This window comes from Schistocerca cancellata, chromosome 3 (assembly GCF_023864275.1).
Source record: "Schistocerca cancellata isolate TAMUIC-IGC-003103 chromosome 3, iqSchCanc2.1, whole genome shotgun sequence".
NCBI classification, from domain to species: domain Eukaryota; kingdom Metazoa; phylum Arthropoda; class Insecta; order Orthoptera; family Acrididae; genus Schistocerca; species Schistocerca cancellata.
The window spans coordinates 754659710-754731798 of NC_064628.1; positions in this window are offsets into that span (position 1 = coordinate 754659710).

Sequence of the window (72089 nt, forward strand, 5' to 3'; positions counted from 1 at the left end):
TCTCTGCTGTCAATATTGGTTTGTTGTTTTCTTCTTTAAGGCAATAGATTGGTCCAGAAAATGTTGTGGGGCATGTTGATTAATGAAATCTGTAAATTAGTGAATGGGAGGAGGGCTGTGTTTGTAAATTGAGTGTACTTACTTTTTGTTAATTCCTCTTTTTCATGCCTCTGGGTTCTGTATTCATTATCATTTCTTATCATTATGGCTTTTTATACGTAGCAGTTTTCTTTAGGGCTGTTCCAGCATACAGGGATGTTTGGGTCAGCGTTTATGTCTGTTGGTCTGTTTTTCGCGTCCATGAGTTGCTCAGGAAATGTAGAATGATTGCTGTTACTCTTAAGTACCCTTTAGTATTCAGTTCTATCTAACACTAAAGTTTCTGCCTATCTCTTCGATGTAAACTGAGTTACAGTCTTGAAGTGTGAGTTGATAGATTCCATATATGTTGGCTGTCCTCAGTTACTTTTGTATAGAGATATCTGGTCTGTAAACTAGTTTGAGTCCTCGTTTTCTGAATATGTAGCTAGTCCAGAGAACTGCTTTGTTGTTGTTCATGAGTGTATGCCATTTGTTTGTTGTTGTGGATGTTTCCTTTTCAGATGTTTTGTGTGTGTATTTGTTCCATGCGTCTAGCTTCTTTGTATCTGTTTTCGCATGTTGGTGCTCAACTGTTTGTTGCTGTCCGTTGGATGTCTCTTTCATTTCTGTTTTAATTTTGTGTTTTACTTTGTCTGATTATCTGTAACTCATTTTTGTGGTCCCGTCCCTCAGTCGATAAAAATGGAATCCGTACAGGATCACTTTGTCGTCCCTCTGTTGAAACTTGTTTTTATCAGTGATGGGAAGACATACCATGTTAAAATTTGTCACATACTAAGGTCTACAGCTCCTTGGAATTGTAATAAATAAAAGTTTCTAATTCAATGCAACCAAAAGATGTGTCTATTTATGTCACATTCTGTGATACTCGAAAACCCGTTCCCCAAAATCTATAGGGTACTTCCCATTGTCGTAGAATCAAGAAATTTGACAAGAAGCAAGATTTCACAGTACAAGTGCAGGAAAAAATCAGAAAAAGTGTTAATTTATAGTTATGTCACACAAAAAAATATTTTTTGTCATTTTTATACGACGTCATTCTCGAAAGTCCTGGAATCTCTAGGACCGATATCATGCCAGTATCAATGCCAAAAATGGTCGGGATTCTCGATTCCCACAATGGATGAACTGTCTTTAGACATAATTAAGTTCGTAAGGAACCCTCAGTGCGCATATCCTATTCGTACCTGGCCAATTTTTATAGATGATATCATTGACTGGAAGACCCAATGTCTTTGACTGTCTGTGGTGATGGTTGCGGCCATTGCTTATACCAGTGGAAGAAAGAAGCTGTACGCCAACTTATCCCTTATGCCAACTATCCCCAGCTCTCCCTTGTACAGCTTTTCAATGTAAACGAAGCAAAGTAACACGACATCATTTAAAACTCATATACGTAAATCTTGATGCTTGGATTTTGATATTGCGCAGTGTGTAGCGACAAGGTCATCGTTCCATGCTGACCGCTTTCCACCTTGCCCTCGTAAACAGCACCCTCAGAAGGTTGCAGAACCAGTAAGGCAGCAGGGTGCGTGTACGCAGCAACAAGCGGGGGCTGTGAAGCAACAGATGGAGAGGTTGCTCCGCACGTAGGGGGGCGGGCAAACACTCCTCGGGGAGGGAGCCCTCGCTACATGCGTATTACGCACCGCAGTTGCTGCGGTGGGGAGGGGAGGAGACAGGGTCATGAGTAACGACTCGACCCTGCGTGCAGGCGGGCTGCTGCAGTTCTCACGGCGAAAGCCAAGAGCGTGCGCCTCGCTGTCACGCCGCCAGCCCTTGCCGCGTCCTGCGGAGGTTCCGCTGACGTCTGCGGCGGCTATCGACCATCTTCCATCTAAGTTTATACTCTGGAAAGATAAAGTGAGGGAAATGGTAACTCACTGACTCATCCGCAGAATTTAAAAATGCTTACCATGGCATCGATCTAAAGCACTGTGGTGGACGCGATTTCTCCCACAGGAGTAGTGGTAGGAGTTTAATTGCTAATACCTGTCCTATACTCTCGCCGCCAAAGTAGTTCTGAGAACTCCGGCCCTGTCGTTTCCATTACACCCGATTTTATCACTGGTATCGCGATTCTGCAACGAATATTAGCGCAACGAACTTTCAGCAAGAAGAGTTTTGTCCGTAGGTTATGTTTTCCACGTAATGAATTCGACAACCATCCACAACCATAATTATAGGATCATCTGAAAGGTAGATCACTATCAACAGTATCTGAAGTATCTTATACACACACACACACACACACACACACACACACACAGGATTAGCTGCTATGGAGAGGTTGCCCACAATTTCAAGCTTGTTATCAGTTCAGTCTCGCTTCATTTCCATGACGAAAAGCTTTGATTTTTGTAGAATTTTGGAACACGTATTATCTTAAAGCATAATGACTTTTCTGGAGACTAGAAATCTACTCTATAGGAATCAGCATGGGTTTCGAAAAAGGCGTTTGATACAGTTCCCCACAGTCGTTTAATGAACAAAGTAAGAGCATATGGACTATCAGACCAATTGTGTGATTGGATTGAAGAGTTCCTAGATAACAGAACGCAGCATGTCATTCTCAATGGAGAGAAGTCTTCCGAAGTAAAAGTGATTTCAGGTGTGCCGCAGGGGAGTGTCGTAGGACGATTGTATATAAATGACCTTGTCGATAGCATCGGAAGTTCACTGACGCGTTTTGCGGATGATGCTGTAGTTTATCGAGAGGCTGTAACAATGGAAAATTGTACTGAAATGCAGAAGGATCTGCAACGAATTGACGCATGGTGCAGGGAATGGCAATTGAATCTCAATGTAAACAAGTGTAACGTTCTGCGAATACATAGAAAGAAAGATCCTTTATCATTTAGCTACAATATAGCAGGTCAGCATCAGCAAGCAGTCAATTCTATAAATTATCTGGGAGTAGGCATTAGGAGTGATTTAAAATGGAATGACCATATAAAATTAATCGTCGGTAAAGCAGATTCCAGACTGAGATTCATTAGAAGAATCCTAAGGAAATGCAATCCAAAAACAAAGGAAGTGGGTTACAGTACACTTGTTTGCCCACTGCTCGAATACTGGTCACCGGTGGGGGATCTGTATCAGGTAGGGTTGACAGAAGAGATAGAGAAGATCCAACGGAGAGCAGCGCGCTTCGTAACAGGATTATTTAGTAGTCGCGAAAGCGTTACGGAGATGATAGATAAACTCCAGTGGAAGACTCTGCAAGAGAGACGCTCAGTAGCTCGGTACGGGCTTTTGTTGGAGTTTCGAGAACATACCTTCACCGAGGAGTCAAGCAGTATATTGTTCCCTCCTACGTATATCTCGTGTAGAGACCATGAGGATAAAATCAGAGAGATTAGAGCCCACACAGAGCCATACTGAAAATTTTTCTTTCCACGAACAATACGAGACAGGAATAGAAGGGAGAACCGATAGAAGTACTAAAGTACCCTCCGCCACACACCGTCAAATGGCTTGCGAAGTATGGATGTAGTTGTAGATGTAGATGATATCATCATAACTCGAAGCATCTACATCTCGAGCGTCATCCGACACAACGGAGCAATAGTACAGGGAAAGAGCGAACAATAGGAACAGGTACTGATACTTTGTAATATTTTAAAATACGATGGGAGTTCAATAAGTAATGTAACACTTTTTTTTTTCTCGACCAAGTTGAGGGTCATCGTGGAATATTCCCACTTCAGTTCCTGTAGTTTCATAAAGTTCTGATAGGTGGGGGTGCTATACGTAGCCTTGAAAATACCGTCTGTAACGGGAGTGCGTTCCAAGTAGACACATCTCATTGAGTTTCTTTTGGTGGAAAACCAGAGCATCGCATATATTCATAGGCGCTTTCAGAATCTTTACGGCGACTGGGCTGTTAACAAAAGCACAGTTGTTGAGAGAAGCGTCTGTCATCGTAATAACAAGGTCGTGCAAATCTATCCTACCTCCCACCTGCCGGCCGGTCGCACACAATTCCTCCAATGTGGGAACGTGCGGACACTCTCATTAGAGAATGAGATTTTCCCTCTGCAGCGGAGTGTGCGCTGATATGAAACTTCCTGGAAGATTAAAACTATGTGCCCAACTGAGACTTGAACTCGGGACATTTTCCTTTCTCGTACAAATGCTCTAACATCTTAGCTACCCAAGCACGACTAACGACCCGTCCTCACAGTTTTACTTCTGCCAGTACCTCGTCTCCTACCTTCCAAACTTCACAGGCTGTGGCTAAGCCATGTCTCCGCAGCATCCTTTCTTCCAGGAGTGCTAGTTCTGCTAGGTTCGCAGGAGAGCTTCTGTGAAGTTTGGAAGGTAAGAGACGAGGTACTGGCAGAAGTAAAGCTGTTAGGACGGGGCGTGAGTCGTGCTTGGGTAGCTCAGATGGTAGAGCACTTGCCTGCGAAAGGCAACGGTCCCGAGTTCGAGTCTCGGTCCGGCACACAGTTTTAATCTGCCAGGAAGCTGCACTCTCATTAGAGGTGATCGAAGGACCATGTGTTTGGCCCCTTGAAGGATGCACTCCGAGGGAAGCTGTACGTGGATGATGGTGAGGTTGTTGATGCAGCAAGGCGTTGAATGCGACGTCGACCACAGTAGAGTGGTACTGTGCGGGCATAGAGGCCCTCCCAGTAACGTCGCGTAAGGCCGTTGCCTTAACGGAGATTATGTTGAAAAATACGGGTCTGTAGCTAAAAGAGTGGGAAATAATATGGTGTATTTGAATTCTGAATAAAACCGACCTGCTTTCAGAAAAAAAGTGTTGAATTACTTATCAAATACCCTTCGTAAACGCAAGCTGGTCTTCATTTTTAGACAGTTTTTCTGTTTCGGATATTTTTGTTTTGATAGAAACTAGTTAATAACAGCCTTCAGATGAACGAAGTTCCAGCATCATAAAAAATAATGACATGTGGATTAAAAAAATTGACTCATTTGTGCGTTGCACTACTTTCGCACCGTAGTTACCTGTGGTCCCACAAGAAAATGAAGCGTTGGAGAGTAATGTTTATCGATAACGGTTCAACAGGTGGCCATCCATATACTCTCAGTCAGAGCTAGGTGTAATACGCGCACACCCTTCTCGGAGTGCTCCCAGACAAGCTGTAGAAAAAGAAGATGCGACATCAGGGGCCATGAATACTTTGGTCACCGAAGTGTTCATTAAAGCTACACAGACAGTATTAAAAATGAAGTATTATCATTCTGAACGAACACGTCACAACAGGAATTTTTAGAGGAAGTGTCAAGTAGAAATTTCTTCCTGACAGGCCTCTACTTTGTACACCTATAGGTGACGAAGAAAGATTTGCTAGAGATGTCATTTTCTTCCACATATACGTTTCACACACAAGAATATTTCCATCATTTCCTTGATCTGTGCGCTACTGGTAACAGGAATCCATTGTTTCCCTGGCTTTGTGAAGTACTGATGGGAACCGTGAATCAGAAGCTCTGGCGACCTTTCGCAGGCCTACACGGAAGCTACTTTCTGTCGTTGCTGGCTTTTGGTTACTGAAGAGGGACGGTGATTCCGCTTGGTATGCCTTTTCAGAGGGTGAACTGACAAGTTGTCTGTTGCGGCTACACCGCTTTTGAAGTGAGAGCTAACCATTGACACTCCGTTCATTTCCACGTCGGTGAACCCTGGCACTCGATGTTGATGGCTGTAGTTCTTTCTGCATCGAAATACTCTTGGTGATTTCTTGACGTTGTATCATATGAAAAATCAAGCACATGCACCACTGCGACTGCACCACAATGCAATCGCCTCTACGATGCTGAGTTAATCATACGTTATGGCTACGTACTTCTCCTACATTTCAGGGCTATTAACAATATCTGTGACGACGTCTTGGTACAAGGTAGATCACACTCTCCCATTGCGTGATATCGTTCTGTGCGTCACTAGATGTACAAGATGGAAGCCTGAGCTGACAACACCTGTTCCGTCGTCTTTACAAGGCATGTAGGCCAGCAAATATCCCGTCAGAGAACACAGAGAGAGCCAAAATGGCCAACAAGACACATTCCGATCAAGCTCTGTAGGCATTCTGTTGTGAGGAATTTTTACGGGAAATGAGACAGCGTATCCTCCCAGCCATAACGATACAGGAACCCACCGACACGTCATGAGCAACCGTCTGTTGGCTCACATCACAATTTAGTTGACTCGGTCTTGAGTAAAACAACTGCTCTGTAGTCCTTCAAGATTTGTCACAATGGTACGACGAATACTTCAAACTGAAAATGGGTGACTTCCTAGCACAGAACTCTGACTCATTTGTGTCGTTACTGGTTGGCGTTTGTGAAAATTTGGAGCGCTACTCAGTGCCTTCAGTGGCCGTACCACGAAGCGTCATGTCGTCATCAGGGCGACAGGTAGGGTTACACACCACGATGAAGTGTCTCTAATTCAATTTCTCTTAAGAGTTTACTAAATGTAACTTATCAGACAAACTTTCAGTTTTGTCACTGTCTAAGGATAAGGAGTGGCCATACCACGAAGCGTCATAGTCATCATCAGAACAATAGGTAGTGTGTAAGTAGGCTATTTATGTTTTCTCTATGTAAGTAGGCTATTTATGTTTTCTTTATGTAAGTAGGCTGTTTATGTTTTCTTTATGTAAGTAGGGTGTATAATTGTTTCTAAGGGGACGTTTCAAGTGTTACACGCCACTATTAAGTGTCTCTAATTCAGTTGCTCGTGAGTGTTTACCAGATGTGACTCATCTGACAAGTATTCAGTTTTGTCACTGTGTAAGGACAAAGATTTCGAAAAACTATCGTACACTGGTACATTAAAGCAAGTAATTTCTTTAGACGCTGTAAATTAATCTCCAATACAACGATGATAAAAAAGTGCAGAATCTGTTTCTTTTTTTCTCCTCTATGATCACAAAGATTGTCATCAGACTATCGACTGCAGTCTTTGGTGACCATCTTGATATCTGTTTAAAACGTCTCTCCACAAACTGTAGGGAAAGATGATACGACATCAGGGGCCATCAGTGCTTAGGTCACCGAAATGTTGACTAAAACTACACGAACAAGATTTGGAGCAGATGACATGATGTATTATCATTCTGAATGAACAAGTCACAACAGCGATCTTTTAGAGGAAGTGACTGGTAAACATTAGTTAGTGATAGATTCCTACTTCGGAGATGTATAGATGACAAAGGAAGATGTGCCAGGGAGTTCCTTTTTTTCTCCACATAATATACGTTTCATACACAAGGATATTTCCATCATTTCCTTGATCGGTGCACTACTGGCAACATGAATCCAGTGTTTCCCTACCTTTGGGAAGCACTGATATGAACCATGAATCATAGGCTCGGGCCAGAATAATGGAGCCGTATCACGAAGCCAGAGTGGCATCGTCAGGAGATGAAGAACGATGCTACTTTGTCTCGTTTATACAGGGTGTTTATAATTAAACTTTCGCTGCTGGAGACGGCCAACGAAAAACGAGTGATCATAGGACAATGGAACTTTGAGCAAACATTTGTAAGGACATGTGGAAGAGAAATGACGGGTAGACCATTGACAGAAACACATTACACTTGTTTACTGCGTTGCGTGGTTCCGTTCCAGGTTACAAACGTCGCTCAATATGACAACCATCTGCATCCACGACAGTCTGGAACCGCACTAGAGGTACCATTTCACACGTGTTCGTCGGCCGCTGTGGCCGAGCGGCTCTAGGCGGTTCAGTCCGGAACCGCGATGCTGGTACGGTCTCAGGTTCGAATCCTGCCTCTGACATGGATGTGTGTGATGTCCTTAGGTTTGTTAGGTTTAAGTAGTTCTAAGTCTAGGGGATTGATGACTTCAGATGTTAAATCACATAGTGTTTAGAGCCATTTAAATCATTTTTGAACAGTTGTTCACAGCACTTTTCGAGCGGTACACCCTGGATTGTTTATCTACCGTGGCACAGCTCGTGCACTGTTTGGAAATCGCCCATTTCATCCAACATTGGCAACCGTGGCAACAGTAACTTTTTCAACAATTTTGTGACTCAATTGGCCATCTGGCCTCTCCCAGGAGCAGTTCCCAAATTGCCAGTTAATTCGAAATTCCAAATCACGTTCTTCAACTCCAGTGAGGAAGGAGAACCTCTCCGTATTCCTTTAATGCGTCAGTACTCGGGAAGAGCAGCAACACTATTGCTGGTGTTTTGATCTTTTACGACATCTTTACGATTAAAGTCCTCTTACCTCGCCAAGACTCATGATGACCGTCTGCAACTGTAATGCACACTGGTGCTCGGACTTCACGCCACGTCGCCGTACCAGTACTGGTGCCTAACGCCAAGTCGTGACACTAACACTACTCACAAAGTAAATCCTGCAGCGCGGAACAGCATTCCTGTAAAGTTGTGTTCCCATGCGGTAAATAGTTTCCCGGCTACACTGGTTCAAGCCGTGAAAATTTGATTATAATCACCGACTATTAGGGAATGTTTCAAACAGATCTGGAGATCGTCACTACAGACCGAAGTCGATGGCATGACAACGGTTTTTGTATTCATAGACTGGAAATAAAGAAACGCGAGCAGTCTCGTTCCTATTTTGTCAGTACAGTATATACATTCTAAGAGAAATAAAAAATAAAAGAAGCACGACCCACCACGAAGGAATTATCCAAATGTAACGGAAATCAGTTGATGCGATGTATATGTAAAGACAAACAGTTGATAACAGTTTCTGAAAAAATTGATGATTTATTCAAGATAAATACTTTCACAAATTGAACAAGTCAATAACGCATTGCTCCACCTCTAGCCATTATTATTATTATCTTCTTTCCTTTCTCAGACCTTAGGTCTGGTTAAAAATGGAAAGTGACGCGGACCTTGATCAAGCGTGACTTCCTTTTAACTGTACGGTATATGTTATATTGCATTTAGGAACTTTCGGGTGATTGAACATGTATCAATAATTACGGATTTCTGTAGTTGTATATATAAGTTTGGATGTAGCTGTATTGCATTGATGTACTGGTGGATATTGTGTGGTATGACTCCTGTTGTTGATGTATAATTGGTATAATGTCAACTTTATCCTGATGCTACATGTCCTTGACTTCCTCAGCCAGTTGGATGTATTTTTCAATTTTTTCTCCTGTTTTCTTTTGTATATTTGTTGTATTGGGTATGGATATTTCGATTAGTTGTGTTAATTTCTTCTTTTTATTGGTGAGTATGATGTCAGGTTTGTTATGTGGTGTTGTTTTATCTGTTATAATGGTTCTGTTCCAGTATAATTTGTATTCATCATTCTCCAGTACATTTTGTGGTGCATACTTGTATGTGGGAACGTGTTGTTTTAAAAGTTTATGTTGTAAGGCAAGCTGTTGGTGTATTATTTTTGCTACATTGTCATGTCTTCTGGGGTATTCTGTATTTGCTAGTATTGTACATCTGCTTGTGATGTGATCTACTGTTTCTATTTGTTGTTTGCAAAGTCTGCATTTATTTGTTGTGGTATTGGGATCTTTAATAATATGCTTGCTTTAATATCTGGTGTTTATTGTTTGATCCTGTATTGCAATCATGAATCCTTCCGTCTCACTGTATATATTGCCTTTTCTTAGCCATGTGTTGGATGCGTCTTGATCGATGTGTGGCTGTGTTAGATGATACGGGTGCTTGCCATGTAGTGTTTTCTTTTTCCAATTTACTTTCTTCGTATCTGTTGATGTTATGTGATCTAGAGGGTTGTAGAAGTGGTTATGAAATTGCAGTGGTGTAGCCGATGTATTTATATGCGTGATTGCTTTGTGTATTCTGCTCGTTCTAGAAAGAATTTTCTTAAATTGTCTACCTGTCCATAATGTAGGTTTTTTATGTCGATAAATCCCCTTCCTTCTTTTATTATTATTATTATTATTATTATTATTATTTACATTTTTATGGCCTTCATTAGACCACTCTCGCCAACTTTATACAAAGAATTTTTCAGTTTCCTGTCAGCCCAGTACTTCTTCATTCTCTTGGATCTCATCCTTCTTTCTTCATCGGAAATCACCCATCCCATTGTCTGTTTGTTGATTCTTGTTTGCAGTCTGGTTTGTTTGTCTGTGAGTTTCATGATTTTGTCAGTTTTGTTTCTTAGGTCTTCCAATGTAATCTGTAGCTCATCCATGTCTTCCTTGATTTCTGTAATCCACTTAATGTTGCACTTACTATTTCACAATATTTCTATTATTCTTCTAATGATCCTGTTCTGTTGTGCTCTGATTAGATGTCCGAAAAATGAAATGGGTTTCTTCCTGATTGTACTAATTACCGTTTCTATTTCCTTGTAGACTGTTTCATTTGTAGCTACTCTCCAATGTCCATCTTTCTGATACGATTTGTTGATGCACGTTCTGATGATTCTTTCCTCTATTTTGAGTATTTTCTCTATTTGTGCAATGTTAGTTGTTTTGAAGATGGTTTCACTTGCGTATGTTATTTCTGGTTGAGTGGCTGTTTTGTAGTGTTCTAATTTTGTTGCTATTGACAGGTTTTGTTTTGTTTTAGGTGGTCTTCGTGACATATTGTGCTCTAGTCAATTTGTTTATTCTGTTATGCCTTTTGGCTTTTCATTGAGGTTATATGCTATGATTTCTCCCAGATATTTGAATTTATCTGCAATTTTGATTTCTTCGTTTCCTATGGCAATTTTGTTTATGAGTGGTTGGTCAGTTAGCATGATGACTGTTTTTTCAAAGGATATTCCAAGAGGCCGGCCAGTGTGGACGAGCTGTTCCAGGCGCTTCAGTCTGGAACCGCGCGACCGATACGGTCGCAGGTTCGAATCGTGCCTCGTGCATGGATGTGTGTGATGTCTTTAGGTTAGTTAGGTTTAAGTTGGGGTTGGGTTGCTTGGGGCAGGAGACCAGACAGCGAGGTCATCGGTCTCATCGGATTAGGTAAGGACGGGGAAGGAAGTCGGCCGTGCCCTTTGAAAAGAACCATCCCGGCATTTGCCTGGAGCGATTTAGGGAAATCACGGAAAACCTAAATCAGGATGGTCGGACGCGGAATTGAACCGTCGTCCTCCCGAATGCGAGTCCAGTGTCTAACCACTGCGCCACCTCGCTCGGTCAGTTAGGTTTAAGTAGTTCTAAGTTCTAGGGGACTGATGACCTCAGATGTTAAGTCCCATAGTGTTCAGACCCATTTGAACCCTTTTTGATACTCCAAAACCATTTTTTGTGCTATTTCCTGTAGTGAAATAACTTCTTGTTTGGTTTCCTGAATACTGTTGGACAAGAGAGCAAGGTCATCAGCAAATCCTAGACAATTTACACTTATGTTGTCTTTGGGTCTGCCAAATTGGACGTTCTTTGGATTCGTATTGTACCATACCCCCATTATGTATTCTATAGCACAGTTGAACAGCAGGTGTGTCAAGCAATCTTCTTGTCTTAAACCTGTTTCTATGATGAATGGTTCAGAGAGTTCCCCCCCTGAACTTGACTTTTGATACAGTGTTGGTTAAGGTGAGTTCTACCGATTTAATTAATTTTGTACGGACCCGAAATTTCTTAAGGTTTTTAACATTGAAGGTCTATGGATACAGTCATATGCTTTTTTAAAGTCCACGAAGGTTATTACAAGAGGTTTATTTCGTTTCTTGTAATACGCTATGGCTAATTTTAAAGTGATGATCTGTTCTGCACAGCTTCTCCAAGGTCTGAGGCCTCCTTGGTATTCACCTAATTCTTTCTCTAGTTGCTCTTTGATCCCACTGTATAAATCTTGTATGTGCAGTCTAAGAGAGAAATACCTCTGTAGTTACCTGCGTTGCTTTTATCTCCTTTTTTGTCGAGTGGGATGATTATGGCTGTGGTCCAATGTTCTGGAAACTTTTCTGTTATCGAGATTTTTTTAGGGCTATGTGTAAGGATGTTCCAACTGTACCACTGGCATATTTCCACATTTCTCCAAAATCTTGGTCTTCTCCGCATTCCTTATAATTTTTCATCTTTCTGAGTGCCGTTTCCACCTCTTGGGTTGTTGGAGGATTTATGAGATCAGGCGGAGTCTTGATGGGTGTGTCTGTATTAATTGCTAAGAGTACCTGGGGTTCTTATTATGCAAGCAATTATTCGGCTTGTTATTCATTGGAAAAGTTGTCGGATGTCATCCTGACTGAAATTCGTGCCACATTCTGTCCAACTGGCGCGTCAGATCGTCAAAGTCCCGAGGTGGTTGGAGCAGCCTGCCGATAATGGCCCAAACGTTCTCGATTGGTGAGAGATCCGGCGATACTGCTGGCCAAGGTAGGGTTTCGAAAGCACGAAGACAAGTAGTAGAAACTGTCGCCGTCTGCGAATGGGTACTATCTTGGTGAAATTTAAGCCCAAGGTGGCTTACCACGAACAGCAACAAGACGGGGCTGCAATACCGTCGATGTACCGCCGTGCTGCAAGAGTGATGTGGATTACAACAAAAGGGGTCCCGCTATGAAAAGAAATGCCTTCGCAGACAATCAGCTATGGTTGTCGAGCCATATGGCGGATGACGGTGAGGTTGGTATCCCACAACTGTCTAGATATCTCTTTCGCCTGGAATGTGGAACTGAAGCAGAATTGTCATCAGTGATGAGTCCCGCTTCGAAATATGCCCCGATGATCAGCGAAGAAGTGTCTGCAAACGCCGCGAACAGCGATGGGTTAGCAACCTGACAGTAGCCGGCCGCACGGGCCGACGACTAGGAGTAATGGTCTAGACTAGAGCGCCGCTTCTTTTCGCAGCAGGACTGCTTTGATTGCTGTCCACGGCACACTTTCAACACAGTGGTACGTTGACGATACTGCACGCCCCAGTTTGTTCCTTTTCATGGCTAGACATCCTGGGCTTACATTTCAACAAGATAACGCCCGCCCGCACAGGGCGAGAGTTTTTACTCCTTGTATTCCTACTTGCGGAACGCCACCTTGGTCAGCAGGGTCGCCGGATCTGTCCAAAACTTAGAACGTTTGGAGCATTATGGGCACTACCCCCCGAGCAGCTTGGGATTTTGGAGATCTAACGCCGCTATTGGACAGAATTTTGCACGATATCTAACAGAAGGGCATCCCACAACTCTGTCAATCAATGCCAAGCCGAACACGTGAAGCTCTTTCTCTTAATAAGTTATCCAATTGCCGGCAAGAGTGGCCCAGCGGTTATAGGCGCTACAGTCTGGAACCGCGCGACCGCTACGGTCGCGCAGGTTCGAATCCTGCCTGGGGTATGGATGTGTGTGATGTCCTTAGGTTAGTTAGGTTTAAGTAGTTCTAAGTTCTAGGGGACTGGTGACCTCAGAAGTTAAGTCCCATAGTGCTCAGAGCCCTTTGAACCATTTTTTATCCAATTTTTCTGACATTTTAATCATTTGTTTGTCTGTATTTCCGTCCCATTTGGGTCATTTCTTTGTTCCTTTTCTCTTAGAGTGAATATCACTGATATGAAAAGAACGTCTTTTTTGAGAAATTTATAATCATGAATGATAATGTGTATCTGATACACTATTCTCCTTCTTCTTCTTTGTTTTAAAGAAAGTCTTTTCGATTTGAGAGTTGGAATCTTTACGTACCAAAGGCCCGCAGCCCATTTGTTCCGACTGCAGAGCGAAAATCCTTACCAGGGAAGCGATTTTCGCGATCCTTTTCGAACCACTGTTAGCGGGCGTCAAGGAAACAAAAGACCAGACGAAAGAAGGTGTTCCCCGAAGTGGTGTCAGACCGTGAGATCGCTGGAGAACAGAACAATGTGAAAAGAGATAAAAGGAAGTGGGGAGCAATCGGCCATTGTGCGGAGTGCAGCGGGCGCCGACCACGGCGGCGGTGAGGCAGCGTTTAGCGGGCCGGGGGCGGCTGGGGGCCGGAACAAAGGGTGCCGGAATTAGCGCGGGAATGTAATTAGCGGTGGCCCATTAACAGCGTCGCGACGCCACCGTCACCTCTCGGTGCCGGCGCCAGCCTGTTGCGTCGCCGCGCGCCCCCGAGGTTTGCTAAACAGGGGAAACTCGCAAAAGACTGCCGCAGCTAATCTCCGGCCGCAGAATCCAGCACAGAAACGAGTGCAGAAATATCGCTTATTTCAGCTGCTGGTGGTCTGCTCCAAAGTCCGTCAAATTTTAAGGCCTTGATGAACACTCCTGGAAATTGAAATAAGAACACCGTGAATTCATTGCCCCAGGAAGGGGAAACTTTATTGACACATTCCTGGGGTCAGATACATCACATGATCACACTGACAGAACCACAGGCACATAGACACAGGCAACAGAGCATGCACAATGTCGGCTCTAGTACAGTGTATATCCACCTGTCGCAGCAATGCAGGCTGCTATTCTCCCATGGAGACGATCGTAGAGATGCTGGATGTAGTCCTGTGGAACGGCTTGCCATGCCATTTCCACCTGGCGCCTCAGTTGGACCAACGTTCGTGCTGGACGTGCAGACCGCGTGAGACGACGCTTCATCCAGTCCCAAACATGCTCAATGGGGGACAGATCCGGAGATCTTGCTGGCCAGGGTAGTTGACTTACACCTTCTAGAGCACGTTGGGTGGCACGGGATACATGCAGACGTGCATTGTCCTGTTGGAACAGCAAGTTCCCTTGCCGGTCTAGGAATGGTAGAACGATGGGTTCGATGACGGTTTGGATGTACCGTGCACTATTCAGTGTCCCCTCGACGATCACCAGTGGTGTACGGCCAGTGTAGGAGATCGCTCCCCACACCATGATGCCGGGTGTTGGCTCTGTGTGCCTCAGTCGTATGCAGTCCTGATTGTGGCGCTCACCTGCACGGCGCCAAACACGCATACGACCATCATTGGCACCAAGGCAGAAGCGACTCTCATCGCTGAAGACGACACGTCTCCATTCGTCCCTCCATTCACGCCTGTCGCGACACCACTGGAGGCGGGCTGCACGATGTTGGGGCGTGAGCGGAAGACGGCCTAACGGTGTGCGGGACCGTAGCCCAGCTTCATGGAGGCGGTTGCGAATGGTCCTCGCCGATACCCCAGGAGCAACAGTGTCCCTAATTTGCTGGGAAGTGGCGGTGCGGTCCCCTACGGCACTGCGTAGGATCCTACGGTCTTGGCGTGCATCCGTGCGTCGCTGCGGTCCGGTCCCAGGTCGACGGGCACGTGCACCTTCCGCCGACCACTGGCGACAACATCGATGTACTGTGGAGACCTCACGCCCCACGTGTTGAGCAATTCGGCGGTACGTCCAGCCGGCCTCCCGCATGCCCACTATACGCCCTCGCTCAAAGTCCGTCAACTGCACATACGGTTCACGTCCACGCTGTCGCGGCATGCTACCAGTGTTAAAGACTGCGATGGAGCTCCGTATGCCACGGCAAACTGGCTGACACTGACGGCGGCGGTGCACAAATGCTGCGCAGCTAGCGCCATTCGACGGCCAACACCGCGGTTCCTGGTGTGTCCGCTGTGCCGTGCGTGTGGTCATTGCTTGTACAGCCCTCTCGCAGTGTCCGGAGCAAGTATGGTGGGTCTGACACACCGGTGTCAATGTGTTCTTTTTTCCATTTCCAGGAGTGTATTTAAAATCTTCGAATCTTTGGTGCTGAGGTATGTGGCGTGTCCCGGCACAGCCTCACCATACCAGAATGAAGTAAGTGCGAACTGTGTAGCGCAATCGGGAAGTTAACGACAATGGGTTATTTATAAATTGCTGTCAACCTTTGTATCGGAGATGAGAGGGAGAGATTCTCCTTGGTTTGAAGCAAATGAGTTTCCTGAAAATAGGTTACGGAATTGCAATAGGCAGAAAAGACTGGTTAGTTTCTATCAAGTTTATTCTCACATATACTTGCGTGAGGTGTTGGACCATAAACCCCTTAGTAAGATTCAGTCTATTTATTCTGACTTGCTGCTTCAAAGCTAATTCCCACTACATATAAGAAACAAGTACAAAGCAATCACTTGTTCTTGGTTAGCACTGAAATCCCTCTAAGTAATCGAGACAAAGACTGGCAGCCTCTGTTCAACACTATTCCAATGAAACTCTAAAAATCCTACTGGACCTGCAGTTCCTGAGTGTCCACCAGAGTCTATCACCGTCTTCTCGTAGTTGAAGTCTTTATCAGCTGTATCGGCTGCTATGGGCCTACTCGGTCCCACTGGCGTCACGCTGCGGAATCTCCAAACTGCCGGCACTGGCTCTGAATCAGCATCTGACTCTCTGCCTCTAGCTATTCCGCTGCCTGGCCTTTTATTTAGTTTCTCATGTACTTGGATGCACACGAGTTAATTTGTTTCACACGACCCTTTCATTTCTAAGTGATCGGATTGCACAAGACTGCCTATGGTTCCACATGAAACTCTCGTTTCTAATTGGTCGGCTTGCGCAAGAATGCCTTCGGTTCCACACGACACTTTCGTTTCTAGCTGCACACAACTTAATTTGGTTCCACGCGAGTCTTTTCTGCACGTGACTGACACTCTCTCTTGCTGTATTGTCGCCCTGGTGTTTGCGTCTTCCATTGTGCAAGTTTGATTCATGCTGCTTCCTCTGGCAGGAAATCAAACACTAAGTTATTTGATCAACAAGTCATACTTGGCAGCCTCTACCACTTGTCTTGTACCTACGTCCTGGTGGACTATTTCTTAATGTCGGCCAGCTGTTTGCCTATGGAGCCTGGACTCTTATTATGGTCACAAAAGCAAGAATAAAAATTAAATATTTCTACGGTCACAACATATATGATGGTTGCCATTTTTGCCCTCTATGAATTGACAAAAGCTGCATTCATTAATTTTGAGGGTTCTGTAACTCAGCCATAAAAACGAAACCCTTGTACGATCGTTTTGTTTTTCGTCTGTCCGTCTGTTCGGCTTTTAAAAACCCTTTTTCTCAGTAATGGGTTGACATATCCTCTTGAAATTTACGTCACACACTATGATCTACGCTTCCTTGGCGATGTAATAAAACGAATCTTTCAATAAAGAGATACGGTCATTTACGTCACATGTTTTCATACTCGCAACTCTCTCATCAAAACCAATCGAGTACTTCCGGTTGACCCAGAATCACGAAATTTGACCAGAAGCAAGGTTTCGCAGTGCAGCCCAATGGGAAAACCCGATATTATACCACACAAAAGAGTTTTGTCATTTGATATCGGACTTTAAAATTTTAGAAAGCATTCTGTAAATGGAGCAGAACAGCGATCGGTATAAAATGCTAAAAATCAATTAAAACAGTCTCTATCGCGTTTTCAGATTTTTTTTTCGTTAGTAAGCGGTTTCGGCTCTTCGCTCAGATCATCTTCAGGCGTTTCCCACCATTATGGTTGCTGGTGGCAGCAGACGGAGCGAGATCCGTCTGCTGCCACCAGCAGCCTTAAAGGTGGGAAAAGCCTGAAAATGATCTCAGGAAAGGCCGAAACTGGTTGCTAACGAAAAAAAAAAACTTAAAACGCGCCCGAGATTGTTTCTGTTTGATTTTTAGCATGATACTACACTGTCTCTCTGTTCGCCCATCTGTTACGATGCCTTATTCTCAGCAATGGGTAGGCGTATCAAGTTGAAATTTATGTCATATACTAAGGTCTATGGTCGCTTTGGTGATGTAAAGAAGTCAAGGTTCTAATTCTATGCAACCAAAACATCCGACCATTTATGTCACACTTTTTGATACTCGCAAACTCACTGTTTAATTCCTGCCATAGAATCATGAACTCTGGCAGGAAGCAAGGTTTTATAGTAAAAGCAAAGTAAAAATCAGAAAATTGTTAATTTTGCTTACACCACACGCACAATTTTTTCTTTTGTCATTTGTTATCCTCTCACTTCAAACTTGAAATCAAAACATTCTGGAAAATCTTGGAATCCCTGCGACCGAGCTCTTGTCAGTATCAATGTCGATAATAGCAAAAACCGTAGTTGTTCTAGATTCTCAGAATGGATGAACTATCTTTATGCACAGTTAAGTTCACACGGAAACATCAGTGCCCGATTCCTACTCGCAACAGACCCTTTTTTTTCATTTACATATTCAGATATTTTGCAGACTCTGTTTCGAGCTTTACCGCCCATCATCCCTGACTAGAATATACAGGGTGTTACAAAAAGGTACGGCCAAACTTTCAGGAAACATTCCTCACACACAAAGAAAGAAAATATGTTATGTGGACATGTGTCCGGAAACGCTTACTTTCCATGTTAGAGCTCATTTTATTACTTCTCTTCAAATCACATTAATCACGGAATGGAAACACGCAGCAACAGAACGTACCAGAGTAACTTCAAACACTTTGTTACAGGAAATGTTCAAAATGTCCTCCGTTAGCGAGGATACATGCATCCACCCTCCGTCGCATGGAATCCCTGATGCGCTGATGCAGCCCTGGAGAAAGGCGTTTTGTATCACAGCCGTCCACAATACGAGCACGAAAAGTCTCTACATTTGGTACCGGGGTTGCGCAGACAAGAGCTTTCAAATGCCCCCATAAATAAAAGTCAAGAGGGTTGAGGTCAGGAGAGCGTGGAGGCCATGGAATTGGTCCGCCTCTAGCAATCCATCGGTCACCGAATCTGTTGTTAAGAAGCGTACGAACACTTTGACTGAAATGTGCAGGAGCTCCATCGTGCATGAACCACATGTTGTGTCGTACTTGTAAAGGCACATGTTCTAGCAGCACAGGTAGAGTATCCCGTATGAAATCATGATAACGTGCTCCATTGAGCGGAGGTAGAAGAACATGGGGCCCAATCAAGACATCACCAGCAATGCCTGCCCAAACGTTCACAGAAAATCTGTGTTGATGACGTGATTGCACAATTGCGTGCGGATTCTCGTCAGCCCACACACGTTGATTGTGAAAATTTACAATTTGATTCGAGGAAGTACAGTACATACTGACGAAACTAAAATGAGCTCTAACATGGAAATTAAGCGTTTCCGGACACATGTCCACATAACATCTTTTCTTTATTTGTGTGTGAGGAATGTTTCCTGAAAGTTTGGCCGTACCTTTTTGTAACACCCTGTCCAATACGCTATTGGACCAAAAGTATCCAAGTATCCGGAAACCTACTGGTAGAAGTTAATGTGGGATTTGTCCTCCCTTCGCCTTTATGAAGTTCTAACTCATCCCAGAGGTGTTAAATTAGGTTCAGGACGGGACTCTGGGCAGACCAGTCCATTCCAGGAAAACCATTGCGCACAAACCATTGCGCCACAGATGCTGCATTATGGCGGGGTGCATTGTCATGCTGATACGAAAAATATTCCTTTTCAAATCGTTCTTATACTATACACAGTATACAATAATACCCACATCAAAAAAAAATTTGCATCACGCCAGTTCCCAGAACGCCTGAAGATAAACGTTATCTGTCGATATTGTATCACAGTCCCCCCGACTGTTCAGAAATGTCACTAAACCCGCCCAAACATGAAAACAACCATGCATGAGCAGCGCCTATTAGACGGTCCGACACCCGATCAGTTCGTCATTCCACCAGGAAGGAGGTACACGGCTCTTGTTGTCTATAGTTCAACCATGCCTAAACGCTCAATACAGCGGTTCAATCGAGTCCGCATTGTTACTTTGTGCCAGGAAGGGCTCGCAACAAGGGAAGTGTCCAGGTGTCTCGTATTGAACCAAAGCGATGTTGTTCGGACATGGAGGAGATACAGAGAGATAGGACCTGTCGATGACATGCCTCACTCAGGCCGGCGAAGGGCTATTACTGCAGTGGATGACCGCTACCTACGGATTATGGTTCGGAGGAAACCTGACAGAAATGTCGCCATGTTGAATAACGCTTTTCGTGCAGCCACAGGACGTCGTGCTACGACTCTAACTGTGCGCAATAGGCTGCATGACGCGCCAACTTCACTCCCGACGTCCATGGCGAGGTCCATATTGGCAACCACGACACCGTGCAGAGTGGTACAGATGGGCCCAACAACATGCCGAATGGACCGCTCAGGATTGGCATCACGTTCTCTTCACCGATGAGTGTCGCATATGCCTTCAACCAGACAGTCGTCGGATACGTGTCTGGAGGCAACTCGGTCAGGATGGACGCCTTAGACACACTGTCCAGCGAGTGCAGCAAGGTGGAGGTTCCCTGCTGTTTTGGCGTTGCATTATGTGTGACTGATGTACGAAGTTGGTGGTCACGGAAGGCACCGCAACGGCTGTACGACAAATGAATGCCATCCTCCAACCGACAGCGCAACCTTATCGGCAGCATAATGCCGAGGAATTCCTCTTCATGGACGACATTTCGCGTCCTCATCGTGCACATCTTGTGAATGATTTCCTTCAGGATAACGACATCGCTCGACTAGAGTGGCTAGCATGTTCTCCATACATGAACGCTATCGAACATGCCTGGGATCGATTGAAAAGGGCTGTTTATGCACGACGTGACCCACCAGCCACTCTGAGGGATCTACGCCGAATCGCCGTTGAGGAGTGGGACAATCTGGACCAATATGTCCTTGATGAACTTGTGGATAGTACCCCACGAGTACAGGCGTGCATCAATGCAAGAGGATGTGCTACTGAGTATCAGAGGTACCGGTGTGTACAGCAGTCTCCACCACCACCTCTGAAGGTATCGCTGTATGGTGGTACAACATGCAATATGTGGTTTTCATGAGCAATAAAAAGTGCGGAAATGATGTTTACGTTGATCTCTATTCCAGTTTTCTGTACAGGTTCCGGAACTCTCGGAACCGAAGTGATGCAACACTTTTTTGATGTGTGTATAAAATGTGTTCATATCCTTTCGCATTTAGGGTTTCTTTAAGTGCAATAAAGGGACCACACCCTAACTTTGAGAAACACCGTCGTTCCGTATCATCGTCATCTCCTTATTTCACTGTGGCACTACACATGACGGCAAGCAACGTTCTCGAAGTAGTCGCCATACCCATACCATTCTGTCGGATTGTCACCAGACATAGCGTGATTCATCACTTCAGTCTAGTGGTGTCAATCTCTGCACCACTTCAAGCTTCGCTCAGCGTTGACATAAGAAAAGTGATCTTTATGAGGAAATGCTTGACCATTGTACCCCACTGTTTTCCACCCACTACGCATAATCATTGTGCTGGTTGGACTGCCGGTACCAGTCTGGTACTCACGAGTGATTCCTTAAGCTGATTTTATGTTTAGAAACAGCCTCTGTAATCCTCGACGGTTCCTGTCGGACAGTACATGAGATCTGCGTAGTCTTGGTATAGTTGTGATTGTTCCTTCACATTTCCACTTCAAAATCACAGCATCAAAAGTGGACTTCACTGATCTCTCCTGAATGGCCCATTCTGCTGTTGCTGCTTCACTACTGACAGCCTGGTGAGTCGCATACTCGCTAATTTAGCGAGCATTGCTTGCACGGCACGTTTTACTCTTGCTGAACCTCTTGATGTGGTGTTATATAAACATGATTCGCACGACTGTTCGCGGGTGATGTGATGATACGTTGTCCTCAAGCTGCGGCAGAGAATATTATTCTCGCAGCCGGATTGTGCACAGGTGACATGGATTGGCGTCCTCAAGAAAATTCTCGCAGCAGGTGTGGTCAACGTGCTGTCAGTCTGTGGTGTCCTTAGTGGCTCGGTGCCAGAATGACCCTATAGCAGGATTGACCTGCCTTCTCGTAGAAGACGTGAGTCATCTCCCAGAATCTTTCCTGCAACAACAGGGTACCTGTCTCTTCGTACAGCAGGCGAGACGAGTATAGCCTGGACAGGTTGACAACGATATTAAGAGCCAAATTCTCTGCCCTCTGCAGTGCTGTGATGTGAGTGCTGGCGGCGTTTCCCCACACCAGGGCCGCATACTTTGACACTGGTCTGACCAGAGTTAAGCAGACTGTAACACCACGGAGTAGAGATAGAGACAGCTGAGTGTCAAGCTGTTTGTGATGTCTTGCATATGTGGTAGCTACGTGAGCCTCTAATGGAGTGTCCCTCCAAGGTACTTAGGTCCTGGGACTTACCAGGACGCTGACAGGCGGCAGATGTACTGGCAGTAGCCTTCTGAAGAAGATTACTGCCCAGCTCTTGCCAACGTTGGATTTCAAGCGCCATTTAGTCGACCATGAACCCAGTGAGCTGCACCCGATCTGGGGGCGGCGTCTCATCGTCTGGACGTTCACGCTGCGGGTGAACAGCGCTGTACCGTAGGTGTTAAGCGCCAATTCTACTCGCGCTAACCGCTGTGCGCCGGCAGTGCATAAGAAGCAATGCAAAGAGCGGAACACCGACACTTGCGGAACCCCTGCACGTATCTGTCGCTCGGTGAAGGACATTCTGTAACACCACAGCTCTTATGCTGTATGGATTTATTTTGTTTCTTTGCTTTATTTAATGTTACATTGTTGATCGTCTGTAAATGTGTTTGAATCGATAACATAAAATTGTGTACTCATTTCTTTGTCAAACCTTTGATGTCGTGATTTGATTCTATGCAAAGTAGTGTATCTGCAATTTATATTCTTTGTCCCATTTGGAAGGGAACAAAACTTACTGTATATAATTGTAATTTTGTGTGAATAATTTTTTGTAGAAGTGTCAATATGTCAAAATGTTTTGTTTTATTTAATGTATTTGGTTGCTGTTATGTAAATTGCTGATCCTCACTTAGGGCTCTTAGTTATTTTGTATGTAAAAGGTGTAGTGGTTCCCCTCGGGAACGGAACTGTGTAGCGCGCGCAAATTGTGGTTGGCCTAGGTGGAAAAGGTGGAACTGATAGTCAGTCGGGGACGAGCTACGAGTCCGTGCACTGCCATGTAAAAGATGCATATTGTGCTGATTCCGAGAGAGGCTTTTCCTGCTTCTTTCCAAGGACTCGGATGGATGGATAAATAGCTGGAACTATTCTGGAGTTTGTATCTATCATCGCCACCAAGAAATGACAGAGTCCAGCAATTCTGCCTACAATTCCACCTACCAACATGCGGTTGCCACCACATTGCGCAATCATTGCAACGTTATACTATAATGATGTACAGTGAAGGATCAGCTTAATGGACGTGCTAATGTGCTGAAATATAAGGTAATTTGTATCTGAATTTATGTACCTACCTTGATTTTTCTCCTCATCATAACACCTATCAGGTTCCTCTCCGTTTGAGCTAAAGTGATATCCGAGTGCCCTTACTAAAAGAAATTAAAGCCTAGAGTTTTGCTAATTAATGCCTCTTGAACTTAATAAAAAGAAAGTTAAAGTTAATGTGGCAATAGAGTGAGTTAAAGTAAAGGTTATTTGCTCAAAACAATTTTTCCTATTAAAACTGCTATTTAAAGTGCTGTTGCTAACTTCAATATTAAAAGTTCTTGAGACTGAGGCTTATAAGGCAAATGATCACAATATTGTCTGTAGTAAATTCTAAAAGGTGAGTCAGTTTCTTGCAATTTGGTCAGTATTGTGTTTCGCTATGGTAAAAGTGAGAAAGCTGCAGTTGTGAAACATTAAATATTCATGTTTGCTAAGTGTTTGTGTATCTTGTGTATTAGAAGTGCATGTTAATAGTAATGTTATAAAGACCATTCACTTTATGTAAGCCTGAAAGTAATAGGGTGTTTCGGTGTCTCTTGTTATTTTGCAAATAGTTTGTGCTGCTCCAGTTGTTAGCTTCAATCTTAAAACATATGTGTGTCAGAGTTCATTGCACTCGCGTGTGGCTAAGTCTAGGTTGTGTTTGTCTGTTATAGTTACTTATACCTACTTTCATAAACGAGAACGTTAATCTTTCTCTTGCCTAATTAGGCTGGCGACCGTTTCCCTTATTCTATAAACAGTATAGCTAGGCAAAATTTTGTTTGTTACTATTCAAATATTTACGTAATTCTGACTTTCATTTCCGATAAGCCACCTCCGTTAGGAACAACACGGTCAACTTAACAAAATTCCTCTCAGAGGGTAACACTGTTCTGTTGCTTTATACCATTATTAATCCAATAAAATAATTCTGTTTTACAAATTGCCTTCAGTTTTGTGGTTATGGTATAACAGTAGCAGACAGGGAGTGTTACAATTCCTCTATCCTCACGTGGAAGGTCCTCACAGAAAAGTATGACTGAAGAAGAACCACGTCTGACGTCGGTATACGATGCACAATGAGTCTGTACACGAGGCGGCATGTCACAGAGTCGAATGCCCTACACAGTGCAGAAAAACCAGCGCAACAAATTTCCTTCTTTCCAGCCCATCACTAGTGCCACCAGCCTTATCAGGTGATGTGAGGTGGAATGGATTCTCTGGAATCCAAATTGCTACTCCGGAATTAATCTTTCCTGTGTTACATGCTGCAGCAGCCTCTATACATAAAGCTTCCCGAACACATTCCATACGGACAGGACTCCTGGTGTGGTGGCAGGGTGCCTGACAGGGGTCCTTGACACTTTTCAGGAAGGCACCTCTTCCGCACATATCTATACGGAAGGACATGCTCTTGAGCGAAGAATCTGGTTGAAGATATCGGCTAATGGCTGATGATTGCTGGTGGCAGATTCTTCAGCAGGAGGTTATTAAGTCTGTTGTTGCCCCCTCATAGTGTCCATAACAGGAGTTGAGCAGCGTCTTCTATATCCGTAATGGGTTGGCTGCCAGGAAGATGGAAAGCTCTTCAGCGTCAGTCACCAGATGAAGTCCTCGTGGATGCGTCAGCCAGCACGCCCGTTTTGGCATTTGGCTCGCACACAAAGTCTTGACCTGCCTGCAGTGGTGGGATACACTGCTGTCAACTCTTCAGATGTTTCTTTCATCTACATCTACATCTACATCCATACTCCGCAAGCCACCTGACGGTGTGTGGCGGAGGGTACCTTGAGTACCTCCATTGGTTCTCCCTTCTATTCCAGTCTCGTATTGTTCGTGGAAAGAAGGATTGTCGGTATGCCTCTGTGTGGGCTCTAATCTCTCTGATTTTATCCTCATGGTCTCTTCGCGAGATATACGTAGGAGGGAGCAATATACTGCTTGGCTCTTCGGTGAAGGTATGTTCTCGAAACTTTGACAAAAGCCCGTACCGAGCTACTGAGCGTCTCTCCTGCAGAGTCTTCCACTGGAGTTTATCTATCATCTCCGTAACGCTTTCGCGATTACTAAATGATCCTGTAACGAAGCGCGCTGCTCTCCGTTGGATCTTCTCTATAACTTCTATCAATCCTATCTGGTACGGATCCCACACTGCTGAGCAGTATTCAAGCAGTGGGCGAACAAGCGTACTGTAACCTACTTCCTTTGTTTTCGGATTGCATTTCCTTAGGATTCTTCCAATGAATCTCAGTCTGGCATCTGCTTTACCGACGATTAACATTATATGATCATTCCATTTTAAATCACTCCTAACGCGTACTCCCAGATAATTTATGGTATTAACTGCTTCCAGTTGCTGACCTGCTATTTTGTAGCTAAATGATAAAGGATCTATGTTTCTGTGTATTCGCAGCACATTACACTTGTCTACATTGAGATTCAATTGCCATTCCCTGCACCATGCGTCAATTCGCTGCAGATCCTCCTGCATTTCAGTACAATTTTCCATTGTTACAACCTCTCGATACACCACAGCATCATCTGCAAAAAGCCTCAGTGAACTTCTGATGTCATCCACCAGGTCATTTATGTATATTGTGAATAGCAACGGTCCTATGACACTCTCCTGCGGCACACCTGAAATCACTTTTACTTCGGAAGACTTCTCTCTCCATTGAGAATGACATGCTGCGTCCTGTTATCTAGTAACTCCTCAATCCAATCACACAATTGGTCTGATAGTCCATACGCTCTTACTTTGTTCATTAAACGACTGTGGGGAACTGTATCGAACGCCTTGCGGAAGTCAAGAAACACGGCATCTACCTGGGAACACGTGTCTATGGCCCTCTGAGTCTCGTGGACGAATAGCGCGAGCTGGGTATCACATGACCGTCTTTTTCGAAACCCATGTTGATTCCTACAGAGTAGATTTCTAGTCTCCAGAAAAGTCATTATACTCGAACACAATACGTGTTCCAATATTCTACAACTGATCGACGTTAGAGATGTAGGTCTATAGTTCTGCACATCTGTTCGACGGCCCTTCTTGAAAACGGGGATGACCTGTGCCCTTTTCCAATCCTTTGGAACGCTACGCTCTTCTAGAGACCTACGGTACACCGCTGCAAGAAGGGGGGCAAGTTCCTTCGCGTACTCTGTGTAAAATTGAACTGGTATCCCATCAGGTCCAGAGGCCTTTCCTCTTTTGAGCGATTTTAATTGTTTCTCTATCCCTCTATCGTCTATCAGTGTTGAGAGTAGACACAAGGTCTGCTCCGCCCCAGTTCCAGTGGTCGTCGATGGTCTCGTTAATATCTCGTGTCAAGAGATTAATGCAGCGTTTTGTGCCTGGTTGGCAGGTGAATTGCCATTCACAGAACGGCTAGTTTTTCTCTGAGATCACCTCCAGTATGTAGGGCAGCAGTTGGCGTGAGGAGTCTCGCGGTCGTTGTAGCCGCCTTGAAGTGGCTACGTCTGCTGCCCAGAGTATTCTGCGGTTGAAGAAGGCCAGCATTACATCAGCCCCCTCTTCCTTAGCACCTGGTACGTCGTTCAGCAGGTCAGGCACCTTATTCGGTAATATTCACTGTCCATGCTTCGGTAGCTTGGACTAATGGTTGGTGAAACTGCATCGATTACATCCATTTCGAAGATCACAGGGATGTCGTAGGACGATAGGGCGTTTCTAGTCGTGTCAATCGTGCATTGCCCAACGCTCTTCAGGAGGGCAATGAATAGCACATCCAGCAGTCTCTGACGGGGAAGGGTAGCGTCGAAAGGCCCCGGAGTTACGGCGACGTTCCAGTGTGCAGCGTGGTGTTGACAGCCGTCCCTGTGGCTTCCAGCATGGCTGTTGGACTTGATGATGCTATATCAAAGTCTTGACTTACACTCCTATCCATTAAAATTGCTACACCAATAAGAAATGCAGATGATAAACGGGTATTCATTGGACAAATATATTATACTAGAACTGACATGTTATTACGTCTTCACGCAATTTGGGGGCATAGATCCTGAGAAATAAGTACCCAGAACAACCACCTCTGGCCGTAATAACAGCCTTGATACGCCAGGGCATTGAGTCAAACAGGTCTTGGATGGCGTGTACAGGTACAGCTGCACATGCAGCTGCAACACGATACCACAGTTCATCAAGACTAGTGACTGGCGCGTTGTGACGAGCCAGTTGCTCGGCCACTATTGATCAGACGTTTTCAATTGGTTAGAGATCTGGAGAATGTGCTGGCCAGGGCATCAGTCGAACGTTTTCTGTATCCAGGACCTGCAACATGCGGTCGTGCGTTATCCTGCTGAAATGTAGGGTTTCGCAGGGATCAAATGAAGGGCAGAACCACGGGTGGTAACACATCTGAAATGTAACGTCCACTGTTCAAAGTGCCGTCATTGCGAACGAGACGTGACCGAGACGTGTAACCAATGGCACCCCTACCATCACTCCGGGTGATACGCCAGTATGGCGATGACGAATACACGCTTCCAATGTGCGTTCACCACGATGTCGCCAAACAGGGATGCGACCACTATGAAGCTGTAAACAGAACCTGGATTCATCCGAAGAAATGACGTTTTGCCATTTGTGCACCCAGGTTCGTCGTAGAGTACACCATCGGAGGCGCTCCTGTCTGTGATGCAGCGTCAAGGGAAACCGCAGCCGTGGTCTCCGAGCTGACAGTCCATGCTGCTGCAAATGTCGTCGAACTGTTCGTGCAGATGGTTGTTGTCTTGGAACCGTCCGCATCTGTTGACTCAGGGATAGAGAAGTGGCTGCACGATCCGTTACAGCCATGCGGATAAGATGCCTGTCATCTCGACTGCTAGTGATACGTGGCCGTTGGGATCCAGCACGGCGTTCCGTATTACCCTCCTGAACCCACCGATTCCATATTCTGCTAACAGTCATTGGATCTCGAACAAAGCGAGCGATAAACCGCAGTCGCGATAGGCTACAATCCGACCTTTATCAAAGTCGGAAACGTGATGGTACGCATTTCTCCTCCTTACACGAGGCATCAAAACAACGTTTCACCAGGCAACGCCGGTCAACTGCTGTTTGTGTATGAGAAGTCGGTTGGAAACTTTCCTCATGTCAGCACGTTGCAGGTGCCGCCATCGTCGCCAACCTTGTGTGAATGCTCTGAAAAGCTAATCGTTTGCATATCACAGCGTCTCTTTCCTGTCGGTTAAATTTCTCGTCTGTAGCACGTCATCTTCGTAGTGTAGCAATCTTAATGGCCAGTAGTGTAGATTACGGTGCCACTTCCGGCAGTAGACCTGTCGTTGTATTAGCAGCTGTAGTTTGCTGCCCCTAGGTCGTCCTCGTGTTTGAAGAAAGTTTCCTGTACGAGACAGATGTCAGTTGCCTCGTCCAGTAAGAAATGGAGAAATTTACCCATCTTCTCTTAAACGTGTTAACCGTTATTTCATGAATGTGGCCGTTAGCCATATGAATGTACACTCCTGGAAATGGAAAAAAGAACACATTGACACCGGTGTGTCAGACCCACCATACTTGCTCCGGACACTGCGAGAGGGCTGTACAAGCAATGATCACACGCACGGCACAGCGGACACACCAGGAACCGCGGTGTTGGCCGTCGAATGGCGCTAGCTGCGCAGCATTTGTGCACCGCCGCCGTCAGTGTCAGCCAGTTTGCCGTGGCATACGGAGCTCCATCGCAGTCTTTAACACTGGTAGCATGCCGCGACAGCGTGGACGTGAACCGTATGTGCAGTTGACGGACTTTGAGCGAGGGCGTATAGTGGGCATGCGGGAGGCCGGGTGGACGTACCGCCGAATTGCTCAACACGTGGGGCGTGAGGTCTCCACAGTACATCGATGTTGTCGCCAGTGGTCGGCGGAAGGTGCACGTGCCCGTCGACCTGGGACCGGACCGCAGCGACGCACGGATGCACGCCAAGACCGTAGGATCCTACGCAGTGCCGTAGGGGACCGCACCGCCACTTCCCAGCAAATTAGGGACACTGTTGCTCCTGGGGTATCGGCGAGGACCATTCGCAACCGTCTCCATGAAGCTGGGCTACGGTCCCGCACACCGTTAGGCCGTCTTCCGCTCACGCCCCAACATCGTGCAGCCCGCCTCCAGTGGTGTCGCGACAGGCGTGAATGGAGGGACGAATGGAGACGTGTCGTCTTCAGCGATGAGAGTCGCTTCTGCCTTGGTGCCAATGATGGTCGTATGCGTGTTTGGCGCCGTGCAGGTGAGCGCCACAATCAGGACTGCATACGACCGAGGCACACAGGGCCAACACCCGGCATCATGGTGTGGGGAGCGATCTCCTACACTGGCCGTACACCACTGGTGATCGTCGAGGGGACACTGAATAGTGCACGGTACATCCACACCGTCATCGAACCCATCGTTCTACCATTCCTAGACCGGCAAGGGAACTTGCTGTTCCAACAGGACAATGCACGTCCGCATGTATCCCGTGCCACCCAACGTGCTCTAGAAGGTGTAAGTCAATTACCCTGGCCAGCAAGATATCCGGATCTGTCCCCCATTGAGCATGTTTGGGACTGGATGAAGCGTCGTCTCACGCGGTCTGGACGTCCAGCACGAATGCTGGTCCAACTAAGGCGCCAGGTGGAAATGGCATGGCAAGCCGTTCCACAGGATTACATCCAGCATCTCTACGATCGTCTCCTTGGTAGAATAGCAGCCTGCATTGCTGCGAAAGGTGGATATACACTGTACTAGTGCCGACATTGTGCATGCTCTGTTGCCTGTGTCTATGTGCCTGTGGTTCTGTCAGTGTGATCATGTGATGTATCTGACCCCAGGAATGTGTCAATAAAGTTTCCCCTTCCTGGGACAATGAATTCACGGTGTTCTTATTTCAATTTCCAGGAGTGTAGTTATTACTGATGGCGGCCTGGAGGGCGTCAACAAGTACAGATGTCCAGCTAAAGAATTAGTTTCGTGATGTATGACTGCTCTGAATTCACTTGCGACCTCTCTCGTGGCCGGGGCAGCCAGGCGGCGGCCTCCGTTGCTGGAGCAGGGGACGGCGCCAGGGCAGCGACTACGGGCTGCTGCTCTGCGTTCTGCGGCCGTGTAGCCGGGGTGAGACGCACACTGCGGCCTGTTGGTACGGCTGGCGTGGCTGGCGTGCCAGCTTCCCCCACTGGTGCGGTCGATGATGATTGCTGCTGCTCCTAGGCTGGAGCTGACGCCGGCTGCTGGTGGGGGCGGGCGGGTGCCTTTCCTCTGCAAATGTCCATAAAGCTGGCGCCTGGATGCAGTCTTCGTGTTGCTTTCCGTATTTTAAGTGCACTGCAGGGTCTCTAGGTTGCCACATGAGGCTTGCTGCAGTAGTAGTACTACTGTGGATCTTCCTTCTTGTTGTTGCACTGTTTGCTTTGATGCAGAGACGCATTTCACGCATCAAACCGGCATAGATTGGTAGCGTGTTACATGGTCTGTGCCTTGGAACGAGTAGCACTGAGCTGTCCTGCCCTTTGCGCAGAACTGTTTCACCTCCACTGAGGTGTCAAATACCCTCTACAACTGGAAGACCTTTCTGGTCTAGAACCTGCTGACCAGGATGATAAGAAACAAGGGCATGTGTCTGTGTGTCCTAGGCGAATTCATAACGCCCGTTAGACCCATGCCCTCGCGCTCTTCTTTCAGATAACCCAGTGCCATCTTCGTAGGGATGCGGCAGAAAACCACCTTCAACAGCTTGAAAAGGTCAGCGTTATGCACATAATAGCGAAGGTGACTCTCCCTGACGAGATCGAAGTCCTTGCGGTAATCCTCGTATGTAATCATTTTGACCTTGTACGGGTCATTTTCGGCGACGCGGATGGAAATGGGGTGGTGACCCTCCTGATGATCTGCTGGAAGTCCTTGTATGGGCTTCTCCATTGGATGACGCTTGTTGTGATAGGATGCAGTTTCCTCGCCTGTGGCGGCGCTTGCTTCTTGTATGTCAGAGTACCGGTTTGTTTTCTGGAGCGGTTTCAGTTGTACCCACCAGAGCACCTTGGCTCTGGTTGTGTGCTCCTTCTTGGAGATAATGAATCCGTAATCTGGTCCTTGTTGCGGTGTAGACACAGCATCTACTCTCTTTACTGTCTTCTTTGCCCGAGGCCTGATGGTGCGGCCTGGGGAGAGGAATCAGCTGGGCGTTTCTATGAGGCCTGCATGACCTCCATAGGCTCATCCTGTGATATGCCTTTGGAGGAAGCGACGTATCAGGTGCGACCGGTTCCTTTCGTCCACTAGAACAGCTTGCATTGCCACGTCAGGAAGGCAGCTGATGTGTGCGACTTCCTGTCATCAGGAATGGCCGCGCCAGGAAGGGCAACAGTAGTCTGCATCTTGGTGGCCCTGTTTGCCGGGATGCAAAATTTCGTCACTATAGACAGACCTGTGGCCTTGTTCCCCTTATGTCGGTAGAGCGGGTCAGTGGTAAGCCAGTGTGCAATGATCAGGATATCTGTAGGTGTACATCTTCCCTCCAACTGAGTTCAATTGTGGTTCAAATGGCTCTGAGCACTATGGGACTTAACATCTATGGTCATCAGTCCCCTAGAACTTAGAACTACTTAAACCTAACTAACCTAAGGACATCACAAACATCCATGCCCGAGGCAGGATTCGAACCTGCGACCGTAGCACTCTCGCGGGTCCGGACTGAGCGCCTAGAACCGCTAGACCACCGCGGCCGGCAGTTCAATTGTGGTCACGTGTGTTCGCAACAATGGTGCGTCCACAGTTCGCGGTTTCCGTCTCGTGGTCCAAGCAAGGGGCTATGAGAACATCTCCCGTCACGCACTTCTTCCTTCTCTCGGTATTGGTACGGTCCTGATGATTTGCTTTCATGGTGAAGGTTGCTTTCGTTGTTCGACCCTGCAATCTGCTTGTGGTTTCCATCTCGTTGTCGGAGTCCGAGTCCATTGTAAATGTGGAGCCGGATGAGGCCACTGACGGAGAAATCTTCGCCAGACAGTGATCCGCAAATGGTTCTGAGACAGATCGCTGGTCGATCATCAGCGATCGGCTTGTTATCTTTGGCGCGTCCCCGGGCATTAGCATCTTTGCGTTTTCGGCTGGGGCGCGCGGGACGGCGAGAGGCAGTCGGTTTGGGGCGGCCGGTGAAACTGGCGGAATTATGGTTCGGGCGTAAGCACATGTGTGATGTCTATTACGCTGGGCCTGTTTGGAAATCTTTAAACTCCTGCGGCTGTTACTGGTTGCCTGGAAGGCATTTGATATAAAATGTGCAAAGCCTGGCAGTGAGAGGGGAGTCCGGAGTTGGTGTTGGCCTAGATGTTTGTACAAATCGAGGTGCCTGTGTGAGAAGCACGCCGTGGGCCTGTTGGTTGCTTCGTCCTTCTGGCAGCCACCGCAGGCGGATGTTCGGCCGGAATGTCTACAGTTTGTGGTGAGCATAGTGTGAACAAGTTCTCGTAGGATGTGCTCCCAGCCTGACTCTTAGCCTGTGTTATTTGTGGGTGCCGACCCCTTTTCTGTTACTGCTTCCGGGTGTCCTGTAAGATTTCACAGCAAAACTGTGTTTTTGTGGCATTCTGTGTTTCTGGCTCAGCCTCCGCCTAAAAAGGGGAAAGATTTCGAATTCCTTAATGCTATTATAAACATATATATTAAAAAAATGTTCTTTGAGAATAAGCGCCTGTTTCTTTGGGACACTGCAGTTCAAACAGGAGTGGCGCAATGATGAGTATTTGTCAAATGAAGTGTATGTAATGTCTTGCTATTTTCTGGGGCACGCAGCTGTGTTATTGAACTCATTTTGAAGTGTTACGTTGCGTGAACGACTGCTCCCCACTTCAGTGTATTCTTTGAGTAGTATTGTAAGGTTTTTTGGATATTTTTCAGTGGGGTGTATTGATTCAATTTTGTTTTTCTCTTTCCTTGAATTACGGTAAATTGTTCAGTTTATCTGGTTATTGGCTTAACTCGCGCTTCACGCATTAAATCAGCTGTTTTTGAAATTTTTTTTATTCCTGGTTAATGTTAGATTCAAATGTAACTTCATTTATGTTATTTGAAATAAATGTGTTGGATTGTGTGGTGTCACCGCCAGACACCACACTTGCTAGGTGGTAGCTTTAAATCGGACGCGGTCCATTAGTACATGTCGGACCCGCGTGTCGCCACTGTCAGTAATTGCAGACCGAGCACCACCACACGGCAGGTCTAGAGAGACTTACTAGCACTCGCCCCAGTTGTACGACGACTTTGCTAGCGACTACACTGACGAAGCCTTTCTCTCATTTGCCGAGAGACAGTTAGAATAGCCTTCAGCTAAGTCCATGGCTACGACCTAGCAAGGCGCCATTAACCAATTCTAGAGAGAGTCTCACTTGTATCATCAAGTATGCTGTATACAAATGATGGATTAAAGTTAAGTATTCCAGCAGCTACGTACTTTTCTTTATAGCATTCATTACGTATTCTGTTTCAGACCTAAGCAAGCCTGCGTGTGTAAACGCGTGCCTTTCGGTTACCCGTCACTGTGGACTGGCTGTCTTGTCAGTCCACTACAGATTGACCATAATGAATTATGTGCAATCGAAGTAAGGGTCCCAGTCCTTCATTAGTGCTTAACAGTGACGTGTGGTTCGGGTTGTGAGCCCCGTGCTCGTACCAGGTTCAAATGTCTCTGAGCACTATGGGACTTAACATCTGAGGTCATCACTCCGCTAGAACTTAGAACTACTGAAACCTAACTAACCTAAGGACATCACACACATCTATGGCCGAGGCAGGATTCGAACCTGCGACCGTAGCGGTCACGCGGTTCCAGACTGAAGCGCCTAGAACCGCTCGGCTACAGCGGCGGGCAGTGATCCGCCACACCATTCATTCACCATAGCGATAACATACATTCGGCCACTCTGGCATGGCGACATTTCAAGAACACGACAATTATTTCTTTTGGAAACGAAGGACAGTTAGAAGTATCATTAGTCAGAGCTCTCCAGCCAGTGTGCCTAGTGAAACGCGCATAGATCTGCACCGTATGACAACTCAGTCTGGAATGAATGGCGAATGTATGCGAATACAGTACTGACAACACAGTACTCACTGCCTCCTTTTATTCCGGCGGGTCTACCTCAACTCCAGGTCAATCCCGCATTACGTTGCGGTGTCCGGACACTTAAGATCAGATAGTGCAAAGTCATTGGATATTACAATGCATTATTTATGCAGCCTGTTATTATAACCTCTAATGTAAATTTCTTGTTTGTTGGGGCAGGAAACACAGTGTTACAAAGTGATCGGACTATGCATTACATGGCTCACATGTAAGATAGTAAACATTATGCTACGAACAATCCATAGCTTTACAGCTACGTACATACCCAGACGAAACCATTCGATACCGTGTGAATAGCAGATACGTAGAATCCAGAAATGGGCAGCGTAAACTACTCAGATGCTAGTGAACTAACAACATGAAGTATATTTTAAGAAGCATCATCGAACAGACCACTGGACAAATTCAAATACACTCCTGGAAATTGAAATAAGAACACCGTGAATTCATTGTCCCAGGAAGGGGAAACTTTATTGACACATTCCTGGGGTCAGATACATCACATGATCACACTGACAGAACCACAGGCACATAGACACAGGCAACAAAGCATGCACAATGTCGGCACTAGTACAGTGTATATCCACCTTTCGCAGCAATGCAGGCTGCTATTCTCCCATGGAGACGATCGTAGAGATGCTGGATGTAGTCCTGTGGAACGGCTTGCCATGCCATTTCCACCTGGCGCCTGAGTTGGACCAGCGTTCGTGCTGGACGTGCAGACCGCGTGAGACGACGCTTCATCCAGTCCCAAACATGCTCAATGGGGGACAGATCCGGAGATCTTGCTGGCCAGGGTAGTTGACTTACACCTTCTAGAGCACGTTGGGTGGCACGGGATACATGCGGACGTGCATTGTCCTGTTGGAACAGCAAGTTCCCTTGCCGGTCTAGGAATGGTAGAAAGATGGGTTCGATGACGGTTTGGATGTACCGTGCACTATTCAGTGTCCCCTCGACGATCACCAGTGGTGTACGGCCAGTGTAGGAGATCGCTCCCCACACCATGATGCCGGGTGTTGGCCCTGTGTGCCTCGGTCGTATGCAGTCCTGATTGTGGCGCTCACCTGCACGGCGCCAAACACGCATACGACCATCATTGGCACCAAGGCAGAAGCGACTCTCATCGCTGAAGACGACACGTCTCCATTCGTCCTTCCATTCACGCCTGTCGCGACACCACTGGAGGCGGGCTGCACGATGTTGGGGCGTGAGCGGAAGACGGCCTAACGGTGTGCGGGACCGTAGCCCAGCTTCATGGAGACGGTTGCGAATGGTCCTCGCCGATACCCCAGGAGCAACAGTGTCCCTAATTTGCTGGGAAGTGGCGGTGCGGTCCCCTACGGCACTGCGTAGGATCCTACGGTCTTGGCGTGCATCCGTGCGTCGCTGCGGTTCGGTCCCAGGTCGACGGGCACGTGCACCTTCCGCCGACCACTGGCGACAACATCGATGTACTGTGGAGACCTCACGCCCCACGTGTTGAGCAATTCGGCGGTACGTCCACCCGGCCTCCCGCATGCCCACTATACGCCCTCGCTCAAAGTCCGTCAACTGCACATACGGTTCACGTCCACGCTGTCGCGGCATGCTACCAGTGTTAAAGACTGCGATGAAGCTCCGTATGCCACGGCAAACTGGCTGACACTGACGGCGGCGGTGCACAAATGCTGCGCAGCTAGCGCCATTCGACGGCCAACACCGCGGTTCCTGGTGTGTCCGCTGTGCCGTGCGTGTGATCATTGCTTGTACAGCCCTCTCGCAGTGTCCGGAGCAAGTATGGTGGGTCTGACACACCGGTGTCAATGTGTTCTTTTTTCCATTTCCAGGAGTGTATATACCTGGGCCCCCTCCTAAAAATTGTCATTCGCCGTTTCTCTGATGTTTTGGCAAATAATGGCAATTCACTTTTAGTAACATGTAGACACAGTCAATCCTAACAAATAATATGCGTCACGTTTTTTCACGCGGCGTCCAGATCAATGGAAAACGTCGATTAGTTTCTCATTACAAATAAAATGCATTTCAAAGTAAAATTGTATGTGGTCATTCGATAAATCAGTCACAATAATTAGCTTAGTATGACATTCAGTTGAACTATATGTATTAACAGATACAGCGTAACGTGAAGAATAACCGGTTCTCCAGCAGCGATTGAGTAGCGCTGCTGCACGGCGGCAGCAGACAAGCGGCGTAGCTAGGGCCGGCACACGAGAGGCGGCAGGTTATGCAGAGAGGACGTAGCGAGAATCTCTACCCATGTACTAAGTGCAGAAGACATGCCGTTATCGCGAATCTCTTGCCCAGCGCAAAGTCCGAAGTGACTGGAAAAATACATAATAATGGCAAAAGAACGGACCCACAAAATTACAGACTAATATCCCCTAACATCGGTTTGCTGCAGAATCCTTGAACACATTCTCCATTCGAAAATAATAAATTTTCTTGAGACCGAGAATCTTATGTCCATGAATCAGCATAGTTTCACAGTTCTTGTGAAACTCAGCTTGACCTTTTCTCACCTGATATACTGCGAACTATGGATGAAAGGCGACAGGCAGATTCTACGAGGGTTTGAACTTAAATAATGGCAACTATTTATTCACAACCGATACGAAAGAGTTACATGTTTGCGCCTGTCACTGTCCTTCAAAGTAGTCACCAGCGTTGTGTAGAATCCGTTGCCACCGATGTGGAAGGCGTAGTATGCGTTTAGCAGAGCCTGTTCTGTTGATGGTGCGAAAGGAGCGGTCTACCGCCTGTGTAATCTCTGGAACAGTCCTGAAACGAATGCCACGAAGTTGCTCCTTCATCTTCGGAATCAAATCAAAGTCACAAGGACTTTAGTCCGGGGAGTATGGTGGATGGTACAGTACTTCCCAGTCCCTTCGACGGAACAGAGCAGCCACAGCTTGCGCTATATGCGCCCGCGCATTGTCGTGCAAAATGATGGGCGGGTTGCGCAGAAAGTGTCGCCGCTTCTTTCGCAAAGCTGGTTGCAATTGAGACTCCAAAAACGAACAGTAATACTGTGCATTGACGGTCTGCCGTGGAGGAACGTAATGCAGTAGGGTAACACCATCACAGTGGTACACGAGAATCACCGTAACTTTCACCACACTGGGGCTCTGACGCAGTTTCGACTTTCGCGACGACGCATAATGACACCATTCGTTGGATTGGCGTCTCAGTTTTGGCTCGTACGATGTGGCCCATGTGTCATCCAGTGTTACGATACGGCGTAAGAGAGCCTCTCCTTCGCGCTCACAGCGGTCCAAGCGCGTCTGAGCAGCGTCATAACGCATCCATTTCTGCAATTCTGTCAGTTCATGAGGAACCCATCGTCATGCAATTTTTCGCATGCCCAGACGTTCATTCAGGATGCGAAGTACAGTCGTATGCGCTAATTCGGTTTCGTGGGCGACCTCACGAATCGTATGGCGTCGATCACTGTCCACTAACGGAGCAACAGCATGCACTTCTTCTTCAGAGACGCTAGGACGACCTGCCCGATGAATGTCTGCCACAGTTTGCCGACCTTCGTTGAAGGCTTTTACCCAACGTGCCACTGTTGTGTACGGCAATGCCGATTCCACGCACGCTTCTTTAAGTCCTTGATGACACTGTCGTGCTGTACGACCTCTGGCACTTTCAGTCTTGATCCAACTCCGTTGTTCCTGTTTCGAAAACATAGTGACACCGTTACGTTAAACGGCTCGCTCACAAGCGACTGTGTTTCCCTCGATTGTGCACACTACCTTACCTCCGATGCTCGGAGGTAAGGTAGGTATGTCAAAAACGTGTTCTGTCAGCTACAACAGTAGATTCCATTGCAAAGTGTCTCCACAGCACTGTTGCCACTATTTAAGTTCCAACCTACGTATATTTTTAGATTTCCAGGAATCAAATGACATGCTGCCCCACTCTAGACTGTTAACGAAGGTACGAGGATATGGAATAGGTTCCTACAAATGTGAGTAGCTCGAAGACTTGTTAAGTAATAGAAGCCAGCATGTTGTCCTCGATGACAAGTGTTCGTTAGAGATCAGGGTATCGTCAGGAGAGCCCTAGAGAAGAGTGATAGAATCGTTGCCATTTTCTATGTACACAATTGATCCGGCGGACAGGATGTGCAGCAATCTGTGGTTGTTTGCTGACAGTGTTGTGGTAAACTGGAAGGCGTCGCAGTAGAGTGATTGTGGGAAGATACACAGATGCTTAGACAAAATTTGTAATCATCATCATCATCATCATCATTTAAGACTGATTATGCCTTTCAGCGTTCAGTCTGGAGCATAGCCCCCCTTATACAGTTCCTCCATGATCCCCTATTCAGTGCTAACATTGGTGCCTCTTCTGATGTTAAACCTATTACTTCAAAATCATTCTTAACCGAATCCAGGTACCTTCTCCTCGGTCTGCCCCTACTCCTCCTACCCTCTACTGCTGAATCCATGAGTCTCTTGGGTAACCTTGCTTCTCCCATGCGTGTAACATGACCCCATCATCTAAGCCCTGTTCGCCCTGACTGCTACATCTATAGAGTTCATTCCCAGTTTTTCTTTGATTTCCTCATTGTGGACACCCTCCTGCCATTGTTCCCATCTACTAGTACCTGCTATCATCCTAGCTACTTTCATATCCGTAACCTCAACCTTGTTGATAAGGTAACCTGAATCCACCCAGCTTTCGCTCCCATACAACAAAGTTGGTCGAAAGATTGAACGGTGCACAGATAACTTAGTCTTGCTACTGACTTCCTTCTTGCAGAAGAGAGTAGAACGTAGCTGAGCGCTCACTGCATTAGCTTTGCTACACCTCGCTTCCAGTTCTTTCACTATGTTGCCATCCTGCGAGAATATGCATCCTAAGTACTTGAAACCGTCCACCTGTTCTAACTTTGTTCCTCCTATTTGGCACTCAATCCGTTTATATTTCTTTCCCACTGACATTACTTTCGTTTTGGGGATGCTAATCTTCATACCGTAGTCCTTACATTTCTGATCTAGCTCTGAAATATTACTTTGCAAACTTTCAATCGAATCTGCCATCACAACTAAGTCATCCGCATATGCAAGACTGCTTATTTTGTGTTCACATATCTTAATCTCACCCAGCCAGTCTATTGTTTTCAACATATGATCCATAAATAATATGAACAACAGTGGAGACAGGTTGCAGCCTTGTCTTACCCCTGAAACTACTCTGAACCATGAACTCAGTTTACCGTCAACTCTAACTGCTGCCTGACTATCCATGTAAAAACCTTTAATTGCTTGCAAAATTTTGCCTCCTATTCCATAATCTTGTAGAACAGACAATAACTTCCTCCTAGGAACCCGGTCGTATGCCTTTTCTAGATCTATAAAGCATAGATACAATTCCCTGTTCCACTCATAACACTTCTCCATTATTTGCCGTAAGCTAAAGGTCTGGTCCTGACAACCTCTAAGAGGCCTAAACCCACACTGATTTTCATCCAATTGGTCCTCAACTAATACTCGCACTTTCCTTTCAACAGTACCTGAGAAGATTTTACCCACAACGCTGATTAAAGAGATACCTCTGTAGTTGTTACAATCTTTTCTGTTTCCATGTTTAAAGATTGGTGTGATTACTGCTTTTGTCCAGTCTGATGGAACCTGTCCCGACTCCCAGGCCATTTCAATTATCCTGTGTAGCCATTTAAGACCTGACATTCCACTGTATTTGATGAGTTCCGACTTAATTTCATCCACCCCAGCCGCTTTATTGCACTGCATTTGTAATTGGTGTGATAAATGGCAGCTAGCTCTAAATGTAGAAAAATGTAAGTTAATGCTGACGAGTAGGAGAAACAAATCCATAAATTTCGGATACAACATTAGTAGTGTCCTGCTTAATACAGTCATGTCGGTTAAATATCCGGGAGTATCATAGCAAAGAGATATGGAATGCTAAACGAGCAAGTGAGGATTGTGGAAGGGGAGGTGAATTGTCGACTTCGGTTTATTGGTATAATTTTTGGAAAGTGTGGTTCACATGTGAAGGAGACCGCAAATAGAACGTTAGTGCGGTTTATTCTCGAGTATTACTCGACTGTTTGGGATCCGTATCGGGTCGGATTAATTCAGGGGCCGGTTGCTAAATTGTTTACGGGTTGATTCGAACAACAATCAAATGTTATGCATATGCTTCGGGAACTCAAATGGGAATCACTGGAGAGCAAGGGACCTTCTTTTTGAGAAATGCTGTTGATCAATCTGTCTTTGCAACTAAATGAAAGGATTTTTTTTTACATATGCGTTTTGCTTCTTCTATTCATGTGGGATCTTCAGTAATTTTTAAAAATACATCTTTGTTTTTATATATATAATAAATGATTTGTTTTGTGTATGTCTTTGTGTTTTGTTATGTGTGAATGTGTCAATTCTTGCTAGAGTAACCCTTTTTACATGTGAATATGTTATTGTTTGTGTTAGTGGACACATTTGTGTGTTTGTGTGTGTGTGTTTGTGTGTATTTGTTTGTTTATGTGAAAGACACAAACTCAGGAATAAAATTTTGAACACGAAATTTCAAGTAGAAGGAAGGAATAAAACTGAAAAAACACGCGCAGAACTAAGTAAATAGGAATACAGTCAAAGAATGAAAGTTTTGGGAGGAGAAAAAGAAAAAGGAAACAAGAAGAAAATGAATAATCATGCAACATTCAAATTAGTGACTGTCCTGGAGGAAGCAGTGTGTAATAATAATAATGATAATAATAAATAAGTTATGTAGTAGTTACAAATGTGTTACTATGTTACGGTTTCTCACGTTTTTCTCTAGTTTTTCAGATTAGAAACATTTCTAATGTAGGTAGTCTGTGAGTGTGGTGCTGGAGATGAGTTCATTCGCTTCCCTACTCCAGATGACCGATTTCTGGCGTTTTTTCACCCACATTTATTACAACCCTTCACTTGCACTTTTTATTGTGTGTTTACGGTATGTAGTGGTGCCAACTGATACTGTGTGTTTATCCTTCGTCTTTTGTTTGTGTGTGATATGATATTTTGATTTGTTTTGTGTGTATGTGTCCGTTTGTGTATTTTGTTATGTATGAATATGTCATTCCCTGTGAGAATGCCCCTTTAAAGTGCCAATGTGTTATTGTTTATGTAAGTGGATACTGTGTGTGTGTGTTTTGTGTGTGTGTGTGTGTGTGTGTGTGTGTGTGTGTGTGTGTTGGTGGGTGGATGAATATGTTTGAAACAGAGAGGAAGAAAGAGAGGAGGATTCATTAATTATTTATTCTGGTTATTTTTCACATTTCTTTTTGTTATTGTTTTAGTGACTAATATGTTGTTGACTAAGTTTCTGCTTATATTGATTTGTTCATTAATTACTTTCTTTTTCACTGGAAGGGCTCATTGAATATGAATGTTTTCCTGTATTATTAGGAGTTTTTTGTTGTAATAATTTTCGTCAAGGTCCACGTTCGATGGTTCATGCCCATATTCTGCAAGTGTTCAGCAAAGGTAGAATAGCCCTTTTCATACTTCCAGATTCTTGCGTGTTCTTTGTACCTAGTTTTGAAATTCCTGTTTGTCATCCCCAGATAAACTGATTCACGTTCTTGGCGTTTTAACTGATATATAGTGTACTTGCTCCAGGGTATCTGATTTGTCTACTGTTGCTTGTAATTGTGACTGCAGTGTGTTTCTTGTTTTATACGTAATGTGTAATCCCTGTTTCCTTAATGTATTTGCTATTCTGTGTATTGATTAGTGTTTGTATGTTCAAGTGTACCATTTCTTTCTGTTAGTCATGTCATGAGTGTTTCAGCTTTGTGTTCCTGTGTGTGCTGCCGTGTCTGTGGGGTTCTATGGCGGTCGTGTTCTCTGCTTGGTTCCATTTTTCTTTGGTTGTGTTTTGATTTTGTGGTTGAGTATTTGTACTATATGGGTGCTACAACCATTGTATGTCGGTATGGGTTGCTTTGTTTGTAATTCTTTTTCTTAGTGTTCTTTGCTGGGTGGTTATTGTTTAGTCTGCGTAACACGTGCTGTATGTCCGCAAATTTTTGATTTTGAGGGTGGTTGTATGTGCCATGTATTTGTGGCTATTGGATTTCTGAAGACGTCAAATGTGTACTTACTGCTACCTCTCTTCACTGTTACATCCAAGAAACATATTTGCTTTTGTGTTTGCTTTTTCGTGATGAAATGAATAATTTTATGTATACTGTTTACTCTGGAATGACACATTCGTTCATACGAGGGTAATCCCTAAAGTAAGGTTTCCTATTTTTTTGTAAGTACATAGACTTGTTTATTTCTGCAATGGTTTACATCAGTTTACAACTTAAACATTTAGCTATTTTTGGACATAATCATCTTTTCTGTCGATGCATTTTTGTAGACTTTGTAGCAGTTTTTGAGTGCCCATGTCATACCAGCTCGCCGCCATGCTGTTCATAAAGTTATGAACCTCTTCTTTCACCTCGTCGTCGGAGTTGAATCGCTGGGACCACAATTAAGGTACTGTGAGACTCTGAAAAAACTCAAACGGGCAATTCAGAACTGGAGAAGAGGAATGTTGAGCAAGGGCGTACACATTCTCCATGACAACGCTCGCCCACACATCGCTCGGCAGACCGTTGCTCTCCTGCAACAGTTTCAGTGGAACATAATAACCCACCCACCCTATAGTCCTTACTTGGCACCCAGTGACTATCACCTGTTCCCTAGGTTAAAAGAACATTTGGCCCGAAAGCAATTCAGCTCCGACGACGAGGTGAAAGAAGAGGTTCATAACTTTCTCAACAGCACGGCGGCGAGCTGGTACGACATGGGCATACAAAAAATGCCACAGAGTCTACAAAAATGCATCGACAGAAATGGTGATTATGTCGAAAAATAGCTAAATTTTCAAACTGTAAACTGATGTAAACCATTGTAGAAATAAACAGGTCTATGTACCTATAAAAAGATAGGAGACCTTACTTTTGGAATTACCCTCGTAACAGAAAACACACAGACGCTTACGCAAAAAGCAAACCAAAATGTCAAACCACTCGCACAACACAAACAAAAGACGAAAGATAAAGGCACAGTGACAGTTGGCAACACTACATGCTGTAAACACACCCAGATAGAACACACAATGAAAAGTGCTAGTGAAGGGTTGTAATAAAGTTGGTGAAAAAACGCGGAAATCGGCCATGTGGAGTATGGTGACCGAATGGACACATCTACAGGACCACACACATGGAATACCAACTCTGGAAATCATTAAGTACATCAAACGATAATCTAAAGTCATGAAGCTTTTTTCTACAAAAATTGTTTCTAATCTGGAAAGCAAGAGAAAAACATGAGAAAACGTAACATAGTAACATACTTGCAACTACTACATAACGCATTTATTATATATATATATATATATATATATATATATATATATATATATATATATATATATATATATATATAAACATGTATTACAGGCCTGCACCTTCATGACTCTTGAGAAAATTTTTTGAACCGACATTTGAAGCTGAATGTAGAACGATTGTGCTGCCGCCAACATACATTTCGCGTAAGGACCACGAGAATAAGGTACGAGAAATCAGGGCTCTATCGGAAACTTATAGATAGTCGTTTTTCCCTCGCTCTGTTTGCGAGTGGAACAGGAAAGGAAATGACTAGCAGCAGTACAAGGTATCCTCCACCAGTCACAGTACGGTGACTTGCAGCTTATGTATTTAAATGTACATGTAGACCGCAAATCGCGTTAGACTAGGCTGGGATCGATCTATCAAATGGGCGTATAAAATCAGTTTTAAAAACTTTTTCTCCATTGCCAGTCGGCGTCTCGTGAAACACTTGATGAGCAGTACTAGTCTGGCGTGGCTCCATCTGTACACTGTAAAATAGAAATTGCAAATGACTACCAAAACTGCAGAGAAAATGTTCCTGCCCGCCCTTTGTCGAGACGCTTGGTACTAGGTGTGTAGTGAGCACTTCTGTTGCGTCTGGTTGGTTGGCTGGGTGGGGGAAGAGACCAAAAAGCGAGGTCATCGGTCCCAGCGGATTAGGGAAGGATGGGGAAGGAAGTCGGCCGTGGCGTTTCAAAGGAACCATCATGGTGTCCCCTGTTTCCCTGAAGCGATTTACAGAAATTCCGGAAAACCTTAATCAAGATGGCCGGACGCAGGTTTGAATCATCGTCCTCCCAAATGCGACTCCAGGGTGCTAACCACTGCACGTTTTTTTCTTTTTTCTTGTTCTTCTCTCATTTTGTTCGTTCTCGTTCAGCAATGTATCTGCTCGGGGCGGACGTCGCAAGACACCCGTTTCAGTTCGAAGTTGATCCACTAACCCTTTTTTTTTTACAGAGGACAGCAAACCCTCCGACCAACCACGCTGAGTTACCGTGCCGGCAGTGTCTGGACGTTAGGCAACTGTCTTATATAGCGGTGCTGTGTTAATTTAAGTGGTGAGGATTTCATTGTGCTACACAGTTTGAGAAACTAATTTGTATTAATTACGTTTAATGCAAAATTTCACTTAAGTGAGTCATATGTGGCCAGTAACAAACAAACGGATCAAATACACTCGCTGTAAATATGTAAACAAAGCACATTGTAACTGTTTCTCCCCAAAATATATCTATTGCGAACCACATTAAACTGATTAAATTAACCGTACAAAATTTTGTCGTTACGTACTGATGTTAAGGAAGGAGACAATTAATAATTACTTTGGTAGTAACAAAGCACCAGCACACGAACTTTCTCCTCGTTCTTCTGCATACATTTATCAAGAAATGAGCGACGGGCGTGTTGGCGTCGAGTGATTACGTGCGAGTCGGCAGCATTCTTGGGCGAGCAGCTGACGTGTGTTCGTGGACCAGACTAACTGCAACTCCAGCGTTAGCAGCAACGACCCCGTCCCTTACGCCAACCTTCAAAGTCGTTAGCGACCTCCTAAGAGGTTAAAGTGGCTTCATCTGAGTGGTAAAACCATTCTCTGCCACGTTAGTCGAATTATTTGTGGGCAGCTTTTGTTGATTTTACTTCACATGTCTTCTCCCACGCTAAAAAACACTAACTTGTCAAGAATGTTCCTGTGTAAAAACGTTCCATCCCCAGTCTATGTGCCGGCCGCGGTAGCCGAGCGGTTCTAGGCGCTTCAGTCCGAAACCGCGCGACCGCTACGGTCGCAGGTTCGAATCCTGCCTCCGGCATGGATGTGTGTGATGTCCTTAGGTTAGTTAGGTTTAAGTAGTTCTTAGTTCTAGGGGACGGATGACCACAGATGTTAAGTCCCATAGTGCTCAGAGCCATTTGAACCATTTTTGAACCCAGTCTATGTCCGGTTTAGCGATGTCTTTCCTTCCAGAGTCTGCAACTTTACGTCTGATCGAGATGTAAATCTTTTAAGGGTCTTAGATTGTTGCTATCGTTGTGCATTATGAGACACCTCCAAACCATCAAGAATCCTCAGATCGCCTCCTCATCCCCGTACTTTCAGCAGCGTATTGGAAGGAACATGGAGGATCATTGTCTATTAAAATAGTTTCTCCTTTCTTGAGATCTGCCCTGTGCGCACACTTTACAGTTCTGTCGCAAGAAGCTTAAATATATTAGGAACTCATAGTACTGGAAGGAAAACGTTACGTAAAGTTATGTTCAGTACGCTATCATTTCCGAGACACAAAGCTTCAGGAATGTGCCTGCAAAGTTTCCCTCATACCACTTAACGTTTAGTTCATTTATTTATGCAACTGACAATAATGATTCAACGTGCAGGTAACACACGCAAAGAGCTAATAATAGTTTATTTGCTAAAGACTTGAATTAGGAAGAAAGCCTCTGCCAAGAACTTGGTGAATTCTACTTCTTCCTAGCGTGAGACGCAAATTTTACTGACATATTTACCCATTCTGATTAGACGACGTGAATTGATCAACATACTGTTTTTCTTTTAAGTGTAAATTTGTTTTCTTATTTACTGACCAGTTTTTGTTCATATAGACATGATTAATTTATGAACTATTCTGTTAGATAAAATTATTGTTTGTAAACATGTTTCATTATGAAAGCTTGTTCAATGTAATAATTTATTGTAAATGGATTTTACGTAATTCTTAGAGTTCTATATAATCTGTATTTAATCGAAAGAAGAAGAGGACACGCAGTCGAGATTGAAGCTGTAAGTGGAAATTGAAACGCACGAGAGTTCACGGTTTTTTTAGTCAGTAAACTGTGAAAATGTGGAGGAGCCAGAATTCTGACTGTATCAGTAAAGGGAGTTTTAAACGAAATGCATGCATGTCGTGCAGGTTGAAGTTAGCTTCGAGAGAAACTGTTGCGTGTTTAAAGTTCCATCGTACCAGCGCGGAATGGCGATGGAGTAGAACAGTTAATGTAGAAATGTTAATGGTGGGCAGCAGATTTGTTAAACTTGGAGGATTTCGTTGCTGACACACATTGTACCAAGACGTCCAAAAGGCAGGCATATGAACATACCGTCAACATAAAATGTTGGTGATATCGTTGAAAATGAGTTAACGTGTGAGCAAACTGTAAGAAGCTCTTCGTGAAGAGACTTTACTGATATTCAGTCAGTGTGTGCTCAGTCAGGTGTGTCGTATGTGCTACCACGATGCTGTGTCGCCCTTAAAACCACACAGCCCAGCAGCAGTTCTATGGAATCATTTAAAATTACGTTTTTTCACCAAATTTGTGGATGGACTACTTACAGGAGCAAGACTTGGGTGAGTCAAAATTTTCGATATAATTGATTTTAAAACGGTTGCCGTATGTCACCAGTTGCAGAAAAAATTACGTACAGCTTTTATGACGGGAGAGGAGCAAAGATCACGCATTATCTCACCACAGCAAACGGTGTCGTCAGCAAGGTTACAAGATACATCGCTAGTCGCTGAATCAAAACAGTAAGGAAATCACTGCCGAAGCAGAGCGAAGTGTTGCGAGATTAGCTATCATAATGAGCGTTGTTATTTAAATTATCACACATTAAGAATTAGCTTAACTTGGTAGGATGTATTCAAACGTAACAGGCTAAATTTTAAAGACAGTTCATAACAATGGAAGGTACGACTTCTTTAATTTGCTAAAACGTTTGGTGTGATACTGCGAGAACAGAAAACTGTCTCGCAGCGAAAATTTGTCAAGTGCTATATATAACCGTAAATGAATACCACCACTTCGCGTTAATGTTTATTAAATTATTTGATTGGGAGTTGAACGCAATTCTATAAATTGCTTTGCAGTTTACAGAATGATGAATTTAGTTATTATCAGAATCTCTTAACATTAGTTGCACTCACGGTAGAGTTCTTAGTTCATCCATGTTTCTATTAACTAGAGCCGGCTGCTGTGGCCGAGCGGTTCTAGGCGTTGAGTCCAGCACCGCGCGCGGCTGCTACGGTCGCAGGTTCGAACCCAGCCTCGGGCGTGGATGTGTGTGCTGTCCTTAGGTTAGTTAGGTTTAAGCAGTCTAGGGGACTGATGACCTCAGATGTTAAGTTCCATAGTGTTTAGAGCCATTTGAACCATTCTATTAACTAGATTTCCGTATGATAAATTATGATGTAAGTCTGTCCAGTGGTCTTGTACTATGTCTCGTTGAATGAATGAACACGTGCATAATTGTAGTCAAGGCAGTTTGGAGAGAACTTTATCCGAATACAACAGTCTACAAAAGAGAAGGTAGTAGCTGTTTCGGGGAATGTCAAGATTGAGGACAAATATAGCACAAAAATATACCAGTTTTAGTACCAGTATGAAATCTATAAATACGTTTTTAGGGTTAACCTATTTTGAAGAGTCCACAACAGTCCAGCCTTCACAAATGTGCTCCACCTATGGACAATGGCTCTTCGTGCTAATGCTCACTGTTATGGTTCTCATTTCAGGTGGAGTGGAAGTTCCTAAAACCAAAAAGATTCTCCTTCTTGTACATTCTGCAGTGGCAACGAAACTTGTAAAACAAAATTTTAAAAAAGCCACGTCAAGCGTGCACTCTCTGTGAGGCTACATCTTGACAAGCCAAATTGTCTTATGACACTCGAGATCTAGACTGGTGTCTTTCTTCAGAATGTCTCCATGATGTATAATAGGGACCTTTATCTCCTAGATGGTCTTCACAGGTGTCGACCGGTAAAAAAAAATACAAACTGCGTTTTACGAGGGTTGCCCAGAAAGTAATGCACCGCATTTTTCCTTCAGTCGGAAACAATGCAACGAATGCAAAACGTTACGTATGTATTGTTTGAACTCTCCCGAGTGACCGCGCCAAGTTTCCGTCGCTTCCGACACATAGCGTAACTGCAGGACAGTTTCAAAATGGCGTCTGTAGGTGATGTATGTACAAGCAAAGTGCCGTCATTGAATTTCTCACTGCAGAGAAAGAAACTGTGGGGAATATTCACAACGCTTCTGCAACGTCTATGGAGGATCCGCTGTCGACAGAAGTACAATAGTCGCTGAGCACGGAGGGTGAGGCCATCAGATGGCAGTTCGGCGGAGCTCCACGATTTGCAGCGGTCGGGGAGACCGTCTACGACTGGCGCACTTAACATTTTGCAGCGAGCTGATGTCATTCACGAGGACGGACGCATTACGACCCGGCAGTTGGCGCTGAATCTGTCAATCAGCAAAGGAAGTGTGGAAGCAATTATCCGCATTCTTGGATATTCACAAGTGTGTGCAAGATGGGTTCCGCGATGTGAATCACAAATCGGACAGAAAAAAACATTTGTCTTGATTTTTTGCAACGTCTTGAATCTGAGGGGGAGGCTTTCCTCTCCCGGATTGTGGCAGGAGATGAAAACTGGTTTCACCATTTTGAGCCTGAAACAAACAGACAGTCGATGGAGTGGCGCCATTCCCACTCCACACATAAGAAAAAATTCAAAGCAGCTGCTTCCGCCGGTAAGGTCATGATGACCGTGTCCATGGACTGTGAAAGTGTGATTCTCATTGATGTGATGCCAAGAGGCGGTACCATTAATTCGGAAGTATGTGTCACCACATAAACAAAACTCAAGACGCGCTTCCGGCGACTTTGGCGCCACCTCAACCCAGGAGATGTTTTGCTGCAACACGATAACGCTCGGTCCCACACAAGTCTGAGGACTGCTGAACACATCGCAAAACAGAGTTGGGCAGTGTTACCCCATCCACCCTGCAACCCTGACCTAGCCCCGTTGGCTTCCACTTGTTTCGGCCATTAAACGATGCCATTCGTGCCGCCCTCGGCGGCCGAGCGGTTCGAGGCGCTACAGTCTGGAACCACGCGACCGCTACGGTCGTAGGTTTGAATCCTGCCTCGGGCATGTATGTGTGTGATGTCCTTAGGTTAGTTAGGTTTAAGTAGTTCTAAGTTATAGGGGACTGATGACCTCAGAAGTTAAGTCCCATAGTACTCAGAGCCATTTGATGCCATTCGTGGAAGATGGTTGGTTGGTTGTTTTGGGGAAGGAGACCAGACAGCGAGGTCATCGGTCTCATCGGATTAGGGAAGGATGGGGAAGGAAGTCGGCCGTGCCCTTTGAAAGGAACCATCCCGGCATTTGCCCGGAGCGATTTAGGGAAATCACGGATAACCTAAATCAGGATGGCCGGACGCGGGATTGAACCGTCGTCCTCCCGAATGCGAGTCCAGTGTCTAACCACTGCGCCACCTCGCTCGGTCAGTCGTGGAAGACATTTTGAGGAGGACAAGGAGGTGATTCACGCAATGAAGCATTGGCTCCGCCACCAGAACAAGGATTGGTACCGACAGGGCGTACATTCCTTTGTTTCGAGCTGTAGGAAGGCCACAGAACTGGATGGAGATTACTTGGAAAAGTAGTGTGTGTGTAATTCCCATTATGTTCAATAAAGAATTGTTGAAAGAAAAAAAGGCGTTGCATTACTTTCTGGACAACCCTCGTATAAGCAAGAAAAAATAGTTGATCGCGTAATTCTGCGTTTTTATACAACCGAAGCTATTCAATTACCTTTGATGCCAGTACAGTTTACATGCTCAGATATTAAAAAACTCTGCATAATTAAAATTATTTTGTACTCAATAGAACGTTATTCGTCATAATGAACGGCAAGAGTTTCTTGTTATTATTGATACGTGTGAAAGTTGTTTATGAATAACAGAAACATGTTTTAAAAAATCTCGACGAAGTATTCATTTTTTTAAACTTTACCTTTTTTTTAAGAATCTGCGTTTTCTACCGCTATATGATAAATCTGAAGCGTTTTCTATTTTTACTACAAATCAACAATTTTCTAATAAAATCTGAATTAAACATTGACAATTTCTGTTTTGCGCTTGCACTTTCATTTTCTGGGATAACATAAATGCGCAACGTATTCTAAGTTTCAGTTCCCCCCGCCCCCTCCAGCCCCCCCCCCCCCCCCCGACACAAAACTCCCTGTCTTATTCCCACAGAGCAAAATTCCCGCTTCTAGGAAAACCGGCATTACGATCACACGCTACAGAACTGGGCTCAGCAGGTTCTTGTACACAGCAACTCCATCTTCCTGATGGATTCTTGACGTCGAGGTTAGAAGTAGGCAGCACTGTAGCAGCTTCTCCGTCAGTTTGGTTCTCAGTTCTTCGATACAGCACAAAGGTGGGTGCCTGTCATGGCGACGTTGCTGCAGTTCATCGTATACTGTTAATAAGTGCAGTAACCACAAAATCCTATAAGTAAATGCAATTTCAGTGCCCAGCATAAACTGTCTCTGAGGCTGCGTCAGCGCACGCAAAACTGTCTTCTGACACTCTGTCCCGTCACCCTGTTCTCCGTGAGGGCCTTTTCCTTACGAACATCCGCGTGATGCAAAATAGGATTCTTTTTTTCCGTGGTTTTCATTGACGTCTGTCTGAAACAGAAGAAAATCTAATGTTAGTATCTTCGAAGAATGAGTTTAGCTCTCTAAAAGGAGTTGCCACGTGGTGGCGTTGTGTCACTGTATACAGATGCCTAAGTTCCAGATAAGTCAATGGTGCGTAGTCCGACGTAGTTCACAGGCCGGTCGTTCATACTTCTACTGGTGGTATGACATGCCGGCTACCTGATGAGAGTTCCGCCTTGGGGAAATCCCGTACAAGCAAGGCGTGTTTAAAGAGCTCTGTTTTGCACCCGCCGTCGGCGTGTTTGTGTCACGTTTCCCATGACTTCTTTGGTATACTCCACTAATGGGCGTAGCAAGATCTTGTACAGAAACAACCCCGCGGTCCATGGGAGTGCTGTCCCCGGCCTCCGGCTGCGGCAACGAGTAGAGGTGCCGCCTGTCCGTAGCTTTGGCCTCCAGTTCTTCGAAAGGGAGCCAAGCTGTGTGTCTGTCGATAGGGACACTTGGGTCTTCCCCATTGCACTGTTGCACACAGGATGCCTGTCTAACTCCTCTGAAAAATTTCTTTTACAGCTAAAAGAGAAGACCAGCAGTTTATATGAGAAACGTCTTATAAGGTGCTGAAGCAGCCAGTTAGCTTTAGTGGCATAATGAGTAGTTTGAATACGCTGCGCCGAGTGTAACATAGCCCATAACAGATACTTTCGTACAGCTTCCCCACTCTGGAATCTCCACCTGCGCGACAATTAGTCTTAGGAAGAAGATCACCGCTTTTGTTAATTGTTTAACGTCCTATAGACACTACAGGTATTTTCTCATACACCAAATGAATCGAATCGGAATTTGCTACCAACCGACACAAAAACTCTAACTTTTCTAAAATAATTTGTTCGTTATGGGTACATTAGTCGTAATTTCAAAGTGGAAGAAATTCTTGCAGGACAGAAAACTACGACTAGACTTGAAATTTTATGAACTATGAAGCAAAACGATGTAAATGGATTCACCTGTGCGTGTTCTGTCCTCAGACGTAATGGATGTTGTTGCAGTCTTCAGTCAGAAAACTGGTTCGATGCAGCTCTCCATGCCAATCTATCCTGTGCAAGCATCTTCATCTCCTAATAACTAGTGCAACCTACATCCATCTGAACCTGTTTACTTGGTCTCCCTCTACAATTTCAACCCCTACATTGCCCTTCGATACTAAATAGATCACTCCTTGAAGACTCAGAACGTGTCCATTCAATCGATCTCCTGAAACTTCCTGTCACACAGTTTTAATCTGCCAGGAAGTTTCATATCAGCGCACACTCCGCTTCAGAATGAAAATCTCATTCTGGAATAGATCTCTTCTTTTAGTCAACCTGTGCCACAGCTTTCTCCTCTCTTCAGTTCAGTTAAGTACCTCCTCATCAGTTACACGAACTATCGACCAAATCTTCATAGTTCGTCTGTAGCAGCTTATTACAAAAAACTCTGCTCTCCTTTTAGCTGAACTGTGTATTGTCTACGTTCCACATCCCTACAATGCTCCCATCCAGAGAAATACCTTCATAAAAACGTCCCTTACATTTAATTTACAATATATGTTAACAAATTCCTCTTATCTAGAAATACTTTACTTGCTGGAGCCAGTCTGTATGTAACTATAAATCATTATCTTTAATTTCTTGTGTCAGAAATTCGACATACATGTTTACTATTTGTATTAAACCATATGCCCTGGACCTGTGAAAGCCTTGGCCACGTTAAATACAATCGTTTTTCCTTCTTTTTAAGTGGGCAAGGGCAGCTCAGAAAACTGCAAGATCCAGCCAGTCACTCAAGGTTTCCACCGTCCTTCAAAAAGACCCGAGGCCACATTTATTCCTGGCGTATACAGCAAGTGATGTCACAACAGTAAGTGAGGTAGCAACTTGAACTAATAACTGTAGACAATAGACGTACATTCGACCCATCAATTCTGAGCAGTGTTAGGTAGTGGACGTAGTGTTTCAATATTGTGTCACAAATTGCAGTGGAGCAACATTTCTGAATGAAGTGTTCAAGACATTCTTCAGAATATTTTGAAGACGACAGAAGGGAGTGCGAAGTTATGAGTCGCGAACAAAATCAACGACGTTTGATTCTTGCTGTGAGTTGACTCCGTGCAAAACGCGGGCAGTTCTTTTCTGGAAAAGTATCATCATTTGTGATGAGACGCGGTGTATTGACGAACCTACCACAATATGCAAAGTACAGAATAGGTCCCATGGTTCGCAAAGATGGAAGAAGGTGACATGTGACGCGCAATTTAAACAATACTTCAAAGAAGGCTTTTCCGACAGTTTCATATGGCTGTATAAACGTTCTGTGTGCTGCACTCAAGTGGAGGAAGACTATATAGAACACCGGAAGCACAAAAACGACCATCTTAACGTTCCTATATTTTTTTATTAATTCAGTTTCGAAACTTTTTGTACTGAGGGGTACATCTGACAACGTTGTTGCTGCTATCGGTATGTACGCATACCTATCATGTTCCAAAGCGCCGAGCATAAAAAGGGGATATTCCGGAACTCATACCTCCGATTCAACTGGCGATAAAAGGCAAGGTCAAGTGATTTGGGTAGCCCTTGGGCTAAAGACCACTTGTATACCCATCACAAGGATCGTCTAAGTATCACTATCGTATAGTACAGGGTCAAAGTATGAATATTACACACTTCCTCCTGCTTAGACAAATGGAGCAAATCGGTTGGTTCTTTCCGCATTTGAATATTACACACTTCCTCCTGCTTAGACAAATGGAGCAAATCGGTTGGTTCTTTCCGCATTTGATGTGATTTACGGTTGCTTGGTGGGACTTATGGAATCGCCATTTAGTTCATATGCGGTTTCTCGGAAAACTCCAAAAAATGGTTTTTTACTATATTTTCACCGACACGGGCGGACCAAAAGGCAGCCGAGGATTCCAAAACGGCTATGCACAGAAAATGGCTGAAATTTTTTTACGATATATTCCTAAGGTCCCAATCTCGAAGTGCCTTGAAAATTTCCTTGATATCTTTATCTGCTTCGAAGATACAGAGGTTCAAAGTTACCGAATTCCTTATACGTAAAATCCCATATGAAGCGAAATCTAAATATTAATAACCGCAGAAAATTGCCCAAATTTTAACGTTATACTCTCTAGGCATTTATCTAGACGAACCATCTCCGTGTTTTCAAAAATATTTATCTGTTATCGATAAATACCCATAAAACTTGTTTTTTTGGGTACTACACCACAGCCGACGATTCCGAGACGTCTATGCACAGAAAATGGCTGTAATATTTACAATGTACTCCTGAGATAAGGATCTCAAAAACCTTGAAGATTTTCTTCACATATTTATCCGCTTCCGAGATACAGAGATTCAAATTTACCCTTCTTGTACACGTAAAACAGGCACGTACAGTTCTGTGTGAGGTGGAAACGTAGTTTATGAAGTGTCTTAGCACGGAGTAATATGCTATTAAATGTCTCCATTATCATCAGGGATCTCTAAGACGTAGTGCTGAAGCATACGCAAAACATTATTGCGCCTAAAATCCGGTCTGAGGTGTAAAATTAGTTTTGCGTTATTTCGGTTCCACAACAGTGAACTATCTAAATTGTACTGAGCAATAGGTTTCTTTTTGAGTTATATGCCCTGCTGCAGCAGGTAACAGAAGGGAAACAGCGGAAAAATACTCCTACTGGAGCACAATAAAAGGGAATATGTTCCCATTTATTTAACTGACTCTGACTGAAGAGCTGAGTATTAACTGCCTCATTCTACCTGCCTCAGCACCTTTAAAATATTCCCAAAAATTTTGACATGCGTTCATTTTCGCCCTTTTGTATACTGAGAGAGGAAAGACAGTAGTAGTAGCAAAGAGAAGGTGCGTAATAAATAGGAGAAGACAAAAGACAGTGGTTGTGGTAAAGAAAGATCAAAGGAGACAATGGCAGTGTGAGAGGAAGAGAGGGACACGGCGGCAGTGAAGCATAGTTGACTGTGACAGAACAGCACTAGGAAGTGCTTTTAATAGTATATGATAGATAAACCAAAGAGATTCCGGTCGTATGTAAAGTACACCAGTGGCAAAAAACAGTCAATACCGTCACTGCGCGATGGCGATGGAAATGTTACCGATGATGGTGTCACTAAAGGGGAGTTACTAAATACAGTTTTCCGTAATTCCTTCATGAAAGAAGACGAAGTAAATATTCCAGAATTTGAAACCAGCACAGTTGTTAGCATGAGTCACATAAAAGTAGATATCTTAGGTGTTGCGAAACAACTCAAATCACTTAAGAAAGGCAAGTCTTCCGGTCCAGATGGTATACCAATCAGTTCCTTTCAGAGTATGCAGACACAATAGCGCCTTTCTCAGCAATCATATACAACCACTCAGTTAACGAAAGGTCTGTTCCTAAAGACTGAAAAGTAGCACAGGTCACATAAATATTCAAGAAAGGAAATAGGAGTAACCCATTGAATTACAGACTCATATCACTGACCTCAATTTGCAATAGGAATCTGGAGCGTATACTGTACTCGAACATTATGAATCACCTTGAAGAAACTGACTTATTGATACATAACCAACACGGACTCAGAAAATATCGTTCTTGTGAAACACAGCTAGCTCTTTATTTCCGTGAAGTAATGAGTGCTGTCGACAAGGGATCTCAGGCCGATTCCATATTCCTAGATTTCCAGAAGGCTTTTCATACCGTTCCTCACAAGCGACTATTAATCAAATTGAGTGCATATGTAGTATCGTCTCAGTTTTGTGACTGTATTCGTGATTTCCTCTCAGAGAGGTTACAGTACGCTGTGATAGACGGTAAATCATCGAGTAGAACAGAAGTGATATCTGGCGTTCCGCAAGGTAGTGTCATGGGCCATCTGCTGTTCCTGATTGATATAAATGATCTAGGTGATAATCTGAGCAACTCCCTTAGACTGTTTGCAGATGACGCTGTAATTTACCGTCTAGTAAAATCATCAGACGATCAATCCCAATCACGAAATGTTCTAAAGAGAATTTTTATATGGTGCGAGAAGCGGCAATTGGCACTAAACAAGGAAAAGTGCGAGGTCATCCACATGGGTACTAAAAGAAATCCGATAAATTTAGGGTATACGATAAATCGCACACATCTAAGGGCTGTCAATTCGACTAAACACCTGGAATTACAATTACGAGCAACTAAAATTGGGAAGAACCCATAGATAATATTGTTGAGAAGGTGAAAGAAAGACTGCGCTTTGTTGGCAGAACACTTAGAATATGCGACAAACCCACTAAAGAGAGGGCCTAAATTATACTTGTCTGTCCTCTGCTGGAATGTTGCTGCGCGGTGTGGGATCCTTACCAGTTAGGACTGACGGAGGACATCGAAAAAGTGCAAAGAAGAGCAGCTCGTTTCGTGTTATCGCACAATAGGGGTGAGAGTGTCACTGATACGCGAGTTGGGATGGCGGTCACTGAAACAAAGGTGTTTTTCTTTGCGGCGATATCTATTTACGAAATTTCAATGTAAAGCTTTCTCTTCCGAATGCGAAAATATTTTGTTGACACCCACCTACGTAGGGAGAAACGATCATCATAATAAAATAAGGGAAATCAGAACTCGAGCGGAAAGATTTTTAGGTGTTCCTTTTTCCCATGCGCCATTCGAGAGTGGAATGGTAGAGAAGTAGTATGAAAATGGTTCGATGAACCCTTTGCCAGGCACTTATGTGTGAATTGCAGAGTAACCATGTAGACGTACATGCAGATGTTGGAAAAGAGTGAAGGAGAAGTGCCAAGAGGGCAAGAGGGGGGAGGGGGGGGGGAAGAGAATAAGGAGAAAGAGCAAGTGGAAGTGGGTAGGAGCCTGTGCCAATCGGAGACAGAGTATGTGACAGGGACAAAGCCGAAGAGAGAGGTAGTGTTAGTGAGAAAGACAGCAGCAGTAAGTAGGAAGGAATGACATATTACCTGTAAGACTGAGCAAGAAGGAGACAGTTCCACTGAGAGAAGACTGTAGTAATAGGACAGAACGAAGTAGACTATGGCTGTGACTCCGGAGATGATGATAGAGAGATACAAAGAGATAATTACAGTGAGTTGGGCTGAATGAGCGAATGTGGAAGGGCAGCTGCGAATGGATGGTTATGAGCGATGCAGTATAGTGGGTGTGAGTGAGTTAAGTTAGGGGAGCTTGTAGGAGTTTCAGGTGAGTTGCGTGCTAGAAAAAGAGCGAATATGTAATTCTGAAGGTGGCAGGGGTAAAATACAGGGAGTGAAAGGCTATTTACAATTTGTACGGAAACCAGATAGCAGTTATAAGAGTCGAGGGGCATGAAAGGGAAGCAGTGGTTGGGAAGGGAGTGAGACAGGGCTGTAGCCTCTCCCCGATGTTATTCAATCTGTATATTGAGCAAGCAGTAAAGGAAACAAAAGAAAAATTCTGAGTAGGAATTAAAATCCACGGAGAAGAAATAAAAACTTTGAGGTTCGCCGATGACACTGTAATTCTCTCAGAGACAGCAAAAGACTTGGAAGAGCAGTTAAACGGAATGGACAGTGTCTTGAAAGGAGGGTATAAGATGAACATCAACAAAAGCAAAACGAGGATAATGGAATGTAGTCGAATTAAGTCGGGTGATGCTGAGGGAATTAGATTAGGAAATGAGACACTTAAAGTAGTAAAGGAGTTTTGCTATTTGGGAAGCAAAATAACTGATGATGGTCGAAGTAGAGAGGATATAAGATGTAGACTGGCAATGGCAAGGAAAGCGTTTCTGAAGAAGAGAAATTTGTTAACATCGGGTATAGATTTAAGTGTCAGGAAGTCGTTTCTGCCGGCCGGAGTGGCCGTGCGGTTCTAGGCGCTACAGTCTGGCGCCGAGCGACCGCTACGGTCGCAGGTTCGAATCCTGCCTCGGGCATGGATGTGTGTGATGTCCTTAAGTTAGTTAGGTTTAATTAGTTCTAAGTTCTAGGCCACTGATGACCTCAGAAGTTAAGTCGCATAGCGCTCAGAGCCATTTGAGCCATTTGAAGTCGTTTCTGAAAGTATTTGTATGGAGTGTAGCCATGTATGGAAGTGAAACATGGACGATAAATAGTTTAGACAATAAGAGAATAGAAGCTTTCGAAATGTGGTGCTACAGAAGAATGCTGATGATTAGATGGGTAGATCACATAACTAACGAGGAGGTATTGAATAGAATTGGGGAGAAGAGGAGTTTGTGGCACAACTTGACAAGAAGATGGGATCGGTTGGTAGGACATGTTCTGAGGCATCAAGGGATCACAAATTTAGCATTGGAGAGCAGCATTGAGGGTAAAAATCGTAGAGGGAGACCAAGAGATGAATACATTAAGAAGATTCAGAAGGATGTAGGTTGCAGTAAGTACTGGGAGATGAAGAAGCTTGCACAGGATAGAGTGGCACGGAGAGCTGCATCAAACCAGTCTCAGGACTGAAGACCACATCAACAGCATGTTCGCATGCCAAAATTTTTCGGAGAATTTTATAAGATACTGAGGTAGATGGACGCCACTTCTCAGTCAGACGCTTTCACACAAACAGGAACATTTTCGGATTTTTTGTGCTCCGATAGGAGAATTTTTCGCTGGTTTAGTATTTGACCTGAAGATTGCAGTTCAAAAATCGGAGCTAATCCTTCGGCAGAAACCTGAGTAGGGGACGCAGTCAAGAGACGCAATTTCAATCGAAACTTAGGATCGTCCGCAGTCTGAAGGGGTGGTCCGCCACACCCAAGAAGCAAAGTAAACCGCAACGCGAGTGCGGCTGTGCCCTTTCCGAAGTGAGCGGGGTTGTCGTCCGCGGCCAGGTGAATGGGGCGGTTTCCGGGAGCGTAATGAATGTGTGGGCGTGCTGCCAGCGGCCCCGCAGCATTAGCATGGGGCGAGCGGCGCAGCCGGCGAACGCATAAAGGCGGCCGTATTCTGCGTGGCTGCGACTGCATGCCAGTGCGCGCGGTCGCCGGGCCGGACCGCGCTTTATGGAGCCGACAGTAAAAACCGTGGCAGGTGGCAGCTGGCGGGCAGCGGGTGGAGCACGGCCCGTGTCACGCCGCCGCCGCATCCGTCTGCGCTCGCGTGACGGCCGGCGACACACTCCAGTCCGGCGTCTCCCGGCTGGAAGGCGCGCCACAACTTGTCTGCTCGACTTGTACGCCGCTAGCTCGATGCTCACTCGCATGCGTTTTCCAGTAACTGATAGCGTGGCCTGTAGAGTAATGACCCTCAGCGATGTCTCTCGACTTCTTACGAGACGAGGACCTGTTGCAAAATAGCTTCTGCGTGGAAAACAGTTTGGCAGACGACCACAACCAGGTTGATGCCGTGCTCCTTGACTTCGAGAAGGTGTTTGATACAGTTCCACACCGTCGTTCAGTGACTGAAATGGGAGCTTGTCAGCTACTGGACCAGTTTGTGAATTCGGGACTTCCTTCCAGAATGAACGTCGTTCTTAACAGAACATAACTGATATACGTAAAGGTATACTACTCGACATAAAATTGCTACACCACGAAGATGACGTGCTACAGACGCGAAGTTTAACCGACAGGAAGAAGATGCTGTGATATGCAAACGGTTAGCTTTTCAGAGCATTCACACAAGGTTGGCGACGGTGGCGACACCTACAACGTGCTGGCATGAGGAAAGTTTCCAACTGACTTCTCATACACAAACAGCAGTTGACCGGCGTTGCCTGGTGAAACGTTGTTGTGATGCCTCGTGTGAGGAGGAGAAATGCGTACCATCACGTTTCCGACTTTGATAAAAGTCGGATTGTAGCCTATCGCGATTGCGGTTTATCGTATCGCGACATTGCTGCTCGCGTTGGTCTAGATCGAATGACTGTTAGCAGAATATGGAATCGGTGGGTTCAGGAGGGTAATACGGAACGCCGTGCTGGATCCCAACGGCCTCGTATCACTAGCAGTCGAGGCGACAGGCATCTTATCCGCATGGCTGTAACGGATCGAGCAGCCACGTCTCGATCCCTGAGTCAACAGATGGGGACGTTTGCAAGACAACAACTATCTGCACGAACAGTTCGACGACGTTTGCAGCAGCATGGACTATCACCTCGGATACCATGGCTGCGGTTACCCTTAACGCTGCATCACAGACAGGAGCGCCTCCGATGGTGTATTCAACGATGAACCTGGGTGCACGAATGGCAAAACGTCATATTTTCGGATGAATCCAGGTTCTGTTTACATGATGGTCGCATCCGTGTTTGGCGACATCGCGGTGAACGCACATTGGAAGCGTGTATTCGTCATCGCCATACTGGCGTATCAACCGGCGTGATGGTATGAGGTGCCATTGATTACACGTCTCGGTCACCTCTTGTTCGCATTGACGGCACTTTGAACAGTGGACGTTACATTTCAGATGTGTTACGACCCGTGGCTCTACCCTTCATTTGAACCCTGCGAAGTCCTAAATTTCAGCAGGATAATGCACGACCGCATGTTGCAGGTCGTGTACGGTCTTTTCTGGATACGGAAAATGTTCGACTGCTATCCTGGCCTGCACATTCTCCAGATCTCTCCCCAACTGAAAACGTCTGATCAATAGTGGCCGAGCAACTGGCTCGTCACAATGCGCCAGTCACTACTCTTGATGAACTGTGGTATCGTGTTGCAGCTGCATGTGCAGCTGTACCTGTACACGCCATCCAAGCTCTGTTTGACTCAATGCCCAGGCGTATCAAGGCCGTTACTACGGCCAGAGGTGGTTGTTCTGGGTACTTATTTCTCAGGATCTATGCACCCAAATTGCGTGAAAATGTAATCAAATGTCCAATGAATACCCGTTTATCATATGCTTTTCTTCTTGGTGTAGCAATTTTAATGGCCAGTACCGTTTATTATATGCTTTTCTTCTTGGTGTAGCAATTTTAATGACCAGTAGCGTAACTTCAGGGACACACCCAGCAAGTGTGACAGGATCATTGCTGTTGATGACATACACTGCCGACAAAAAATTAGTATACTCTTTTAGAGGTTTCCAACTCACTCTAAATTTTCAACTGCAACAGTGCGCATGGAGTACGTGAAATGATTACATTCACAGATGAGTAGCACAAGCTGTAGGGCGGCGGGTTTAAAACTATGTAATAGTGGTTGCTTATTGTTTGCCGTCTTTCTCACGCGAGCCTGACAATTATTTTTGTGGTCAGCCAGAAAGTGATGGAGAACATACTGACCGTAGTTTTTAGTCTGCACGGCCACATTCTGGCCCAGCCCACTGAAAGAAATGTTTCTATTCTCTTTCTACTTAGCGGTATCAAGAGTATGACTATAAATGAAGGTATAAAATTCTGATTCAAACATATATTGAGCAAAGTATCTCACACACAACACTTTGAAAGTCACTATGTTCAGTTGACAGTAAATCTATCTTTAACAGTACTTTTATCGGTTCAGAGGTGACCTCTACCGAATGTTCCTACCAAATAGTACTTCGCTCTGACTACTAATACTCAAATAAATACTCAGAATAAATGCTCACCACAACAGTGGAAATAATAATTACCACTTGCCACGCGGATTTGTAATTATCACTGACGGCACACTAACAGTTAGTTTAGCAAAATCTAAGCGATCCAGGACGGTATACAGTCCTCGCGATTTCACTATCAGTTATTACAGAAAATACGCATTTTGTCAAGGTCCGTCTCTGACGTCATCCGTGACAGAGCGCAATCCAACGTTTAAGAGACGCGGAACTTACAGTGGCTGACTGCGAAGTGAACCTCCTTCCTACCGAGCCGAGCCGAAATTTGACGTGCCATTCTTAGGCACGTGCGGGTGCAGTTTTAGCACTTGTTGTGCTTTGCTTGTTAGTCCTGACTGATATGAGAGTGGGGAACCTTACGGAATGGATTGTCGTGATAGACGGAATTGGTCTTGGTTCAGGACAGGTGACTGACGGAGGAGTGTACACATATCCTCGTCTATTAGGTCGGAACCAGAACATTTGGGTGGGTCGGGCGGTGGAGTTTCGCACCGGCCCGGGAGGAATGGCCCTGCCTAGCCACCCCCGGCTGAGACCACAAAAATTTGTTCCCAGTCGGAGAGCGTGAAGACGGGGTGTATGTTGACGAGATTTAAGTCCTTACTCGAGACCAGAGCACGTAAGGCCGAATTATGCCTGACAGGGCCGTAGGGTTTGCCTTTCTGCCTATCGGGCTGTATTTATATATGTGCCGCAGCGGACGGCCGAGGGAACATCTGTTGTCATCTGCCTTATGCACAAGGCAGCAGCCTCTGAATGACCGCTTTCTCGGACACATATTCTTTGATAACAAAGTTATGAATTAATTTACATAGAATCTTCTTCAATGTTACCTACATTCAGGTAAGTCGGTTGAAAGCACAGAAAAAGTTTCAGCTCGATGGAATAAGAACTTTAGCTTCTAGAAATTTTAGAGTGGAATGGCTCTGAGCACTATGGGACTTAACATCTATGGTCATCAGTCCCCTAGAACTTAGAACTACTTAAACCTAACTAACCTAAGGACATCACACAACACCCAGCCATCACGAGGCAGAGAATTTTAGAGTGGAACTAACAGTAGATCGTTACCTCTGAACTATAACTTTAATAGATATTGTATTGTTTATTATTAATACTGAGATTCTAAAATTTGTTATAGCTCTAATGTTTAGTAGGTTTTATAATATACTGTAACCAAAATTTTAGATTATGAAAATTACAGGTACCTAATCTACTACAAATGGGTATATTAGAGTTACAAATTTGGTTTTCCTTAAATTACTCAATAAATATAAGAGGTAGCTAAACTTGGTCTCTTAGTTATTATTTTTAGGTTGAACTGAGTCACAAATCAAATTTTTACGTTTCTAAGTCCAATATTTAGCACCTTCGATTTTTCTTTAAAATGTGGATTCCGGTTGTAATTTTTATTCTTTTGCTTTGAAACTAGCACCACTTATTTATGACCTCCACGGGCACATTCTCACCAAATTCTGACTTTCTAGCTTTATTATTTAGCTCCACTTTTTTTTCTTAAACCTGTATTTTTATGGAAACTATTGATTTAATTACTTTAAGACTTGGTTTCAGAACATTATTACATAAAAGTATATGTTGACAAATTTTGAAATGGAAATTTTTACTTTTAATTTAAACTAAACTATGGTGCAAGACTTCTGCGCTACACGAAGACGCGTTAAGGTGACGTGGTGCTACTAGCAGTGAACTGGGGTAAGTCCCAGCACACTCGCTCGCCTCCGTATCTTACAAACGATGCAGCGCTTGTTTTGCTTCAAAGCGGTTCAGATATACCAAGTATCGACCCATGCTGGAACACCTACATTAGTATGTGGTGTAATCTCCACTGGCGGCAATGCAGGCACAGACTCCGGCATCCATTCGATCGCACAGAAGGCGACTACCGTCTTGGGATATGTTATTGCACGCCTTCTCGACCTTTTCGGGTAGTTCTGTACGCGTTGTTGGTTGGCGAGTTGCGAAAGTTGCTTCTCGTCCCATCGTATCCCACACTTGCTCGATTGCAGACAAGTCCGGAGACCGTGCACGCCAGGGCAGTTGCTGAACCTGGTGCAGAGCACGTTGAGTTTCACGGGCAGAGTGTGGACGAACGTTACGCTGTTGGAATAACACATCATCTTCCTGTTGCAAGAATGGCGAAAGAACGGGTCTAACAATATTCTGCAGATACCCAGCGCTAGTTAGCGTCCCAGCAGACGCACTGAAGGTGAACAGACGAAAGCACTCTACGAGACAGCGCGCATCACGTTCGAGTCGCATGCGCAAACGACCATCAGTTGCGCGCAGGCAGAATCTACACTCCTGGAAATTGAAATAAGAACACCGTGAATTCATTGTCCCAGGAAGGGGAAACTTTATTGACACATTCCTGGGGTCAGATACATCACATGATCACACTGACAGAACCACAGGCACATAGACACAGGCAACAGAGCATGCACAATGTCGGCACTAGTACAGTGTATATCCACCTTTCGCAGCAATGCAGGCTGCTATTCTCCCATGGAGACGATCGTAGAGATGCTGGATGTAGTCCTGTGGAACGGCTTGCCATGCCATTTCCACCTGGCGCCTCAGTTGGACCAGCGTTCGTGCTGCACGTGCAGACCGCGTGAGACGACGCTTCATCCAGTCCCAAACATGCTCAATGGGGGACAGATCCGGAGATCTTGCTGGCCAGGGTAGTTGACTTACACCTTCTAGAGCACGTTGGGTGGCACGGGATACATGCGGACGTGCATTGTCCTGTTGGAACAGCAAGTTCCCTTGCCGGTCTAGGAATGGTAGAACGATGGGTTCGATGACGGTTTGGATGTACCGTGCACTATTCAGTGTCCCCTCGACGATCACCAGTGGTGAACGGCCAGTGTAGGAGATCGCTCCCCACACCATGTTGCCGGGTGTTGGCCCTGTGTGCCTCGGTCGTATGCAGTCCTGATTGTGGCGCTCACCTGCACGGCGCCAAACACGCATACGACCATCATTGGCACCAAGGCAGAAGCGACTCTCATCGCTGAAGACGACACGTCTCCATTCGTCCCTCCATTCAATCCTGTCGCGACACCACTGGAGGCGGGCTGCACGATGTTGGGGCGTGAGCGGAAGACGGCCTAACGGTGTGCGGGACCGTAGCCCAGCTTCATGGAGACGGTTGCGAATGGTCCTCGCCGATACCCCAGGAGCAACAGTGTCCCTAATTTGCTGGGAAGTGGCGGTGCGGTCCCCTACGGCACTGCGTAGGATCCTACGGTCTTGGCGTGCATCCGTGCGTCGCTGCGGTCCGGTCCCAGGTCGACGGGCACGTGCACCTTCCGCTGACCACTGGCGACAATATCGATGTACTGTGGAGACCTCACGCCCCACGTGTTGAGCAATTCGGCGGTACGTCCACCCGGCCTCCCGCATACCCACTATACGCCCTCGCTCAAAGTCCGTCAACTGCACACACGGTTCACGTCCACGCTGTCGCGGCATGCTACCAGTGTTAAAGACTGCGATGGAGCTCCGTATGCCACGGCAAACTGGCTGACACTGACGGCGGCGGTGCACAAATGCTGCGCAGCTAGCGCCATTCGACGGCCAACACCGCGGTTCCTGGTGTGTCCGCTGTGCCGTGCGTGTGATCATTGCTTGTACAGCCCTCTCGCAGTGTCCGGAGCAAGTATGGTGGGTCTGACACACCGGTGTCAATGTGTTCTTTTTTCCATTTCCAGGAGTGTACTTGCAGCGCTGATGACCAGGGCGTTCCGTTTCATCTGCCAACTGATCCTCTGACGGCACCAGTCGAACCGAGCACGTCGATGTTGTGGCGTGAATGGAAGGCTTGTACCTAACCTGTTTCTACGGGTTATTACGTTATTATTGGGAATGTAAATACTTATTGCTTGGGAAGCTAACGTGAGAAGATTAGGGTCGCCACCGACTCTAACCATACAACTAATCGAAGGTTTGGTCGAGTCGGAAAATAAATGAATTTGATCACATACCAAAAACACACAAAAATGCATACGTTGTGATGTCGCTCGTAGCGGATACAATGTAATTAATAGTATTGCCCGTGCCGGCCGGAGTGGCCGTGCGGTTCTAGGCGCTACAGTCTGGAACCGAGCGACCACTACGGTCGCAGGTTCGAATCCTGCCTCGGGCATGGATGTGTGTGATGTCCTTAGGTTAGTTAGGTTTAATTAGTTGTAAGTTCTAGGCGACTGAGGACCTCAGAAGTTAAGTCGCATAGTGCTCAGAGCCATTTAGTATTGCCCGTGCACTGTTCACGACAATCAAACATTTAAAATAAAATAGAACATGCATGAACACTGCATAAGATCAGCTCACAGCAACACACCTGAAAATAACACTTAATCTAAAACACTTGTTTTAAAATAAAAGAGGAAACTAATCACTGGACCTGTGCGTAAGGAAACGCGTTGGATGTGCTAACGGGAAAGCTAAGAGGTGAGTGGCTTAGGGGCAAAAACGTAACCTCGGAACACAAGAGAAAATTGTGGATAAAATCATTTATTCCTAAGACATTAAAGAAAAGCATCGATACATTCACCGTTATAATCTACACCTAAAATCATTGGTGTGTATCATTCTTACCACTGCTGTTGCCTGATCACAATAACTCGTAAAGCGGTACACGTTTCGCAGTACACCCGCGTGCCCACGGGGTTTGTGGAGACGCACTTCGTAGGTATCGTGTCCAAGTTGCAACAATATCACATCATACAATCATGAGCGTTTAACGTTCTTTAAAACAAACATGAGGCCGGACAGTTAGTAATGACGGTAGCCCAAGAAAACTTTAATGTTCCACCACGTGGTCGGCTCCCCACGGACGAAAGATACATAAAGCAAGGAAAATTTACGAGAAGGCAAAGCTATTAATATTTAGAAAAATGAAAGCTTATACAGGCACAGCTGAAGGCAAACAGACATTCATACAGAAGCGAGTGCTCACTTCTTACCGACACCTTTGTGTGGCGCTCTTCCGGTGGATCCAAGTCTGCTATAGAAATTTACTAACTGAAACATCTGCCAAAGTTTTGCATTCCTTGCTGCGACAAGGCAAAGCAATCTTTCATAGTTGAAAAGCGAGACCAAAAGCTAACAGCTCTTCCCTCGCCGTAACAACGCGCCACGCGGTCAGTCTAACTCACCCTTCTTCGACTGGAACACAGCTGTGGACGCTTCCCGTAACGGCGGCAGACTGCCTCCCGCTTCTTCTCCAGCCTCTTCCACGCTCCGTGTGGCCCGGAAAACCCAAAGATGCCATTTCCGCCACCAACCTAACGCAGGTGGATTTCTCGCAAGTAGCAAAAACCTCTTTGCCTACTTGACCACTACGAGAGTTGGCTATTCTGTACCACTGCTGCTGAATCTGTACGACTATCGCAGACTTTCTGCAGCAGACTACGCCACCGTCTAGCAACGTGACACACAACCACATTCATTCAATCACGACACTATGAGAGTAAAGAGAAAAGAGAAACAAGGAAAAGAAAGAGAATTACTAGTGAAAATGGGCTACCGGACTAATGAAAGGTGGCTACAGGACCCTTTCAGGCTGTCTAGAGGTGTGCGTGCTCGTAGACCCATTGCTAACAGCCGTTTCGCAACAGTTCCTGTTGACACGTCTGGGCCCATAAGCCGTCTGTGGTAGCTGTACGACCTGGCACTGCTGCTCTTATATTAATACGACGATCCTGGAGGGCATTTGAGCTGCATGGACGTACAGAACCTCATCTACAGGTGCGAGAATGTTTCTGTGACCGCTGATACGAGCAACATTGCACAACTGACGAAGCATATCCAGTTTGTGTGGCAATTCTCTGAAAGAACCATCCCCCCTCCCCCCCCCCCCCTCTCTCTCTCGGAAGACTACAGTCACATCCCTTCCAAACTCTCTCATTCGGCTGTAGGAAGCACTAGTGGGTCTCCATGGCATGGCTGCCTGCTTGCTTCACACGTTTACATCTCACTGAACCTTCCGGCCTCGCGGGGGTATGCACGGAGATAACTTGTCCTCCGATGTGTGATGGAGTTCGCAGCAGTGATTGCTTTGCCTCCCATGCATGCCGATGTAATGCGTCTTCACGTGTAGATTGTCTTCTTGGGTGTCTCCTCAGCACAGTTCTGCAGCGAGCAGGTGTGGCCAGCGGGTGGTGACGCTGCGCGGCAGTTTTCGGCCCAGCGTCCGAATGTGGGCGTTGTGTGACTGGCCAGCACGTTCATAAAAGGTGTGGGCTGTCGTCTGGAAGAGGTCACGGAGCAGAGGTACTTCCGCGACGTCGTGAAGATGAGCGGTGAGGAAATCGTAAGGCAGGTGTAAGGCCAGCCGAAGGATGCGATTCTGCAGTGTCTCCAGCTTCTTCAGGTTCGTGTCGGGGGCGTTCCCCCAGACGACGGCGGCGTATTGGAGTACAGGGCGGAGCAGCGCCTTGTACAGAGTGATGCCCAGCCGCGGTGGTAGTTGGGAGCCGGTGTTCAGCACCGGGTAGAGTATGCGGAGCCCGTTCCGCACTTTGTTCTTCACTTCGCGGATGTGCGCAACCCACGTGAGTCGGCGGTCGATGGTGACGCCGAGGTAATGCACCGTTGGACGCCACGGGACAGGGCTTCCACCGACGGTGAGCGGTTGCAGACCTGCAGGAACGAGTCTCCTGGTGACGATCAGGAACTGCGTCCTGGCCCCATTGAATTGTAGACGCCACCTGACGGCCCAGGCTGCCAGGGTGTCAACGGCGAGCTGCAGACGGCGGCGCGTGACGGCGTAGAGCCGTGTCATCCGCGTACAGGGCGAACTGCACACGGTCGATCTTCGACGCATCAGAAGTGTACAGCGAGTACAGGAGTGGCCCCAAGACCGAGCCGTGCGGCACACCGGCGTTGATGCGGCGGACGGAGGACAAGCCATGCGCGGCCCGCACATGGAAGGTCCTATCTTGAACCTTCCGGCGGTAAGCATTCCCTATTAAAGGGTAGACAAAGATGGCTCTCTGGTAGCTATCAACATCTACATCTAATGGATACTCTGCAAATCACATTTAAGTGCTTGGCAGAGGGTTCATCGAACCACCTTCACAATTCTCTATTATTCCAACCTCATCTTTCCGTACGAGCTCTGATTTTCCTTATTTTATATTGGTGATCGTTCCTCCCTATGTAAGTCGGTGTCAAAAAAATATTTTCGCATTAGGAGGAGAAAGATGGTGATTGGAATTTCGTGAGAAGATTCCGTCTCAACGAAAAACGCCTTTCTTTTAATGATGTCCATCCCAAATCCTGTATCATTTCTGTGACACTCTCTCCCATATTTCGCGGTGATACAAAACGTGCTGCCTTTCTTTGAACTTTTTCGATGCCCTCCATCAGTCCTATCTGGTAAGGATCCCACACCGCGCTGCAGTAATCTAAAAGAGGACGGACAAGCGTAGTGTAGGCAGTCTCCTTAGTAGGTCTGTTACATTTTCTGAGTGTCGTGCCAATAAAACGCAGTCTTTGGTTAGCCTTCCCCACAACATTTTCTGTGTGTTCTTTCCAATTTAAGTTGTTCGTAATTGTAATACCTAGGTATTTAGTTGATTTTTCGGCTTTTAGATTAGACTCATTTATCGTGTAACCGAAGTTTAACCAGTCCCTATGGAGGCCTAGGGAGAGCCTGCTCGAATAAAGAACAATCGGCGTCATTAGGATTCATCTGCCAGAAATAACGGCTGGAAGGATTACCGACATGCTAATCATATGTCGCCGGCCGAAGTGGCCGTGCGGTTAAAGGCGCTGCAGTCTGGAACCGCAAGACCGCTACGGTCGCAGGTTCGAATCCCGCCTCGGGCATGGATGTTTGTGATGTCCTTAGGTTAGTTAGGTTTAACTAGTTCTAAGTTCTAGGGGACTAATGACCTCAGCAGTTGAGTCCCATAGTGCTCAGAGCCATTTGAACCATTTTTGAATCATATGTCCCACGATCATAGATGGCTCCTCTATTGCATATGGGCAATTCCTTTAGTGGTGTGTACTTTTACCTACACGTCTGATGGTTAGAGTCTATAAACAGGCTTGAAATGTCGTTTCTTTGCCACTGTCGTCAGTAGTTTTATAAATTTCCCCCTAATGTTATCTATCCCTTCTGCCTTATTTGATAGCAAGTCTTCCAAATCTCTGTTGAACGCTAACACTGAATCCCCTATGCCTTCTATATCAGCTCCAATTTCTTCTACCACGTCCACAGACAGGTCTCCCCCATCGTAGAGGCCTTCAATGTACCTTTTTCAACCATCCGCTCTCTGCTCTGCGCTTAACACTTTTAATTTTTGCGCCTTTGCTTCTGCACTGAAGAGCCAGAGAAACTGGTACCCCGCGAGGACGCAGAAGTGCCACAACACGACGAAGCATGGACTCGACTAATGTCTAAAGTAGTGCTCGAGGGAAATAACACCATGAATCCCGCAGGGCTGCCCATAAATCCGTAAGAATACGAGGGGATAGAGATCTCTTCTGAACAGCACATTACCAGGCACGCCAGATATGCTCAATAATGTTCATGTCTGCGGAGTTTGGTGGCCAGCGGAAGTGTTTAAGCTCAGAAGAGTGTTCCTGGAACCACTCTGTAGCAACTCTGGACGTGTGGGGTGTCGAATTGTCCTGCTGGAACTGCCCAAGTCCGTCGGAATGTACAATGGACTTGAATCGATGCGGGTGATCAGACAGTATACATACATACGTGTCATGTGTCAGAGTCGTATCTAGACGTATCAGGGGTCCGATACCACTTCAGCTGCATACGCCCCACACCACTACAGAGCCTCCACCAGCTTGAACAGTTCCCAGCTGACATGCAGGGTCCATGGATCCATGAGATGTCCTCATATCCGTACACGTCCATCCGCTCGATACAGTTTGAAGCGAGACTCGTACGACCAGGCGACATGCTTCCAGTCATCAACAGTCCAATGTCGGTGTTGACGGGCCCAGGCGAGGCGTAACACTGTTTGTCGTGCAGTCATCTAGGGTACAGGAGTGGTCCTTCGGCTCCGAAAGCCCATATCGATGATGTTTCGTTGAACGGTTCGCACGCTGACACTTGTTGATGGCCCACCGTTGAAATCTGCAGCAGTTTGTGGAATGGTTGCACATCTGTCACGTTGAACGATTCTCTTCAGTCGTCATTGGTCCCGCTCTGGCAGGTTCTTTTTCCGGCCGCGGCGATGTCGGATATTAGACGATTTAACGGATTCCTGATATTCACGGTACACTCGTGAAATGGCCTTGCGGGGAAATCCTCACTTCATCTCTACCTCGGTGATGCTGTGTCCCATCGCTCGTGTGTCGACTGTGACACCACGTTCAAAGTCACGTAAATCTTGATAAACTATCAGTGTAGCAACAGTAACCGATCTAACAACTGCGCCAGACACTATTTGTCTTATATTTGCGTTTCCGACCGCAGCGCCGTATTCTGCCTGTTTACATACGCCTGTATTTGAATACGCATGCCTATACCAGTTTATTTGGCTGTTGAGTGTAATTTAACGGAAGGTTGCTTTAACTTTTCTATTGCTGAATGAGTTCCCTTCGTCCGCAGCTCGTGGTCGTGCGGTAGCGTTCTCGCTTCCCACTCCCGGGTTCCCGGGTTCGATTCCCGGCGGGGTCAGGGATTTTCTCTGCCTCGTGATGACTGGGTGTTGTGTGATGTCCTTGGGTTAGTTAGGTTTAAGCACTTCTAAGTTCTAGGGGACTGATGACCATAGATGTTAAGTCCCATAGTGCTCAGAGCCATTTGAACCATTTGAAGTTCCCTTCTTGCACAAGGCATAGCAAATTGTTCTTGCATGCTACTTTCACAGTGTTGCCCTTTTAAGGGCAGGTATGACCGGAAACTAGCGATCGTGTGAGACCCAAGTCGCTTTATTTGTTCATAAGACCCAGAGAACATTAGATACAGGATCCCACGTAGATGCCATTTGTCTTGACTTCCGGAAGGCGTTCGATACAGTTCCGCCTCATAAACAAAGTAAGAGCCTACGGAGTATCAGACCAGCTGTGTGGCTGGATTGAAGAGTTTTTAGCAAACAGAACACAGCACGTTGTTCTCAATGGAGAGTCGTCTACAAACGTTACAGTAACCTCTGGCGTGCCACAGGGGAGTGTTATGAGACAATTCCCTTTTACAATATACAGGGTGTTACAAAAAGGTACGGGCAAACTTTCAGGAAACGTTCCTCACACACAAATAAAGAAAAGATGTTATGTGGAGATGTGTCCGGAAACGCTTAATTTCCATGTTAGGGCTCATTTAGTTTTGTCAGTATGTACTGTACTTCCTCGATTCACCGCCAGTTGGCCCAATTGAAGGAAGGTAATGTTGCAATTGTGCAATCACGTCATCAACAC